At 62.6% G+C, this 60,534-nt stretch overlaps 6 protein-coding genes across 9 annotated transcripts in view; 4 read left to right on the top strand and 2 right to left on the bottom strand.

The window, feature by feature from the left end:
- GMEB2 (glucocorticoid modulatory element binding protein 2) overlaps positions 1–2,812 on the top strand; it is a 26,067-nt gene extending 23,255 nt beyond the window's left edge. Inside the window, 1 exon segment of the mRNA XM_035025569.1 lies at positions 53–2,812. Within this exon segment, the coding sequence (XP_034881460.1) occupies positions 53–711 (659 nt within the window). The 3' untranslated portion in view covers positions 712–2,812.
- Positions 2,813–15,554: 12,742 nt separating this feature from the next.
- HELZ2 (helicase with zinc finger 2) lies at positions 15,555–30,476 on the top strand. Its single transcript, XM_035025568.1, is given in 22 exon segments — positions 15,555–15,635; positions 16,501–17,598; positions 17,882–18,065; positions 18,144–18,251; positions 18,626–18,892; positions 18,894–19,144; positions 19,235–19,876; positions 20,964–21,126; positions 21,128–21,748; positions 22,006–22,081; positions 22,167–26,001; positions 26,133–26,251; positions 26,351–26,482; positions 26,569–26,730; positions 26,810–26,957; positions 27,063–27,179; positions 27,270–27,462; positions 27,623–27,757; positions 27,913–28,131; positions 28,272–28,428; positions 28,528–28,695; positions 28,992–30,476. Coding segments are annotated over 21 exon segments (8,865 nt in total). The 5' UTR covers positions 15,555–15,635; positions 16,501–16,555; the 3' UTR covers positions 29,117–30,476.
- A 2,541-nt stretch (positions 30,477–33,017) lies between these two features.
- Positions 33,018–34,070, bottom strand: FNDC11 (fibronectin type III domain containing 11). Its single transcript, XM_035025681.1, has one exon. It carries the CDS (start codon positions 34,068–34,070, stop codon positions 33,069–33,071), a length of 1,002 nt encoding a protein of 333 aa, XP_034881572.1. The 3' UTR covers positions 33,018–33,068.
- A 6,234-nt stretch (positions 34,071–40,304) lies between these two features.
- SRMS (src-related kinase lacking C-terminal regulatory tyrosine and N-terminal myristylation sites) lies at positions 40,305–47,916 on the top strand. Of its 3 annotated transcripts, XM_035025566.1 has the most exons (8): positions 40,305–40,857; positions 44,337–44,458; positions 44,888–45,051; positions 45,668–45,851; positions 45,960–46,118; positions 46,582–46,763; positions 46,854–47,010; positions 47,238–47,916. In XM_035025566.1, the coding sequence occupies exons 1-8, from the start codon at positions 40,496–40,498 to the stop codon at positions 47,429–47,431; spliced, it is 1,524 nt and encodes a 507-aa protein (XP_034881457.1). In that variant the 5' UTR covers positions 40,305–40,495; the 3' UTR covers positions 47,432–47,916. The 3 variants fall into 3 exon arrangements, with proteins under 3 accessions (XP_034881457.1, XP_034881456.1, XP_034881455.1); XM_035025565.1 differs by having other exon boundaries at positions 44,337–45,051; positions 46,877–47,010; positions 47,238–47,321; XM_035025564.1 differs by having other exon boundaries at positions 44,337–45,051; positions 46,874–47,010; positions 47,238–47,321.
- A 2,572-nt stretch (positions 47,917–50,488) lies between these two features.
- On the top strand, positions 50,489–57,317 carry PTK6 (protein tyrosine kinase 6). Its single transcript, XM_035025561.1, is given in 11 exon segments — positions 50,489–50,573; positions 50,576–50,698; positions 52,165–52,314; positions 52,609–52,641; positions 52,644–52,765; positions 53,360–53,513; positions 54,063–54,224; positions 55,275–55,402; positions 55,404–55,457; positions 56,715–56,868; positions 57,130–57,317. Coding segments are annotated over 11 exon segments (1,353 nt in total).
- PPDPF (pancreatic progenitor cell differentiation and proliferation factor) lies at positions 56,013–60,511 on the bottom strand. 2 transcript variants are annotated; one of them, XM_035025563.1, is made up of 5 exons: positions 60,330–60,511; positions 59,855–60,004; positions 59,625–59,702; positions 59,432–59,528; positions 56,013–59,353 (listed from the first exon to the last, which is right to left on the bottom strand). In XM_035025563.1, exons 2-5 carry the CDS (start codon positions 59,907–59,909, stop codon positions 59,239–59,241), a joined length of 345 nt encoding a protein of 114 aa, XP_034881454.1. In that variant the 5' UTR covers positions 59,910–60,004; positions 60,330–60,511; the 3' UTR covers positions 56,013–59,238. The 2 variants fall into 2 exon arrangements, with proteins under 2 accessions (XP_034881454.1, XP_034881453.1); XM_035025562.1 differs by having other exon boundaries at positions 59,855–59,934; positions 60,330–60,507.
- Between the last annotated feature and the right edge of the window lie 23 nt (positions 60,512–60,534).

Below are 60,534 nucleotides of genomic sequence, written 5' to 3'. Positions count from 1 at the left end.
CCCCCGTCCCCCCGTCCCCGCGGTGACGCTCTGCCCCCCGTCCCCCCCACAGCCCTGGAGCAACAGTGTGATGAGCACCGCCGTCGGGCCAAGGAGCTCAAGCACAAATCTCAGCACCTCAGCAACGTGCTCATGACGCTGACGCCCGTCTCCCTGCCGCCCCCCACGAAGCGGCCCCGGCTGGCAAGGGCCACGTCCGGGCCGGCTGCCATAGCCTCGCAGGTGCTCACCCAGTCTGCCCAGATCGCCCTCAGCCCCGGCGTGCCCGTCCCCCAGCTGACCGGCGTGCCGCTCGGCAAAGTGGTGTCCACCCTGCCCTCCCCCGTGCTGGGCAAGGGCCCCCCCCAGGCTGCTCCTGCCAGCTCCCCTGCCTCGCCACTGCTGGGGGGCTACACGGTGCTGGCCTCGTCGGGCGCCACCTTCCCTGGCACGGTGGAGATCCACCCGGACGCGTCCAGCCTCACGGTCCTGAGCACGGCCGCCATGCAGGACGGCAGCACTGTGGTCAAGGTGGTGAGCCCCCTGCAGCTGCTCACCTTGCCGGGCCTGGGCCCCACCCTGCAGAACGTGGCCCAGGTGTCACCTGGGGGCAGCACCATCGTGACAGTGCCCACGGGGGCCGTCGAGAGCGCCATGGCCGCCTCGGGGCCCGAGGAGCACACGGCCACCATTGAGGTGGCTGCCCTGGCGGAGGGCCATGAGCACAAGTAGACGCTGGTGGAGGGCGAGGCCCCTCGCGGGCACAGGGCTGGCCGCCTCTCCTCAGGCCGCGGCTGGGCGGGAGCGCACAGCCCCAGCGCCCCGCGGGTCCCGTTGGGCTGAACCAAAGAGAGGAAACACCAAAACAGACGAGGAGCAGAAGGGATCTCGGACGACAGACCTGTGTAGCCAGCCTCGCACTCGCACTCCCTCCCCCTTCTTTCTTAGGAAATACGTTTTTCCATCTGTTGCTTATTGATCCTGTTTACACGTTGGGCCTGATCAGGAGCCAGGCAGAGAGGACGAGGAGGCAGAGCCGGGGAGCGGGGCCCGGACCCCGTGGGTGCGAGGGGCCCCTGGGGGGGCCTGAGCCGGCTGGGGGAGGGGTGTCACTAACACATGTCTTGGGAACCGTCCCCAAGTGTGGAAACCCATGGATCCTATGGATTTGGTTTCTTCCCACAGTTTTCTGTAGGTTTAGTGTGGCCCGGCACCCTGTTCTCCCGTCTCTGGAACAGGCCTCGGTGCTGCCGCTGGTCCCCACGCGGCTCTGGACTGGGGCTCCCGGGCACGCGGGGGTTGGAGTGCAGCCTCCAGGGCACCCGCCTGAGCAGAGGGCCAGGGGGCCCCGTAGCATGAGTTTGCCGTCTGCTCACCTCCTTGTACCCGGCAGGGGCCGTTGCACACGCACCGTGGGTGTCTTTAAGTGGATTGTTTAGTAGGCTTCTAGGAAGAGTCCGATTTGTAGCATTTTCAACCTAAGCAACGCTGAGTGCCTAGGCTCCCCGAATTTGCTCTGGTTCCAGAGTGCTTTGTCCAAGCAGTTGTCAGGACGGCCCGCGGGGACTGTATGCTGGTGGTTCCTTCTGCTCTGGCCGTGAGCTCTTGGCACCGACAGGCCACCCAGGGGCGTGGGACGGTGGGTGTGCCCCTGGGGCCTTGGTCGGGGTTAGGGGGTGACCAGAACAAGCCGGGAACTGAGGAGGATCTGCATGGGCCGAGGGCTCATTGTCCACCCCTGTGCTCAGCCTGTTGGCGGGGCCATCATAACAGCCTTAGCACTTAGCCCCCCCGAACTCCCTATGCCCCCTGCCTGGAGGTGGAGGTGTATTTGGGGTGATGGCCCAGTAGTCTGGGCCAGGGCCGGTCAGGGTGGGGCCCTCCGTGGGCCACGTGCAGCTCTGATTTCGGACGCAGGAGGGAGAACAGGCAGGGTCCCCTGAAGGCCTGGAGCCGTCTCCGGCAGGGCCCCAAGGCCCGTCCGAGCCCTTGAGTGGCAGGCCCCTCAGACCTGCCAGTTCTGTTGCTTGCTGAACACCCTTCTCTGGGAGAAGGGGGGGGGCGGGCTTCAGAGACAAGACGCTGCCCCACTTTGTGCTTCGAAGGGAACTGAGTTCTGTGTGTCCGTCCTTCCATCCGTCGGGTGCCCCAGACCTACCGGAGCGGGCCTCACCCCCCGAGTCAAGCCACCGACTGAGGTGGTCTTTTTCTGTTTTCTTTCTGTTGCGTACATGTTTGCTGTTCTTGTGGGTCAGCTGGTTTCAGCATGATGTTTACTTGCTGGTGTACGTGCTCATCTTCACGGTGTCCTGATGCCTGAGGCAGTGTGATCCCCGGGGGGGGGGGGGGGGCGCCACCCCACCTGGCCTGTCCTGTCCGTCTGCACCAGCTCAGACCATAGGAGAAACCACGTGGCTGATAAAACCGTGTCTTGTCCTTGGAGGCTTTGTCACAGTCAGCCGCTGCCCTGCCCTCAGACCGCAGGGGTGCTGGGGGGAAGTGCATGTCAGAGCCATAGAAACAGAAGCCACAGCCCCGAAATAACTGCAGCACGCCCCCCTTTCCGCCCGGGCTGGGGGGCAGACACCTGTGCCTGGCAGGGCCCCAAGCGGGGAGGGTTCCTGGGGCTCTGTCAGTGCGCCCGCGCCTTCCAGTCCCCCGGGGCGGGTCCGCGGCGGCTTCTGGGGAGCAGGACTGGATTGGGTTTTTCTCGCAGTGCCGAGTGCCGGCTCAGAGGCAGCCTGGGGAAGGGAAGCATCCGGGTTCTACTTTGTATGTTGTTTTGCAAGTATCTGCTTGGTACTTTGATTTACAGTAAAAACATTTTTCATAATGTGTGTCTGAGTCTTGTGATGAAAGCTTGTGTGGGGGGGTCAAGTTCGTGTGGGCCTGTGCCCGCTGCAGACGGCGCTCTGAGCGAGTGCTCGGGGGCCCCAAGGCCCTTCCTCTGTCCTGAGGTCAAAACTGTCTTCACGTCAGCGCCAGGTGCCGGGCCTTCCTCCCCGCCTCCACCCTGTGCAGCCTTGACGCCCATGACTGGTGGGCCCTGGCCCTCAGTGTGTGCGAGTCCGCACCTACAGAGGTGGTCAGGTTTAGCTCGTCACGTGGTAGCACTGCAGCAGCCCACGTGCAGGAGCCTCGGGGCCCCGCGTGCGAGGGGTTCCCGGTGGGAATGCAGGGCCACCATGCGGAAGTGGAGCGGCCCCCCTGCCCTTCCCCATGCGGGAGGTTGAACCACTTGCCAAGAGAGGGTGGCAGAGCCAGGCTGTGATCCGGGCTCCCTGCCCCTGGTTGGGAGCTGCTGCTGGGACAAGGAGGAGCAGAGGCGACCCCCAGGCAGCTGGGGAGGCCTGCGGGGAGAGGGAAGGCCTGTGTGGGCTCCCCGGAAGCGGGGCGTCCTCTGCAATGGGTCTGAGGGGCTCATTTGTGTCCTCGATCTCTTGCCTGCCACAGCCCTTTCTAGGAGTCCCTGGACCACCGTGCCCCCTGCTAAAGATGCTTTGAAGGCTCCCCACTCCTCTCAGGAGGAAACCAGCCCCCCCGTACCAAGGGCCCCTCCTCGCCCTTGTTCCTGGTGAGGCATGTGGGGCGGCTCTGCAGCCACCCCCCCTTTGTGCATACCCCCCCAGAGCACCGCAAGCCCAGTGGGCAGCGGCTCCCCACTCCTGCGTGCTCAGCTGGGGAGCAGCGGGGGCAGGAGTCTGCCCCGGGGACATCCGCTAATTGAGCACTGCTGAGCTTGGAGGCTCCTGCTCTTGGCTCTCTGTCCTGTGGCTTGGGCACCACCCCACCTGAAGTGTCACGGGGATATTAATGAGGGGCACAGCCCTCCCCCAGGGCAGAGGGGACAGGAGGGGGTCCAGGCAGCGTCAGTGCTCGGCTGAGCTACCTGGAGAGACCACTGCCGGAAACTGGGCAGGAGGGTCACTCGGTGTTGTAGCGCCCATGGATTTGGACAAACCTATAAAGACGCATTTTACTCGATCACCGCGGTGTCTCACTGTTTGCACTGCCCCAAGGCCGTCCGCCCTGCACCTGCCGTTCAACCCCTGGCCCCACCCCGAGGACCACACAAAGTAAAACTCTGGTTGCAAATCCCAGTCAAAAAAGCTTGAAAAACACCCTTTGTGCTGGATTCCCTCTTTTGTTAAGTAATGTTCCTTCCTCTATCTATTTATTCTGTGGGTGGTTTTCTTTTCTTTTTGCCTTAAATTCTAGATCGTCTGAAATTAATATTGCTATGTCAGCCTTTATTTATTTATTTTTGGTGGGTAGATGCCTGGCATACCTTTTTCCTTTTTCATCTTTGACCATATTGTGCTTTTGTGTTTTGGTGCATCTCTGTTAAGTAGCAAATAGTTGCATTACTCTCCTTTCAAAATCCAATCTCAGATTCTCAATCTCTTAATAGAATGTAGTCCCTTTACGTTTATTGTAATTACTGGTACATTTGGATTCAGTCTCTTACCAAGTCGTCTTAGGGGCTGAAGTGTTTGTGAGGAGTTGTTTTGACTTTTGCTTCCTTCTGGGTTGGCTCTCCCTTTTCTTTCCTTCCTTTTCCCTCCCGTGTGGATAACTCAGCTCTCTTCTGTGTGGTGGCTTTAAAACACACCACTGTCACGTCAGGGTCACCACTTGCCGGGAATGGCCAGCAGTCCCTGTACCGACGGATGAAAGGTGACTCCAAACTTTGCCGTGAAAGAGAGGAGCGGGCAAGGGGGTCAGCGCTCAGAGACGAAGACCCTTTGCTCTTCTTTGCTGCCACTTTTGTTGGTCCTTCAAGATAATCACAAATCCTTATCAGTGTTTCTCAAGCACGTGATGTGTGACAAGGGGTCTTGAACTGGGAGGATTAGCAAATATGCGTGTTCTACGAGTTCTGCTAAACATAGCCTAGGGGACAATGCACACATCTCTTTGATCCCAGGGCGGCTGTTCCGGCTGAGAAAGCTTCCGGGAAGGCAACTCCCCGCGGTATTCCAACCGCAGAGTGGTCAAGCGGGCCTCAGCATTCCAAAGGCCCACGCCTTCTCCGAAACCTTCCCTGCCCCCAGTGGCCTCATGTTACATTTTAGCAAGCCAGGTATTATGGCTGATTTCCTGCTCTACATTAACAACAACATCTCGCCCTTTCTGTTTCTTTAAAGCGGCAGCAAGCAGTTTGAGACAGCTGCGCTGTGTAGATATGCTTCACATCTCCGGCAGTGGATAGGGCTTTCGTTCCAATTCTGCAGACTATGATGAGAAGAAAAACAGTAATTACTACAATAGCAACTCCTCCCACAGAAGTTGGAGTCGGACTTCCCTCCCTTTGCTGTGGGCTGGCCTTAGGGACTCACTTTGAACGACCAGGACGGGGCATAGGGGCCACTGCAGTTCCAGCCCCCAGCCCACGTGCCAGACCTGGAGGGCGGGGCCCCAGATGACCCCAGCCACAGAACATGAATCTCCTGGCCGAGGCTCTGGATGTTACGGAGCTGGCCCCTGGTCCAGGTCCTGAGCTGCAGACCTCGTGAGCATAATAAATGGTTGTTTTATTTCACTGAGTTTGGGGGTCATTTGTTATGCAGCCGCATTCCCTGGGACCTACTGTGTCTTCATCAGCTTCTCTCCATCTGAGCCACGTCTGGGTCCTACTCTCTTTTTGGTGGCCGGAGGGGCCAGACCTGGGGAAGGGGCCATCCTGTGGTTTCCTGTCTGCCGGAATGGCTGAGCTGGACACTCTTCTGCAAGACAGTTTTGCCGTGGCCCTGGCCAGGACCTGTGGATTTCCAGGTCAGATTCCACATGACTTCTCCCTGCTTAGGGTGCCCGCACCACGAGAGGAGGATGAATTCATGTGCCACTGACCTGGTATTGTAAGAATTTCTCTGTTCTTGAACTTCATCTACATGGAGTCATGCATTAACTACTCTTTGGGGTTGGCTGCTTTCGCTCAACAGAGCGTACTTGGGATCCATCCGTGCTCTCGTGAGCATCGGGGGCAGTGCCTTGGCTTCCTGAGCGGCATGTCGTTATACACACATGCCACAGTCTGTTTATGCCGTGACCCGACCACGAACGTTTGCGTTGTTTCCAGTTCTTGACTACAACGAAGAAAGCCGCGGGGAACCCGCAGGCCCCAGTACAAGGACGGCCACCACCTCCTGCTGGCTGGAGGTGCTCCGCCGACCCAGGCTTCGTTAAGAACGAAGATGTGGGGCACAGTTGGCTGAGCATCCAGCTCCTGGTCTCCGTTTAGGTCCTGATCTCAGGGTCGTGAGATGGAGCCGCGCATCAGGCTACATGCTGGGCATGGGGTCGGCTTGAGATTCTTTCTCTCCCTCCCCCCGCCGCCCCCCCACACGCACATGCACACGCACACGAGAATGAAGATGCAGGTTGCTCTCTCTTGGGTAGACACCTAGGAGCAGAATTGGTGGCTCATAAGCAGGTGCTCATTTAACTGTATCAGAATCCGCCCAACTGTCTTCCAAAGTGGCGGTACCACCTCACGCTCCCACCAGCACTGTCAGAGGGCCGGCTGAGGTCTCTCCACAGCTTCACCAGCGCCACGGATTTCCAGTGTTCTCAGACTGGCCGTCCTGTGCTCCCAGCGGCGTCTCACTTGATTTGCATTTCCCTGGTGGCCAGTGATGTTCGGCACCTTTCTAATGTGCTTGTGGTTATTTGCATCTTTTCCTATATGAAGTGTGTGTTCAAATATTTTGTTCATTTTAAAAAATATTTTATTGGGCGCCTGGGTGGCTCAGTCGGTTAAGTGACGGCCTTCGGCTCAGGTCATGATCCTGGAGTCCCGGGATCGAGTCCCGCGTTGGGCTCCCTGCTCGGCGGGGAGTCTGCTTCTCCCTCTGACCCTCCCAACCCTCCCCCCTCTCACGTGCTCTCTCTCTCAGTCTCTCTCTCAAATAAATAAATAAAATCTTTAAAAAATATATTTTATTTATTTATTTGATAGAACATGAGCAAAGGCAGAGGGAGAAGCAGGCCTCCCGCCGAGCAGGGAGCCCGACGCGGGGCTCGATCCCAGGACCCTGGGATCATGACCTGAGCCAAAGGCTGATGCTTCACTGACTGAGCCACCCAGGCGCCCCTATTTTCTTCATTTTTAAGAAGAGTGCTTTAAAAATACCAAATTTTAAGATTAAAAAGGTATTCTGCATGCAGCTCTTCATCAGATATGTGTATTTTGAATATTTTCTTTCAGTCAATGGCTTGCTTTTTCATTTTTCTCACTAGTGTCTTTGGAAGAATAGAGATTTTTGAAACTTATGAAATCCAGTTTATCAACTTTTTTCTTTTCTTTTTTAAAGAACATTTTATTTATGGGACGCCTGGGTGGCTCAGTCGTTGAGCATCTGCCTTCAGCTCAGGTCATGATCCCAGGGTCCTGGGATCGAGCCCCGCATCGGGCTCCCTGCTCAGCGGGAGGCCTGCTCCTCCCTCTCCCACTCCCCCTGCTTGTGTTCCCTCTCTCGCTGTGTCTCTCTCTGTCAAATAAATAAATAAATAAATAAATAAATAATCTTAAAAAAAAAAAAGATTTTATTTATTTTATCAGAGAGAGAGCGCGTCCTCCTGCCCCTGCACCAGCAGCTGGAAAGCCTCCCCTTTCGAGGGGCCTGGCTGTGGGTCAGTCCTGGGTGCTCTCCTGACATTTGCAGGGACACGGTGGCCAGTAGCCCACACTTCTGGATTGCAGAGGGCTTCCCATATCCCCCCAGCCTGCCCAGTGCCTGCCATGCAGTCAGCGTTCCTTGTCCTGAACTTGCCCTTTCCACGACCAACCCCTCTGACCACACCAGGTCCTGGAGGCAACGGGTGGCTGGGGACTGGACCTCACCTGGGAAGTGACAGGGCAGGCTGGCTGCATGCTGAGGAGGGAGGCCCAGAGGCCAGGCACGTGGACTTGAGCCTCTGGCCGTGTCTGTGTTTCTACAGAGGAGATCTAGGACTCTGGCCTCTGAGGACCCGCCTCCCATCCTTCAACCTGCATCCTGCTCGGCCACGGATGGTGCCCTTAGCCTCGGCTTTCCTCTGCTCCAGTGGGTTGGGGCTCAAGGTGGGTACAGCCCACCTGACAGCACACCAGGTGTCCAGCCGTATAGAGAGGTCAGGTGCTGGGGATCTACACTTGATCTTAGCCAAAAGGCCGAGAAGCGATTAGGTGCTGGGGATCTAAGCCAAGTCTGTAGCAGCCCAAAATCTCCAGGCCCCCAACAGGAGTGGCGCCTCCCTTTATCGGGAGTGCAGACACGCCCTCCACCTGCGGGGAAGCGCCCTGCCCCCAACGTGTCACCCTAAAGGATCTGGCAGGGAGGAGGCTGATCAAGCTGCAGGGAGGCGCCGCCCCCAGCGAGGCTGGCCAGCTCCTCTCCCCTTTTCTGGGGGCACATCAGGGGGCTTTTGGGATTGTCTTCCGTGTTCACAGTGACCACCCTCATCAGCTCTGCAAGGCTCACTCTCCAGGGGCTCAGGGCCTGGTCTGGGGGCTCCAGGAAAGGTTCCAAGTGTGGGATGGGGGTACACGGAGAGTGGTGCAGAGCTGTTGTGGGGTTGGGGTGGGGAGAACAGCTGGGACAACCCAGCGGTATAGACCTTTCCTGGGGTGAGACCTCCCCTTCCTGGCCCCCATGTCAGGTAGGATGGCCCCAGGACCCTCAAGGCTCTGCCCCTGCCCCCAGGTGAAACTGGGACCCTCCCACTCATAGACTCAATCGCCTCCTTGCCCCCAGGCCAGGGTGTGACTTCTGGCTGGCTAGGAGGGCCCCTGGGTGGGCCCTGGGAGGGTCCTTGGGGGCCTGTACCTGGGTGTTAAGTTCTCTCTAGGTGGATCTTTTTTTTTTTTTTAAGATTTTATTTATTTATTTGAGAGAGAGAAAGCATGAGAGAGGGGAGGTCAGAGGGAGAAGCAGACTCCCCGCCGAGCAGGGAGACCGATGCGGGACTCGATCCTGGGACTCCAGGATATGACCTGAGCCAAAGGCAGTCGCCCAACCAACTGAGCCACCCAGGCGCCTTTTTTTTTTTTTTAAGAATTTATTTATTTGACAGAGAGAGACACAGCAAGAGAGGGAACACCAGCAGGGGGAGTGGGAGAGGGAGAAGCAGGCTCCCCGCTGAGCAGGGAGCCCGCGGGGCTCGATCCCAGGACCCTGGGATCATGACCTGAGCCGAAGGCAGACGCTTAACAACTGAGCCACCCAGGCGCCCCTCTCTAGGTGGATCTTAACCAGAGCCTGCTAGGACTAGCAGAGACCAGACCAGGGACCTCCAGTGGGGCTCCACACTCTGAAGGGGTGCCAGTAAGGGGTTTCTGGGACTTTCCCAGGGGTTCTGGAGATGGCAGAGGGCGACGGGCCGAGCTTTAGCCACTAGGAAATTCTCTGGGTGAGGAAGGCCTGGTTAACTGGGGGAGGTGTTGGAGGCATGCTTCATTTACTTTTTCATCGGATGTAATTTCAAACAAACTTACACTCAAGTTGGAAACATAGTGCAAAGGACTTCTATATACTCTTCATCTAGATTCACCAATTTCTAACATCTTGTCCCGTTTGGTTTATTGTATAAATAAACTTAGGTCTGAGCTGTCTGGGAGCAAGTTGCAGACATTGAGCCCTTTACCCCTGACCCCTTAGTGTCTGCTTCCTAGAACATGTCCTTTGTAACTCATTAAACCAGGAGACGTGGCCTTGATGTCGTGTTATTGATAGCCCACATCCACATTTCTCTTTTAACTGTCTCCCAATTCCACATTTTTGCATATGTGGTTTTTAGTCTGAGAATCTGCAATGCCCCAACTTTCGTGGTCTTTTGTGGTCTGGACATGCTTGCGGAGGTGGTCATTTTGTAGAGTCTGTGATGCTTCCTTGGGATTGGTGTGAGGTTTTGCATTTTGGGCTGGAACCACGGGGGTGGGGTGTATCCTCCAAGCGCAGTGCCTGGGGTGCATGATGTCAGTCTGTCCTGTTGCTGGTGATGTGAGCCCTGATCCCAAGGCCAGGAGAGGTCTGACAGTTTCTCCACGGCAAGAGGTATCCCAGGGCAGATGCCTTGAGGCTGCGTGAATATCCCGTCTCAGTTATTACTGTGATGGTTGCAAACATCATCCCTTTCCAAACCTTATCCCTCTGCATTTACTGGTTGGGATAGCCAAGCAGACTTTGGAAAGGACTGCTATGTTCCTAGCAGGGAGGGATGTGGATGTGGGGGTGAGGAGGCTGCTGTAGGGCTCTCTGCTTTCTGGGGCTGCTTGGGTTTGGAGCTGGGCATGCTAATGGTTGGAGGTGGAATGTGAGGAGGGTCCAGGATGCCTGGGCACCTGGGAGGATGGGGTGCTCATCTGTTGAAATGGGAGGCTGTTGGGAGAGCAGGAGGAGAAGGTTTGGGCCCAGTGCAGTGTGAGCTGTGAGTCTGGGTTTCAGGGAGGGATCCCTGCGGAAGATGACAAAGTTGTCACCATCAGCATCATGAAGGATTTGCAAGGCCAGAAGGTGAAGGGCTGTCATCCTGGCTTATGAGCCACTGGAAAAGGGAGGAGAACACCCTGCAAGAGTTCACAATTCAGTACCTGATGCCTTTTACACTTTTCATTTGTATTTGAATAAGGAATATAAGCACTTAGTACAAACTCAACGTACAAGAAGGTAGAGGGAAAAAAGTAAGTCTTCCTCCTGTCCTGGCTGTACAGTTCTGATTCTTCCACAACCCTGAGATCATGACCTGAGCTGAAATCAAGAGTCAGATGCTCGTCTGACTGTGCCATCCAGGAACCCCTGAACTTTATATACTTTTCAATTCTTTTTTTAAAAACCCAAGGTGCATTGTGGTCACTTCAATTTTCTTCTTTAACAAGGTATCTTGGCAAAAACTGCATTTCACATATTTCAGATGCCTCCTCTTTTATGGCCTCAGAGTCATTCGGGGTACAGGGGAGGGGGTGCCAGTGAAGGAGGGGCAGCCCTCAGTGATGGGCATTGGGGTGCAGGTGCCCCTTCAGATCACTACATTTGTTGTCTTTGGGGTAAATACCCAGCAGTTGCTGGGTCGTAGGGTAGCTCTATTTTCAACGTCTTGAGGAACCTCCATACTGTTTTCTAGAGTGGCTGCCCCAGCTTGCATTCCCACCAACAGTGTAAGAGGGTTCCCCTTTCCCCTCATCCTCCCAACACCTGCTGTTTCCTGACTTGTTAATTTTAGCCATTCTGACAGGTGTGAGGTGGTATCTCATCGTGGTTTTGATTTGTATTTCCCTGATGCCGAGTGATGTGGAGCATTTTTTCATGTGTCTGTTGGCCATTTGGATGTCTTTTTTGGAAATGTGTCTGTTCAGGTCCTTTGCCCATTTTTAAATTTGATTATTTATTTTTTTGCTATTGAGTTGTATGTGTTCCTTATGTATTTTGGATATTCACCCCTCATCAGATATATGGTTTGCAGATATATTTTTTTGCATTCTGTAGGCATCTTTTCAATTTATTGACGGTTTCCTTAGCTGAGCTCTTTAGTCTGATGTTGTCCTACTTGTTTGCTATGGTGTTGGCTGCCTGGGCTTTGGTGTCCCATGCAGGAAACCTTGCCAAGACAAATGTCAAGGATCTTTCTCCCCATGTTTGTTTTTTTTTTTTCTTTTTCTTTTTTTTCTGGGAGTTTTATGGTTTTAGGTCTTACATTTAATCTTTGATCCATTTTGAGTTAATTTTTGTGAGTGACATAAGATGGGGGCCAGTTTCATTCTTCTGCAGGTAGATATCCAGTATTCCCAACACCAGCCATTGAAGAGATTGTCCTTTCCCCATGGTGTGTTCTTGGCACCTTTCTAAAAAATTAGCTGGCCATGTATGTGTGGGTTTATGTCTGGGCTCTCTATTCTGTTCCTCTGGTCTGTGTGCCTGTATTCGTGCTAAGACCTTACTGTTTGGGTTTCAATAGCTTTGTATTATAGCTTGAAATCAGGAAGTGTGATGCTTCCAGCTTTGTTCTTTTTTCTCATTGTGACTGGCTATTTGGGGTCTTTTGTGGTTCTAAATAAATTTTAGGATAGTTTTTTCTATTTCTATGGAAAATACCATTGGACTTTTGATTGAGATTGCATTGAATCTGTAGATCGATTTGGGTAGTATGGACATTTTCACATGAATTCTTCCAATCCATGAGCACAGAATATCTTGCCATTTTGTGTGTGTGTGTCTTTTTCTATTTCTTCATCAGTATCTTACAGTTTTCAGTATACAGGTCTTTCACCTCCTTTGTTAAGTTTATTCCTGTATTACTTGATATTGTTTTTGATATTATTGTAAGTATAATTATTTCTTTATTTCTTTTTCAGATAGCTTGTCATTAGTGTATAGAAATGCAACCAATTTCTGTATGTTGATTTTGTGTCCCGCAACTTTACTGAATTCACTTATCAGTTCTTACAGTGTTTTTAGTGGAGTCTTTAGGGTTTTTTATATATAAGATGATGTCACCTGCAAACAGAAATAGTTTTACTTCTTCCTTTCTGATATGGATGCTTTTTATTTCTCTTTCTTCCCTAATTGCTGTGCCTAGGAATTCCAGTGCTATGTCGAATAGGAATGATGAGAGTGGGTATCCCTGTCTTGTTCCTGATCTTAGAAGAAAGGCTTTTAACTTTTCACCACTGAGTAGGATGTTAGCTGTGGGCTTGTCATACATGGTATTTATTATGCGAGGAGCATTCCTCCTTATCCAGTTTGTTGAGTGTTTTTATCATGAAAGGATGCTGTATTTTGTCAAATGCTTTTTCTGCATCTATTAAGATGATCATGATTTTTATCCTTCATTCTGTTTTTTTTTTTTTAAGATTTTTTATTTATTTATTTGACAGAGAGAGACACAGTGAGAGAGGGAACACAAGCAGGGGGAGTGGGAGAGGGAGGAGCAGGGAGCCCAATGTGGGGCTCGATCCCAGGACCCCGGGATCATGACCTGAGCCGAAGGCAGACGCTTAACAACTGAGCCACCCAGGCGCCCCTTTCATTCTGTTTTTTAAAAGGATTTATTTATTTATTTGAGGGAGAGAGAGAGCGCATACAAGTGGGAGGGCAGAGGGAAAGGTAGAGAGAATCTCAAGCTGACTCCGTGCTGAGCACAGAGCCAGACATGGGGCTAAATCTCATGACTCTGAGATCATGACCTGAGCCAAAACCAAAAGTTGGTCACTTAACCAACTGCACCACCTGGGTGTTCCTATCCTTCATTCTATTAATGTCATGTATCACTTTTGTCGATTGGCAGATGTTGAACCATCCTTGCATCCCAGGGATAAATCCCACTTGGTCATGGTGGATGATCCTTTAAATGTACTGTTGAGTTTGGTTTGCTGATATTTTCGTGAGAATTTTTGCATTTATATTCATCAGGGCTATTGGTCTTTAATTTTCTTCTTCTTCTTTTTTAAAGGATTTTATTTATTTACTTGTTAGAAAGAGAGAGAGAGCACAAACAGGGGGAGCATCAGGCAGAGGCAGAGGGAGAAGCAGGCTTCCCGCTGAGCAAGGGCCCGAAGCGGGGCTCGAGCCCAGGACCCTGAGATCATGACCTGAGCCAAAGATAGATGCTTAACTGACTGAGCCACCCAGACGTCCCAGTCTTTAATTTTCTTTTATTGTGGTATTCTCTTTTTTTTAGATTATTTTTAGATTATCTTATAATTTATTTTTATATTATTTAATTTTAGATTATTATATTTATTTGACAGAGAGAGAGATAGTAAGAGCAGGAACACAACCAGGGGGAGTGGAGAGGGAGAAGCAGGCTTCCCGCGGAGCAGGGAGCCTGATATGGGACTCAATCCCAAGACCCTGAGATCATGATATGAGCCGAAGGCAGACGCTTAACAACTGAGCCACCCAGGCACCCCTATTGTGGTATTCTTATCTGGCTTTGGGATCAGGGTAATGCTGGGCTTGTAAGATGAGTTTGGGAGTGATCTCTTTTCAGTTTTCTGTTACTCTTCTTGTAATAATTTTCCTGCCCATTCTTGCTTGTTTGTGTGATGCTTTTCTCAATTAATTTTAAAATCAGCTTGTCTATCCCCCAATTCTTCTTAGTATTTTTTTGAGGATTGTATTGAGTTCATAGATAAGTTTAGGAAGAATTAGTATCTTTATGTAATGTTAAGTCTCCTTATCCATGAACATAGTATTCCATTCCATTTTCGGTGTTCTGTTGTGTCTCTCAGGAACATTTCAGGTTTTTAGCATGTTTCTTGTTAAGCTCATCCCTAGGTCTTCTGTTGCTGCTATTATTTATGGAAGACTTTATTATGTCCTCGAACTTGATGCTTGCGTATCTTGAGGCTAATGGTGCACCCAGCCAATTTCCTGAATTAGATGGGAAGCTTCCATTATTGCCTTCCCAACATGATGCTGACCTTGTCTTGATACAGGTGCATCTCACTGAGGAACAGTTTTGGTATATCAGCTATCTATTGCTGTGTGAGAAATCACCCCAAGACTTATTTGCCTAAAACACTATTAAACATGTATCATCTCATAGTTGGAAGTGGCTTGGCTGGTGGCTCAGGCGTGGGGTCTCTGGCGAGGTGGCAGTCAAGCTAGGGCAGCACTTACCTGGAGGGTCCTCTTGCAGAATGCCTCACATACATTCCAGACAGTTGGTGCTGGGGCCTGGCAGGAGGCCTCAGTCCCTCCTGGCATGGGGGGCTGTGGGCTGTGCCGCTTGAGCACCCTCTCACCATGGTGGCTGGCGTCCCCCACAGTCAGCCTGAGAGAGCTGGGAAGAAGCAGTGTCCTGTGGCCCAGCTGTTAGCTCAAGGGGACTCTACAAGGAGGGTTATGAATCTGGGAAGTCAGGGTCCTTGGGGTTACATCAGGTAGTGGGTGCTTTGCTGGCTAGCTAGCTGGTGAGCCTCAGCCAACGAGTGTAGTGCCGCAGTTTCCTCAAGGGTAACTAAGGATAGCACATGTGCAGGAAAGTTGGGGGGTCAAATGCAATCAAGCTGCAAAATGCTCCTGACCTTCCTGCTGTCCCTTTTAAGGGGTTGGCTACAACTCCAGAGCATCCTCAGGTAAGAACCTCGCCACGTAAGAGGGTAGGCAGGTCCCCTCTGACCCAGACGGGATGGAGCCATTTAGGAAAGCCTCCCCCTGCCAGCTCCCCCAGCTCTCAGCCCCTCCCCTTCCCAGTCCTCCCGCGGGGGTCCCCCAGGCCCCCAGGTCCATCTGCTGCCAGAGCAGCTCTAGAGCGAAGGGGCGCCTGCGGGCTCCCGAGCGGGCTCCCGGGCGGGCTCCGCTCTGTCTTCGGGTTTTTCTACCCCCCCCCCCCCCCCCGCGGGCTCGGCCCCTTTTGCAAACTGCGGAGGATCCCACCCTCCCGGCAGCCGCGGCGCCCCGCCGGTCCGTGTGTGCGCGGGGCACCTGGGGCGGGGGTGGGCCTCAGGGGCCCTCCCCCCGCGGCCGAGGGGCGGGGGTCGCGGGCTGCTCGCGGGCCTCGCAGGGGCGGCGGGAAGGGCGGAGGTGGGGGCGGGGCGGGGGGGGCGGTGAGGTAATTTCCGCGATCGGGCGTCAGCGCTTTGAGTCACCCGGGGGCAGAATCGAAAGTGATCGCTCGGCGCGGGGCGGGCGCCGGTTCTGGCGGCGCCGGGCGGCGGGGGCGGCTCCGCGCGCAGGGTAAGCGCCCCGCGAGGGCCGGGGGTCTCGGCCGCCGTCCCGGGGCGGGCTCCCTGGGACCCCCGGGCGAGAGGGGGCGGAGGGGGCGGCCGCGCCCCGCGGGCGGGGGTGCTGGTGTGGCGGCGGGGGAGGGTACCCGGAAGCCACCTGCGAGCCCCCGGCCCCGGGGAGCTGCGCAGCCCGGTCGCCGCGACCCCGGCTCCCCGCCCCGGCGCCGCCTGGGGAGGGGCCGCGATCTCTGCACCCCGAGTCCAGAGCCCTTAGTGCCGTCCTGTTCCTGAATGTCCCCCGGCTTGGGCTCTACCCCGGTCCCTCTGCAGCTGGACCGAAGGTTCACTTTGGAGAGGCGAGGGCTTTCCCCCTCGAGGCTGAGGCTGCAACCGTTTCCTTTCAGAACATCTCTCGTGTTGCGCTCAAAGTTTCCCCCGCAAGTTCCATGCAGACGGGGCTTCCCCACTTCCTCCCGGAGCTCTGATGCTGTCCTGCTGGCCCCCCACTGCCTCGCCGCCCCCCCCCCTCCAGCAGGGGCTGCTGCGTGTTTGGAGGAGTCAGTGCTGGGGGGTATCGGAGAGGGAGGCTCCTCCGGGAGCCCCAAGAGTCCATGGGCCCCCCGGCCTCCTGTTGCCAGGGCAGCCTTCCTCCCCCTGGCTGGCCCCCTGGCTCCTTTTGAGCAGCACCCAGAGACCCTTCAGAGCTGGGAGGGGTCTTGGTTGGGTCAAGGTCAGTGGGGCCCCCTCCTCCTGTCTGGCGGACAGAACTCTCCCTGGTCTGAGGGAGAGGCAGAGTGTGTCTGAGCCCCCACCTGGGTGCACGTGGACCTCCTGGCCTCAGGATCTGACCTTGCTCCTTGCTGTTCCCATTCCAGACTTCTCACCATGGGTGAGCAGCCCCGGAGGACCCTCTGAAGCCGTGAGCCCCGGATGACCCTCCGCAGAGCCAGGCCAGGGATGGCGCCCCCAGGGGCCGGCTCATCACCCAGCGGCCCCATGGCCACCAAGGAGCTGTCTCTGGCCGGGCTGCGCGCCCAGCTGGACCTGTGCCTGGCCTGCCCCCGCTGCAGTCAGCGGCTCAATGAGAGTACCTACCTCCTGCGCAGGGTAGAGCACAGTTGTCCCCGAGAGATCCTGCTGGCCCGCTTCAAGCGAGCCCCCAGGAGCCGCTTCTGGCACAAGGTGGACCGCCGGCCCAGCTTCCCACGGCCTGCCCGCTATGAAGTCTGCTGGTACTACACCCCGGGGGTCGGCTGCCAGCGCCACCACAACCAATGCACTTTCGCCCGCAGTCCGGAGGAGGCGCTGGTCTGGACCTTCGAGCGTGAGCACAATGTCCGGCGTCTGTGGCTCAAGACTGAGCTGCAGGGTGAGGCCCGGGGCGAGCTGCACGGCCCGGCGGATGCCATCCGTGCGGAGTACGGTGGCCACTTCCAGCTGCTGTGTTCCCACTGCTTCCGGTGCTGCCCTCCACGCCTCTGCCCCGTGGACCCCCAGGGGCGCTGCCCCAAGCACGGAGCCTGCCCTGCGCTCCTGACCCACGTGACCACCGAGGGCCGCCGCAAGCAGCAGGTCGTGGAGGTGCGGCCGCAGCCCCAGTACGGCCAGCCGCTGGCCTACTGCATGTACGTGGGGCGCGGGCGGCCGTGCCGGCACGGGGCCTCCCGCTGTCAGTACGCTCACAGTGCGGTGGAGATGGCCGTGTGGGAGGCCGAGCAGCTGGACGGGCTCCAGCGGCGGGACCTGCTCTCGCCCACCGCGCCCAGGGAGGGTGAGCACGCGGCCCCCCACGGCCAGCCCGCCGCGGTCAGGCTGTATTGCCGTGCCTGCCTGGTCACCTGCCACTCCCAGGAGGCCTTTGAGAACCACTGCTCTTCCCTGGAGCATGCACAGATGGTGGCCCTGGACCAGGCCGAGTCCTGGGAGCACCGCAGCCCGCCCATGGGGCTCTCCACGTTTGAGCTCTGCCCACAGTAAGGACAGTGGGGTGCGGGGGGGGGTGGGGGATGAACCCCCCCCTTCAGCTGGAACCAGGGGTTCTCTGTCCCCTCTGTTATCGGCTGGCCCCCGCCCTGGCCTCGGGGGGTGGTTAAGGGAGGTTCACTGAGGCCTCTTCTTGTGGGCACAGGACGGAGGAGGTCCCTGTTCCCGCCCTGCCCTGCCCCCAGGCCCGGATTCTACCCTGCCTCCCGCCACAGGCCAGTATTGGCTGAGAGGGCTTACCCCTGCTCTGCCTGCCGACCTCCCGTTTCCCAGACCCAGCCTCTGTGAGTACGGGGACGTCTGCACCAAGGCGCATTCCGAGCAGGAGCTAGAGGAGTGGATACAACGGGCACAGATCCTGAAGCTGCGGGAGCAGGCCGCCTGGCAGGAGGGGCTGGTGTCTTACCAGGCACGGCTGCTGGCTGAGTACCAGCGCAGCAGAAGTGAGGTCCTGGTGGTAAGTGGGGACCAAGTGAGTGGGCAGGGGATTGCCGGGGCCGGAGCCCCGCTGCTGACGGCCGGGCTTCCTGTGCAGGTGGCTGAGACCGTTGATGGCGTGTCCGTCACCTGCAGCCAGCCCTTGGTGCATCAGGCCCATGAGAAGAAGACTCAGCACAGCTGGATATTTGACATCCACTCTGAGGTGAGCAGTCAGCAAGCCCCGGGGTGGTTGGGGTTTGGGGTCTGGAGCTGCCTGTGCGTCCTCTCGCGGTGCTTGTGTGATCTGAAGCATGCCTGAGTCCTGTGTCGAGCCCTGTGGCGTTATTCTGTGGAGCGGCCGGCACAGAGAGTGAGGACTAGGCTAGTTACCTCGTGTGCCCTGAGCATCCCATGCTCCACGGGGGCTGCTCTGCGACCCCATTTGCAGCGGGGAACCCCAAGGTTCAGACAGGCCGAGCAGCCTTCTGGGCTCACAGCCAGGAAGCCTGGTATGGTGGGGAGGGGCGCGTGGGTCAGCCCGGACCCTGATGGGCAGGCAGGGTCTGGGGCCGCCTCACCATCCAGTCTCTCCCCCAGGAGCCCCTGCTACACGTGGCCCTGCTCAAGCAGGAGCTGGGAGCAGACTTCTCGCTGGTGGCCCCCTGCCTTCCGCCAGGCCGGCTCTATGCCGAGGGGGAGCGCTTCCGAGCGCGAGCCTCTCCGGCCAGGTTCCGGGTGGAGGTGCGCGTGCAGAGCGCCTCCTTCGGCCTCTTCGAGCAGTGGGTGGTCTTCGACTTCGGCCGCAGGCCAGTGCTGCTGCGGAAGCTGGGGCTGCAGCTGGGCCAGGTGCGCTGCCCGGGGCTCCGGGGGGGTGGCGGCACGCGACCACCCCGAGGAGCTGGAGCGCTGGCACACGGGCAACCGCCTCGTGGTGCCTGCCGTGGAGCGGACGGCCGAGCAGGTGGCCCTGGTGGCCAAGTACAAGGTGCCCGCCCTGGCGCTGGACTTCAGCCACGGGGGCCCGGCGCCGGGTCCTATCTCCCGCGCCAACTACCGGCAGAGGATGCACCAGTTTCTCTATGAGGAGGAAGCTGCTCAGCAGCAGCTGGTGGCCAAGTGAGTGGGGGCTCCTGGGCCCACGGGGTCTGCTGGACTGCTGACCGCAGAACTCCGGCCCCGGTCCACTGACCCTATTCTCCCCACCAGGCTGAACTTTCGGGGCCCGGTGTCCCTGAGGACAACCCTGCAGACGCCGGCCCTGGGCATGCTCTTCCCGCCAGCAGGAGCCCTCTATGCCAAGGTCCCCACCCCCTCCTCTCTGATGCCGGACACACACGAGGGCTTTCTGCTGGGCCGGGCGGTCAGCACAGCCCTTGTGGCCCCTGTTCCCGCACCTGACCACCGGGTGTTTGAGGTGCGGCTAGAAACCCGGGCCATCTCGGAGCAGGCACTGTGGCTCCTCTTGCCCACCCACTGCTGCTTGGCTCTGGGGCTGCAGCCCGAAACCAGCCCCATCTTGGAGGTGCAGTTCCAGATCGACCCGCTGACCTTCCGCTTCTGGCACCAGGCAGTGGACGCGCTGCCCGAGGAGCACCTGGTGGTGCCGGACCTGCCGGCCTGTGGCCTGCCTGTGCCTCTGCCCACCCCACCCACGGTGCACGGCAACCACAAGCAGAAGTTGGCTGTGGCGTTCATTGCCGGCAGCTGCCCCAGGGGCATGCAGCCCATTGCCCCCCTGCTTATCTACGGCCCTTTCGGCACGGGCAAGACCTACACGCTGGCGATGGCCTCCCTGGAGGTCATCCGGCAGCCCCACACCAGGGTGCTCATCTGCACACACACCAACAGGTGAGCCCGGGGCTGCCCCCTGCTTCCTGGGCTGGGGCGAGTGTGCCACTGAGGGGTGTGTCACTGCCAGAGAAGAAGGGGGGCCTGGGGTCCCCAGGGTCACTGGAGGCCTGGGCAACTCACGCCAGAGTGGACTGCCAGGGTTGCCTGGCCATCGGCAGAGCCGGGTCTGGGCCGGGCCTGCATCCTCTGGCTGCACCGTGGACACGGGGGCGGGGACAGTGCAGCCCGTGGGGTGGTCAGGGTCACGCTGATCCTTGGGACTCTCTCTGATAGCTGATCAGCCCTGGGCTAAAAGAGACGGGACATGTGTGCCTCGGGCCCCGTGCGGGGTGCCCTGGGGGTCAGGGTCTGCTGTCCAGGGGCGGGCTGTGGATGCCTCCACAGGGGCCCTAGACCAGACAGAGTTGTGGGTGGGGGTCTGGCATGGCCGCCCAGCGTTTCCCGGGGTGAGGCTCTGGTGTTGTCTTCCCTCAATCTCTCTCAGTTGATCCCTTTTGGTCAGTATGGTTTTCTTAGCCCCAACACTTCCTGCTGCCCGGGCAGGGCTCTCTCCCAAGCTGGGCCTCGGGATCCCTGGGGTCCTGGGGAGCAGGTCCCTGCAGAGATGCCCAGGGGCTCTGGCATGTCCCCAGGATGCGCCGGCCCTGGGTGTGAGGGGCTGGCCTCGGTGCTTCTCACCTGGGTGCATGTGGGTGCTTGCCCACCCGCCGTCACTGCCCACCCTCCCGCTGTCACTGCCCATCCGCCCGCCGTCACCGTAGCCTCTGGCCGCCCTGGCTGCCTCAGGCCGGGGCCCCTATGGTTCCCTTGTCTGCCTCTCTGCACGGCCAGCTCCTTCACCTCCTCCTCCAGGGAGCGCCCCCTGACCACCCAGGCCCTCTGTGCTGCAGCCACTTCTCCTCCGGCTCTGACCGCCGCCCCCCGCCCCGCGCCCCTTCCTCTGTCCTCTGCTGGTGCTTAAGCTCTGCAGGGGCGGGACACGGGTCTGTCTGCCTCCGCTGAGTCCCTGGCATCCGGGCTGGCTGGGCTCACGGGGTGCTTTAGCGGACAGCTGCCGAGGCCCCGTGTGCCCTCCCCACCTCAGCGCGGCCGACATCTACATCGAGGAGCATTTCCACCGCTACGTGAGCAGCGGCCATCCCGAGGCCTCTCCGCTGCGGGTGATGTACACGGACCGCCCGCCCAGCCAGACGGACGCAGCCACGCTGCGGTACTGCCTCCTGACGGAGGACCGCCGGGCCTTCCGCCCCCCCGACGCGGGCCGAGCTGGAGCAGCATCGCATCGTGGTGGCCACCACCTCCCAGGCCCGCGAGCTCCGGGTGCCGGCCGGCTTCTTCTCGCACATCCTCATCGACGAGGCCGCCCAGATGCTGGAGTGCGAGGCGCTCACCCCGCTGCGCTACGCCTCGCCCAGCACCCGCGTGGTGCTGGCCGGGGACCACATGCAGGTCACGCCCAGGCTCTTCAGCGTGGCGGGCGCCCAGGCCGCCGGGCACACCCTGCTCTGCCGCCTCTTCTACCACTACCAGCAGGAGGCGCACGAGGTCGCCCGGCGCAGCCGCATCGTCTTCCACGAGAACTACCGCTCCACCGGGGCCATCCTCAGCTTCGTCTCGCGGCACTTCTACGTGGCCAAGGGCAGCCCCATCCACGCCAGCGGCAAGGTGCCTGGCCACCCCGAGCGCTACCCGCTCATGTTCTGCCACGTGGCGGGCAGCCCCGAGCGAGACATGTCGGGCACGTCCTGGCTGAACACGGCGGAGGTCGTGCAGGTGGTCGAGAAGGTGCAGGACATCTACCACAGCTGGCCCCCCTGCTGGGGCGGCCGGGAGCAGAGGCACATCTGCGCCGTTTCCCATGGCGCCCAGGTAAGCCCCAGCCGCGGCGACAGCCTGCCCGCCCCGCTTCCACCGGGGCGCCCAGAGGAGGGCGCCGGTCCCTCCGTGGTCTGGGGGGCCTCCCCAGCCTCAGTTTCCCCTCCTGAGAGAGGGACTGAGGACATAATCTGCCAGGGCGTGATGAGGGCTCGAACCCCGCCGCTGGCGCCGGGGCACCAGGCGGTGGGGGCCGGTGTCCCACGCCGGCGCTCACCCCGGCCTGCTGCTCTTGCCGTGTGTGTCTGCAGGTGGGCGTGCTAAGGCAGGAGCTGAGGAAGAGGGACCTGGGCCAGGTGTCTGTGGGCAGCTTTGAGATCCTGCCAGGTGGGTGATCCGTGCTGGGGTGAGGGCGGGTGGGCAGCGCCCCCCCGCCCCCGCCGCCGCCCAGCCTGACCGTGCCCACTTGCAGGGCGGGAATTCCGCGTCGTGGTGATGAGCACCGTCCATAACCACCACAGCCTGCTGAGCTCGGGGGCACCTGCCCCGGGGTTCTTCACCGACGCCCGTGTGCTCAACACCGTCATGACCCGCGCCCAGTCCCAGGTGGTGGCCGTGGGCAACGCTGTGGCCCTCTGCTCCTTCGGGGCCTGCAGCAAGCTCTGGAAGAGCTTCATCCGCGAGTGCGTGAGGCACCGCAGCATCTGCCCCGAGACTCTGACCCTGGAGCACATCGAGCAGGACGTGGTCCGAAGGCAGCGCTGGGCCCTGCAAGCAGAGGGGTCTGGGGCAGCCGTGGCCCAGGACACTGTCCCAGAGGAGGGGGCGGCAGGGACTCTGGCCACAGAGCACACAGCCACGGAGAGCGTGGGTCCAGCGGCCAAGGCCGAAGGGACGACATCCCTGTCCAAGGCCTCGGCGGCGGGAGGGGACGCAGCCGCACAGAGGACAGAGGCTGGGGACGCGGCACTGGGGCCCGTGGCCGGGGGCTGCGCAGCAGTGGGGGAGCCCGCCAGGCTGCCCACGGAGGCGGAGGACGCGCCGTCAGCAGGGAACTCGTCGATGGGGAGCAAGGCCCCCGGGAAGGCGGTGGCAGGGCCGATGGCCACAGAAAACGGGGAACCCGAGGACCCCGAGGACTCTGAGTCAGACTTCTGGCCTTCCGACACGGAGCTCAACGCTGACGACTCCATCCTGCAGGAGCTCCTGGACGAGGCCCGGAACGTGATGGTGACCGTACGGGAAGATGGGCTGCTGGACACCGTTGCCAGGCCCCAGTCCCCATGCCAGGCCCAGCAGTACAGGAACCTGCCACGGGCCACGCTGCGGAAGCTGCTGGCCACGGAGCCCGCGCTGCACCGCCCCTGTGCCTTCGTGCAGGAGACCTTTGAGCGGGCGGTGGCCATCCCGCTGGACGACACAGATTGCGGCCCCATCCAGATCAGGGGCCGCTTGCACTGTGGGATGGCCTTCAGCGGGGACGAGGTGCTGGTGAGGGTCCTGGGGGGAGACCAGGGCTCCCCCGGGAAGCTGCAGGGCCGCGTGGTGGGCGTGCTCAAGAGGAAACGCCGCGAGCTCGTGTTCGTGTGCCGCATGGACGAGTGGGACCCCCGCCTCATGACCCCCATCGACGGCTCTGTGACCAAGATCTTCGTGGCCGAGCTGAAGGACCCACTGCAGGTTCCCGTGCACCGTGTGCAGCAGGGCCGCGTGCAGCGCGTGGGGTATGAGCGGCTCCCCGCCGAGGCCCGCAGCAGTCGGCTCTTCTGGGTGCGCATCGTCTTGTGGCGGCAGCGCTTCTACTATCCCCTGGGCATCATCCTGGAGGTGCTGCCCGAGGCCACCACCTGGGAGCAGGGCCTCCGCATCCTGGACCTGGAGCATGGCCTGAGGAAGCCCTCGCTGGAGCCGGCCTCCGTCAGCAAGGCACTGCAGAAGTGTCGGACGGAGCTCGGCCGGGCCCCCGACCGCCGGGAGGACTGCCGCGGCTTCCTGACCTTCACCGTGGACCCCCAGGGCGCCTCCTGCCTGGATGATGCCCTCAGCGTCCGAGATCTGGGCTCCAGGTACGAGGTGGCCGTGCACATCGCCGACGTGGCCAGCGCCATCCCCAGGGACGGGCCTCTGGACCTGGAGGCCCGCAGACGGGGCACCACGTTCTACGCCCCTGACCGGGAACCTGTGCCTATGCTTCCAGCTAGCCTCTGCCGGGACGCACTCAGCCTCCTGCCCGGCCAGGACCGCTTGGCCATCTCCCTCTTCCTCACCGTCGAGAAGGGCAGCGACCAGCTCCAGAGCCTGCGCTTCGCGCCCTCTGTGGTCTGCTCTGACCGTCAGCTGTCCTACGAGGAAGCCGAGCACGTGATCAGGGGGCACCCGGGCGCCGGCCACGAGCTGCCAGCCCGCCTGGACTCTGTGGACGCCGGTCTCGTGGCCGCATGCCACTTCTCCCGGGTGCTGCGCCGAGCCCGCCTGCGGACCGGCTGCCACTACGAGCAGCCCAGTGAGGACTGTGCGCTGGGCTTCCGCGCGGCCCACGTCATGGTCAAGGAGTACATGATCCAGTTCAACAGCCTGGTGGCCGAGCTCCTGGTGAGCAGCGAGCACACGCAGACCGTCACGCCACTGCGGTGGCAGCCCGCGCCCAGCGAGCACCAGCTCGGGGCCTTGCGCGAGAAGCACCGGGAGCTGGTGGCCCTGTCGCTGCACCTGCGGCACCGCCTGCGGGGCCGCGGCGCCCCCGGCACACAGGTCCACCTCCTGGGCTCCCTGTGGAGGCTCCTGCAGCACGCAGCCTGCGCCGGGGACCGCGACCGGCTGGCCGACCTCATCGCCACGGATGACATGCACCCCTCTCTGGCCCCCGTGGGCCTCGACTTCCGCAAGGTGCTGGGCCGCTCGGTGTTTGGCCGCTCCCGCCACGGGGCACGGCAGGCGGCCGGCCACTACGCGCTGCAGGTGGACTGGTACACGTGGGCCACGTCGCCCATTCGCCGCTACCTGGACGTGGTGCTGCAACGGCAGGTCCTGCTGGTGCTGGGCCACGGGGGCTCCTCCTACTCCGCCAGGGACATCGACGGGCTCTGCCAGGAGTTCAGCCACCAGCATGGGCGTGCCCAGAGCTATCAGCGCCAGGCCCGAAGCCTGCATCTGGCCACGCAGCTCAAGGTCCAGCCGCGGAGCAAGCTGGGCTTCGTGGTGGGCGTGGAGGCGGGCGCCCGCGGCTTCAGGCTGCTCTTCCCAGCCGACCCCGAGACCCTGCCTGACCCCTGCCCTGTCCACTACCGCTCCCTGCAGCTGGCGGAGCACCCCAGCGACCCGGTGAGGCGGCCGGGCCTGCGGCTGCGGTGGCGGCGCCGAATCTACTCGGTGCAGGCGGACAGGCGGCCCTCCCTGGTGCCCGGCACCCTGCTGGACCCACACCGCCGGCAGGTTGAGGCCGCCCTGTGGCAGCAGCTGCTGGAGCTGGTGCAGGAGGGGCGGTGGCCCGAGGCGGCCGCCCTCGTGCGGGAGCAGGGCGCGGCAGAGCCCCAGCCGCTGGAGCTGGGCTGCGTGTGGCGGAGCCGCTGCGGCCACTTTGTGGAGGTGGCCCGGGAGCTGGGCAGTGGGGACACGCTGCAGGTGCAGCTCAGTGCCGTCCTGCAGCGGGGGTTCCTGGTACCGAGTCTGCAGCTGTGCGCTGTGGTGCCCGGCCTCACCCTCTGCCTGGAGCACGTGGACCGGCCAGGCGCCTGCTTCCTGGACCAGATGCCCCGCGCGGCGCGGGACCGCTGTCTCGACCTGGGCGAGTACTCCCGCGTGTGGGGGTCGTTCTGCTCCCTGGAGTCGGCCACCAGCGCGGTCTCCGAGGGTGACTCCATTACGCTGCAGCACGTGAGCATATCCTGGGATGCGGAGCAGGTGGCCCAGGGCCAGCTGTGGGGCTCCTTCTGCCTGGAACCTTCCTTCCTCGGTGAGCACGGCATTGACCTCAACTTCGGCCACTGCTACCTCTGCATCCGGCTCGAGGGGCTGCCGGCCATGCCCGCTGCAGGGGAGCTGTGCCCCGCGGCTGGCCCTGGCCAGCCTCCCCTGGCCGCCCCGCCCTGCGGGCCCCTCCTGAGCATCGACCCTGACACGTACACATGGGTGGCCCACGGGCTGATGGAGCCCTGGGACCCGAAGGAGGGCTGGGCCGACCGGCAGGAGACCCCCAGGCAGATGCACTTCTTCATCCAGCACATGGCCATGGAGAAGGTTCCACAAGAGGTGCTGAGACCTGACACCCGATTCACCATTGAGGTGCTGCCCAAGCAGCTTCCTGACATGTGAGTGGCCCCCACAGGGAGAACCCGGGGAGAAGCTGGTGGGCGGGGTGGGGTGAGAACTCCCTGGGTGTCCTCCCGGGGGGAGTCCTGTGGACGTCCCAGGGTCCATCTTCACTGCCACCCGCCCCCAGTCGCAAGGAAGAAGCCGTGCGTAGGTTGAAGCGTGCGTCCCCGCTGGTCGTCAGCATTGCCCTGGGCCGGCCCATCCCTCCGGCCTGCGGTCTTCCTCCCCAGCAGACCCTCCACAGAGGTAGGTCGAGGGACCCTCCAGCGCCCCCCCACCATGTCCCTTCATCCTGCCTGGGCCCTACCCTGCGCCCCTGCTCAGGCAGGCCTGACCCTTCCTTAGGGACGTGCAGGAGGCTCCTGGAGAAACAGACGTTCGACCTCCCTGGAGGCTGCCACTCGCTGAACTCCAGCCAGAACCGGGCTGTCAGGGCGGCCCTGCAGAAGCAGTTCACGGTGATCCAGGGCCCGCCAGGTAGGGCCCGAGCTGCGGGGGTGGAGTGCCCGGGGCTGCCCGCGCAGGCGGCCAGGGTCTCTGTTCATGGTGCTGTCTGTCTGCAGGCACGGGGAAGACGGTGGTGGGTTTCCACATTGTGTTCTGGTTTCACAAGTCAAACGAGGAGTGGGTGAAGGCCTGCGGCGCCCCCAGTGAGGAGAAGCCGCGGGGGGGCCCCTGCATCTTGTACTGCGGCCCCTCTAACAAGTCGGTGGACGTCCTGGCAGGTGCGCTGGGCTGGCTGTGTGGGGGCTCTGCCTGGGGTGCTGGCCCCGGGGACAGTCTCTCATGCCCCGTTGCCCCCAGGACTGCTGCTGAGCAGGAGAGTAGAGTTGAAGCCGCTGCGAGTGTATAGCGAGCAGGCTGAGGCCACCGAATTCCCGGCGCCGGGTGTGGGCAGCAGCGGCCCGCCCAAGAAGACCCCTCGGGAGGGGAGGCCCAGCCAGGCCCTCAGGTGCAGTCTGTCGGCTGTCCGTCTATGGGTGGAGGCAAAAGGCCCCACGGCCCTGTCTTGGGCAAGGGGTAACACGGGCTTTATGGATGTCCCCCCCCACCCCAGGAGCATCACCCTGCACCACAGGATCCGGCACCCCTCCAACCCCTATGCACGGGACGTCAGGGAGCTCGATGCCCGTTTGCAGAAAGGGGAGGTCTTTTCCAAGGACGACCTCAGCCAGTAAGCAGTTGGGGTCGTGGAGTTGTCCGTTGCTGTGGAGGTATATGTGGGGCGGGGGTCCCTGTATGACCATACGGTGTCCCCGGGCAGGTACAAGCAGGTCCTGGGGAAGGCGCGGAATTTCGAGCTGGAGCAGCACAGGGTCATCCTGTGCACGTGCTCGTGTGCGGCCTTAGCTAGTCTCAAGAAGCTGGCTGTCAGGCAGATCCTCATCGATGAGGCAGGCATGGCCACAGAGCCCGAGACCCTCATCCCCCTGGTGACCTTCTCAAAGGCGGAGAAGGTGAGTGAGCTGGGTGGGGAGCTGGGAGCCCCAGGCAAGTGTCAGTGGGTGTGGCCTTTTGCCTGGGAGGGCAGCTTTGTGGTCGTGGTGGAGTGGCCGTGGCCATGGAGCTGGGGGCCTCATCGGCAGGTGTCAGGACTGTGCCTGCCTGTCCCTCCAGGTGGTTCTGCTTGGGGACCACAAGCAGCTGCGGCCTGTGGTCAAGAATGAGCAGCTGCAAAATCTGGGGCTGGATCGGTCTCTCTTCGAGAGGTATCACATGGACGCCTACCTGCTGGACACTCAGTACCGCATGGTAAGCCAGTCCCAGCCTCTTCCAGCCCAAGGTGTGCTCTGAGGCCGGGCATGCCAGGGGTGTTGCTGCCCACACCCCGACCTCCTGTGTCCACCCTGGCCCCCAAGACCCCCGGCAGATAGGTGACCTGCCCTGGCGCATGCCCTGCCTTGCAGCACGAGGGCATCTGTACCTTCCCCTCCATGGAGTTCTACAAGAAGAAGCTGAAGACCTGGTGGGGCCTGAAGCGGCCGCCCAGCGTCCTTGGCCACACCGGCAAGGAGAGCTGCTCTGTCATCTTTGGCCACGTGCAGGGCCGTGAGCAGAGCCTACTGGTGTCCACAGATGAAGGGAATGAAAACTCCAAGGCCAACCCGGAGGAGGTGACAGAGGTGGTGAGTGTCAATGAGACTTTCCCGGGTGCCTCTTGGTCAGGGAGGGCTTCCTGGAGGAGGAGGTGGAGGAACTGGGGGGACAGATCCAGGGCAGGAGAGGTACCAGGGCCAGCTTCAACAGCACCCCCTTGGTCCCTCAGGTCCGCATTGCCAAGCAGCTGACCCTGGGCAGGACAGTGGATCCCAAAGACGTCGCCATTCTCACTCCCTACAATGCTCAGGCTGCGGAGATCAGCAAGAGTCTTGGGCGAGAGGGTGTCACTGGAGTGACCGTGTGCTCCATCACCAAGAGCCAGGGTGAGCGCGGCTCTGGGGCAGGGGGCTCGTGGGCCAGCAGTCACAGGGTGGGGGCAGGTGGCATGGCTGGGGCCTCATCATGCCTGCCCAACTGCGCAGGAAGTGAGTGGCGCTACGTGCTGGTGAGCACCGTCCGCACGTGCCAGGAGAGTGACTTGGACCAGCGGCCGACTAAGAGCTGGCTTAAGAAGTTCCTGGGCTTTGTCGTGGACCCCAATCAAGTCAACGTGGCCATCACCCGGGCCAAAGAGGGACTCTGCTTCATCGGTAGGACCGCTCGGCTGGGGGTGGGGAGGGGTGGGCGGGGTTCCTCCTGGGGGGTGTGGCTGCTGGGCTGGGGTGGGGAGGGCTGGGGCGGGGCTTCTCCTGGGGGTGTGGCTGCTCAGCTGGGGGTGGGGAGGGCTGGGGCGGGGCTTCTCCTGGGGGTGTGGCTGCTCAGCTGCGGGTGGGGAGGGCTGGGGGATGCTCCTCCTGCGGCTGTGGCTGCTCGGCTGGGGGTGGGGAGGGCTTTGGCAGGGCTGAGGTCTACCATGGACTCCTCTCCCCTCCCTCAACCTCCGCAGGAGACCACCGCCTCCTGCGTTGTTGCCCTCTCTGGCGGAGATTCCTGGACTTCTGTGAGGACCAGCAGACCCTCGTGCCCGCCAGCCAGGTGCGAGTTCGGAGGAGGCCAGCGGTGTCTCCTTGAAGAGCCCACTCTGCCTGCCCACTGCCCTCGGGCTGCCAGGACTGCGAGGTGAAGTCCTGAGCCCCCTTCTGCGGGCTGCCTTGCCGGGCCCCACTCAGCAGAATCCCACGTGCCTTCGGTCGGCACTGCTGGCCGCCCCGCCTACGTGGCTGGGTCTCTGCTGCGGTTCTGAGCAATAATCCCCTCCTGGAGTCTTGGCCTCTCCCCGGGGCGGGAGCAGGCCAGACCCCGCCCTGCCAGCGTGCGCCTACACTTGGGAGGAAGAATCCGAGCTCTCCCCGCTGTGCTACTTTTGTGGGGACATTTGGTGACAGGGAACATCTCAGGGGTGTGGGATGGAGGGGGGAAGTCCTCTGGACCTTCTGGTGTTGCTGGGAAGGTTTGGGGTGGGGAAGGAAATCCCAGTGGGGCTACTCTTTGGTCTTTGGATGCCATGCCTGACCACACTGAGTGCGGGGTGTGGGGCTCGGCCTTCTTTCCTTCTTTCTTTTTTTTTTTCAAGTAGGCTTCATGACCAGTGAGGGGCTTGAACTCATGGCCCTGAGATTAAGAGTTGCTTGTTCTACCAACTGAGCCAGCCAGGCCACCCTATTTTCTATTTTTAAATAAACCAAACGCCAGTGTCCTTTTTACTGGAACAAGTTCCTTAGCCCAAACTTAGGCAAAGATGCCTCCCTGGAACAGAGGGCCTTTTCTCTATCCCCACTACCCTGTCTAACTGGGACGCATAGCCCTGTGTCCTTCAGGGGTCACCTGCCCTTGCAGGAGGAAGGGCAGACCAGAACCAGATTCCCACACAGCCTTGCCTGGACCATGGGTGTGTGGGTGGGGACTGGGATTGAGGTGCCCCTGGATGGGCAGCCCTGTGCCTTCTCCCTGAGCTCTACCTCCCCTTTGCAACCTCAAGCCTGCTCCCAGGTCAGGGCTTTAGGGACAACCTGTCCTGTGTGTCTGTCTTTGTAAAATTGAGGACCTTCACCTGTCCCTCAGGGTCTCAGGGTGCATTTATGTCCTAACTGCTCTGGAAACCCTTGCCTTGATATCGGCCCTCACCTCAGTACCCCCCGCACCCCCCCCCCCAAGGCAGCTCTGACCCAGAGTCTCTGCACTTCCACTGTCCCTGTGGCCTGGGGGATGTGGCAAACAAGTTGCTTATACTAGGAGGGGCTTGCCCCCCTCTGTGGCCTTGCTGCAGAACCATCTGCCAGGGTGTGGGGGGGAGCGGGGGGGGGGGAAATGATGTTCTGATGTTTTCTACAAATCAATTTCTACATTCCAATTTTTATATATTTTCTTGGACTCTGTGTTATATGATTCAATAATAATTTTATTATAAAGACCACTCTGAATGTTTTTCTCACTTCTGGGTGTTTGAGATTTTACTGGGGGGCAAGAAGGGGAGGCGCCTCCTCTTGTTCTGGGTTGCAGGGTGGCTCCTGAGTCTGTCAAGAATCAAGAGCCCCTTCTAGCCGGATGCTGGACAAGCAAGCACTCTGGGAGGGGCTGGTGTCCCCATGTCCCCATGTCACAGTGGACCACACAGCCAGTGGGCTGAGCAGGGTCTGTGCCAGAACAGTGGAAGCTGGGTGGGGGGCTGACTTGGTGAAGATGGGCCACAGGGACGAGCTGGATCCAGGCGATGCAGGCATGCCCAGCCTACTGAACGCAGACCCCAGGCCAAGTCCAAAGTCCCTGAGGCTGCCAGCCCTGCCAGTGTCCTGCGTGGTCCAGGGTCTGAATGCTTGAGGACCCTGGAACGCCGCATACCTCCTCCAAGCCAACTTTGGCCATTCCGTACCTGGCTGGTTTGTTGCTCAGTGCCCAGTACCTCCAACAGCACCGCTGTATGAAGGAAGGCGGACCCAGGCCCTGGCTTCCCTAGGTGCCCGCATGGGTATCAGACGGGTGTGGAGGTCACAGAGAGTCAAAGAGTCAAAGGCCTGCTCCGAGGCCTGTGTGTTCCTTGTGAGGCTGCACAGGGAGCCAGACGGGCCCCGCCTGGGAGAGCACTTTCATTCCAGGCCAACCACGCAGGCATGGAGAAGTTTTACTACCTGGTCGAAAGCAGTCGAAACGAGGACCAACAGGCGCCCTGAGGCAGGAAGTCGGGACCTCTTCAGCCTGGAGTCAGGGAGGGCTTCACAGAGGAGCGGGCGTTGAAGCCCGGAGCGCGCGCGGGGCGGTGGGGAACCAGGGCGGGCGGGGCACCTGCGCGCAGAGGCGGCGCGAGGCGGGGCCGCAGGCGGAGGGCGGGCCTCGCCGCAAAGAGGGTCAAGGTTTCGAGTCAGGCGCGTTCTCGTGCAAGGCGGCGAAACAAACGGAGCTCGGCGCAGAGAAAAAGCGCTTGGCCCTGCGCGCGAGCGAGGTCCAAAGACGCGGGCGCGCCAGGCCTGGTGGTGCGGGGGCCCTCACAGCGGGGACCTGCCGCGGGGCTGGCCTCTGGGCAGCTGCCGTCGCATGAGGGCTGGAGGCGCGGGGATCCGGGATGACCCCCAGCCGCCTGGCCCATAGCCGCCTGCCTTGGAGAACCGCGACTCCAGCCTGCCCCCTTCTTGGTGGGATGGATGGTATGACCTGGCACAAAGCCCAATCCCTGGTCCCTGGCCAGTTCTTGCTTCTCTCCCTGCCTCCTCCCCCTACCCTGGGCCCTACCTCCACAGACGGTCATTTCCGGTCATTTCCGAGGAGTACCATGGTTTTGCTCTGGACCCCTCCCCCTCCTTCCCCCCTCTCCAGATGCCTTGGGGTGACGGGACCCTGAGGAACACCCAGGAGTGTCCGCCCCATAGCCACATGATGCGACACAGGGTGTGACAGTCTGGCTTGACCGCCTGCATGGCATGCAGTGGCACACAGTGGGTCAGCTACTGGAGAGGCCTAGGAGGGCCGTCTCCCCCTCTGTCTATAGCGGGTTTGGGTGGGGGTGGGGGGTGGGCAGGTCCTGGGGCCTTTCCGACAGCTGGGGACCTGCTCTCTCCAAACCACTTCTCTGCCAGTGGGGGAGACAGTCCCTGTTCCCGGTCATCTTGCCCTGTAGGCCTTCTGCTCTCAGAGGGCCTAGTGGCCCGTATGATGGGCAAGGGAGCGGAGGACAGCTCAGCATACTGGCAGCTCCCCTTGGCCATGGCACACGGTGCTGTGCCTCCTGGACCTGGACACAGCCAAGCTGCAGCAGCAGGCAGATGCCGACCTTCGCATCACCTGCGTCAGGACGTGGACGTGGGCGTGGGAAGGGAGGGGGCTGCTGGCCACACTGGTGGTCACACGACCGTGCAGGGGGAGGGGGGGCAAGGACAGCCTACTGAGGCAGCAGGGAGGGGCCGGACCCCGCCACGAGGCTGGGCACGCCTGTGTCTCGGGGAGTCCCTCTGCCAGGCTCCCTTGCCTGGGGCCCTCAGCCACCTTAGGACAGGAGTACAGATGAGCTTCAGCTTCTTTTGGGGAGAAGGCCTTGTCATTTAAAAAACACAATGTCCTGATGGCCTGGGCGCCCTCTGCCCTAACTCCAGTGATGCTGGGGGCAATAGGATGGGGCATGACTGCCCCCAACGAGGTTATTGTTCCCCTTAGGGAGCCCTGGCCTAGGACACAGGAAGAGACAGCCAGGGCCTGTGTCAGGGTCTCAGGGCTGCTTACGGTGCCGGAGACGGGGAGGGGGAGATGCAGGAGGGGCTGCCGCTTTGGCAGAGCCCCTCGGAGAAGCTCTCGTCCTTGCTCGGGGCAGCCAGCTGCCAGGGCTGCTCGTCTTTCTCCGGGGACGGCGATCCTGGAAGGTCCAGCCTGAGGTGTCCCCTGGGAAGGGGGCAGGAACCTGGGGGGCCTGGGGCTGGGGGGGGAGGCTGCGCAGAGTCAGACTCGCACAGCTGCAGCTGCGTCTAAAACGTAAGTAGGTTTGTTTCTTTAATTGTGTGTGTGTGTTTATAGTCTTTATTAGGGGATAAATATTAGAAAATCATCTCTCAGAAAGTGTGGTCAGGGGCAGGCCCGGCTTGCCTAGCCGACTGGGGGTGGGCCCTTCTGGGGGCCCCGGCCTGGTCTGCAGGGTGAGGCTGTCCCGCCAGGGCTCATACACCAGCGTGTAGCTCTCTGCTCTCTTGACGGTGAACCTGTAGGAGCGGTTGGGCAGCAGGTTGTGGACGTCGAAGGTGCAGGCGGCCACGGGGATGATGCCGCACTGCATGCACTCCTGCTGTGTCCGTGGGTCCAGCAGCTTGAAGCGCAGCTCGAACTGCTCCGGGGCCGCCGGCTGGGTGGTGACAAACCAGCGCAGGCTGGCCCAGTCCTGGTGGGCCACCGACCCCTTTCGGTCGAACATGACGGGCATCTTGGTGCTCAGCATGAGCCTGATGTGCGGGATCTTGGTGGCGCCAATGTCAGACACCAGACGGTGCTTGATGTGCAGGTGCCCAGGTACCATCATGGCCAGGAAGCTGTCCATGACTGCCGACAGGTCTGCCAGCCTCTGTGCCACCAGCCCCCAGCCCGCCAGAAAGGGCCGCGGGTCAGGCGACTCCAGCAGAGCGTCCAGCTCGGCGCGGCCACGGTCCAGCTGCTCCAGCAGGTCCCCGAGCAGCAGGAGTTGGATCTTGGTCTGGGCGGTGCCCACCTTCTTCATGCGCTGGAACTTCCAGGGGTCGATGAGCTGGAACATGGTGTTGGGCAGCACCAGGGGGTTCTGGTCCCCCAGGGCCAGGTGCTTGGGGAGGATCTCGATGTAGTAGGAACACTTCTTGAGCAGTTCCATGCGGGCATGGTGGCGCTTGAGCAGGTGGGGGCTCAGGTCCGAGGTCAGGAACTCGCGCAGCACCGTGCGGCGCTCCATGTAGGCCCTCCAAGCCTCTGGTTCCAGCAGCTGCTGATCCTCAGCCTCCTCGGTCTCCTCCTGGTCCAGGAAGGACTGGGGACTGTCCAGCTTCATCTTGTCCAGGCCCAGGCCTGTCACCTGGAAGTTCATGTCTGGGAGCAGGGGGCAGAGGGTGGGGTGTGAGCTGACACGGTCAGTTGGCCTCTGCCACCCACCCAGGGGCTCACTCAGGTCAGTGTGTGTGTGTGGGGGGGAGGGGTGGCTTCAGGCCCACTGCCCTCCATACTGGGCCCTCTGTCCTCCCCCAGGGGGAGGAGCTCGTGGGGAGAGCACATCTCTCTGGGAAAAGGCTGCCGATCTGGATAAAACTGGACACTGAGGGGCAACCACTCTACTGATTATCCATTGTGATGACACAGGGACACGGGGAAGGGCTGAGACAATGGGCCCTAGGGCTAGACGGGCCCGGACAGGAACCCAGCCACTGACCAGCTGTGTGGCCTGGCCAAAGCCTCAGGTCCTCGTCTGAATGGGGTGAAGGTGCTGCCTCGGGACTGTTGAGAGGATTCAGTGCGATCCTGTCTGTGTGGCACCAGACTCCCCCCCGGGGGACACCACGTCCCTGCGGACCTTCCATGCCTCACTGTCACTGCAGATCAGAGCAAAGGGCCAGGGCTCAGCCCAAGACAAGGCCAGGTGGTGGCTGGAGCCAGTGAAGGAGGCAGGGTAGCCCCGGGCCTCGCCTTCTAGTTAGTTACTGAGCCCCCACTCTATGCCTTGAGGCCCCTCAGAGGGGTGAGGTCCTGTCATCTCATCTCACAGAAGGGGGGCCTGAGGCTAAAGTGCTTCGTAGCTTGCTCTCAGTTCAGGGCTGGAGGCCAGCCACCAACTCCAGGGCCTGACTCTCCTTCTGTGCTACCTTGCCTCGGCTCCCAGCTCTAGGGGGCAGCGGCCCACCTTGGGGAGGCTGGGGCCGGCTGGGGCCGGCCACGGGCCACAGGGATTGGTCCTGCAAGCTGGTGCTCCTTGGAGAAGGGGCCAGCAATCCGACTGCTGTCCCAGGTCCCAGCCCCCCCCCCTCCCCCCTTCCCCGTGCCCCCCCCCCTCGCTCCCGCCCCGGACAGTGAGACAGCTCCTTGTGCAGGCCGGTGGCTTCACTTGGGAGAGCTCAGGTAGTCCCAGCAACCCAAGGGTTGGATGAATTACAAAGAAAGCCGACAAGCTGAGTGACCTGCCCGAGGCCACACTGCTAAGTGGCAGTAAGGTTGGGACCCAAGTCTGCCTGCCTCCCCAAAGGCCAGCCCTTCACCTTCCCAGGGCAGACAAGCCAGAGCAGGCCCTGGGTACAACAGAGAGGGTATCTGGGATGAGGTGAAGCATGACTCCAGGAATCCCAGCCTAAGTCCTGCTCTGGCCCCTGGGTCTGACTGTGGGTTCAGGGATGTTTCCCAGTCGCAAGCAGTCTCTCGGTTGGAAAATCGCAGAGGGGCTGGTCGTGAATTTGGGGAAGGGGCCGCTCTGTGCTCTGCCTGGGATCCCAGACCTACACCCTCCTGGGCCTTCCAGAAGCCCCCAGGTCCACCCCCTCCCCTCCCCAGCCACCAGCCCGCCTCCCCGGCCCGCGCCCAGCCTCCAGGAGCGCCCACTTGCCCTGCCTCCCGGAGCGGAGAGAGCCAACCGGCTGACTGTGCGCCCAGCGCGCGCCGCCGCGTCCGGCGTGTTGCCATGGGGACCGCGGGCCTCTGTGACGCCCCGCCCGACCTGGGGGTGGGGGCAGGGTGGGGCGGTAGCCCAGGGCTCCGGGGTGCGGGGAGACCCCGCCGGGTCGGGCCCCTCCACTTGAAGAGCTTCGGGAAGACCGCGCGGGGCGGGGCGGGGCTGGGACCCCCAAGACCCGGACTCCGACTCGGACTCGAGCCACTCGACCGGCCCCCGGCCCCGCCCCCCACCCCGGTCTCAGGAGGACAGAGCGGTCCTGAGGCTTCGCTCCCTCCCTGGGGAACCTGGTTCCTCCCCGACTTGGGAACCCCCACGAGTGGCTCTTCCGAAAGCCACGCCCAAAGTAGGACTGCGCAGAGAGGAGTAAACTGAGGCCTCCGGCGCCTAGGCCGGGGCCCTGTCCCGGGGTCCTGTCGAGGCTTGGAGGGGTGGGTGCAGGAAAGAGGGCTCTGCTCGCCGTCCCAGCCTGTGCCCCGCTCCCAGGAACCCGTGGGAAGACCTGCGGGGAGCAGCAGTGACCTCATGAGTGGACTGGCAGGTGGGTGACAGTCGTCACCACCCCAGGGAACAGAGCAGGATTGGAGCAGCTGCTTCTGCCATCACTACGCCTGCCTGGGCTGCTACTCCTGATCTGCGTCCGGACCGATTGGTCTCCACGGTTCCAGGGAGCCCGTCAGCCCCTCCCTTGAACCCCATTGTAGCCCCCAGCTGGGCTCAGGACCTCTGAGATGTCTCAGCAAGCCTGGGGCCTCCCCCGGGCAGTAGTCATCCTTGGGGAGGATGGGGGAGGGGAAGGGAGGCAGGATGCCCTTCCTGTGGGTGTCCCTGCCCCGGGGGGAAGGACAGTGGTGGGCCTCTTCCAGGATAGGGCATCTGTCCCTCAGCCCCCTGCCAGTCTGTTCTATGTCCAGAGCCTCCCCTGCCCCACAAGTGCACCCCTCCCCTCTGGGTGACCCCATTCTTGGGAAGAGGCTTCCCTGGCTAGGGGCCCATCAGCTCATCCTCAGGCCCAGGCCTGGGTGGGCATGGAGGGCCCAGGAGGTCAGACATGGGGAGGGGGCGTGGGTGGATGCCATTTCTGCCCTCCTCTTCCTGTTTCGGGCTCCCAGCAAATGCTAGCTGTTATTTGGAAAGGGGGGGTGTTGAGGGTGGGGGGGAAGTTGACACTGGAAAGGGGGAGAGGAGGAAGACACCCCCCACCCTGCAGCCCACCCACAGAGAGGGACAGAGAGACCCCTCCCCACCCCGGTCTTCTGGGCCAGGCATGTCTTGGACCTCTGCCATCTCCTTGGCCCCATCCCCTTTTTTCTATTTAACTTTTAAAAAATAAATTCTTAATTTTGAGAGAATTGTAGATTCACACGCAGTTGTAAAAAATACCACAAAGATCCCATGATTCTTGCCCTGTTCCCCCAGTGGAATCATCATCTTTCAGAACATCTTGTCATGCAAGGTCACCCAGGATAGTGAGAGTGACACCGCGAGACGTGGGACTGGCCTACCCCCCAGGGACCCCCATGTTGCCCCATGCAGCCACCCCAACCCCTCCTTTCCCCCAGCAACCACTACTGTCCTCTCCATCCCTGAAACCGCTGTAGAAAGGAGCCGCATGGCACGCAGCCTTTGGGGACCCTTTGCTGGGTGTATTTCCTTCCGTTGCTGAGCGGCAGCCCCTGGCATGATGGACAGTACCAGGCTGCGCTGCCCCTGAGCCTTAGGAGTCGTGAGGGTGGGGAGCCTGGTGGTGGCGGGATCACAGGGGGGAGGGTGTGCCTCCACCACAGACCCCCATAGCATGTCCTCCAGAAAATGAACCCATGGTGTGATGCTCTGGGCTGCCAGCCTCAGCTGAATGCCCAGGAAGCCCCCTCCTCCTCCCAGTAGAGCTCGTCTGGACCCTCACTGGGCCCCTGCAGGCTCAATGCTCTTAGAGACAGGGAAATGGAGGCAGAGAGGTCTAGCACCTTACCCGAGGTCATACGGCTGGTGAGTCCGACAGCAGGTTTAGAACCATGTCTTCTAACCCCATCCCAAGTTGGGGGTCCTCCCCCTCATGCACGCACCTCCCCACCCCCACCAGCACCGTTTTCTGTGGTTGGGACCAATGGAGGAGGTGAGGCTAACAGGAGAGTGGCGGAGTCAGGGCAGGGCCGTCCTGGGCCAGGAGGGTGAGGGGAGGAAGGGAACGGTGTGTCCCTGAACCTGGAGCTTGGGGGCAGGCAGCTAGGCCAGCAGGAGCGAGGCAAGTCTGAGAACTGCCAACGACAAGACGGACAAAAGTGGCTCTTGCTGCCGGCCACCTGGCCCCGGGGGTGTGTGCGCAGGGGCAACAGGCTGCTTGGAGGGGAGAGGTGGGTGAAGAGAGGTAGTCTGGGGGTTTGGGGGTGAGGGGATGGAGGAGGACCCCAGCAGAGAGGTGGCCGTGCGTCGGGTGCTCCCCGCAGAGCCCACTGACCAGAGCAGTCGAGGAGGAGCCTCTCTCTGGGGGATGGGGCCTTCTTCAGGCCCTCTGTCCCAGTCACCTGGAGATGGCCCCCACCGCCCAGCACATGTTCCTGCTGGAAAATGTCCCCGTTCTGACCTCGAGGAGGGGTGAACAGAACCTTGTTTCCGCATCTGTAGGATGCCATGGGGGTTGGATGGAGCCCACTGCGCTCTGTCCCCCGATTCACTCTCTGGCCTTTGCTTGGGCCGACAGGAGGCCTGGGCACCAGGCATGGAGGCCAGAGGACTGAGGAGGGTCCCTCCCTGCCTGCCCTGACCACCAGGTGGAATGTGCTGAGTCCTAGCGGCTGGAACGCTGTAGCTCGGAGGGACTGGGAGTGTCCAGTGTTCAGAGCACTTGACCCCAAGCACGGTCAGCACAAGCGGGACCCTCCCACGACCTGAGAGGGCCTCCCTGCGGCCGAGAGGACCAGAGCCTCAAAGCATGGTTTCCCAGGAGAGAAGCAGCGTAAGTATAAAGGATTTAAGGAAATTGGTGTGCAAAACCCAGACGTGACGAGCACGGGAGGAGTGCGTGATGGGGTGGGGTGGGCAGATTCCCCTCGAGGCTGGTGGAGCAGAAACTTCAGGGCCCTTCCAGGCCCTTCCCTAAGTTTGTATTTGTAAGTAGCCTACATTCTTCTCAATTACCGCCTTCCCACAGGATGAGTCTCAGCTCCACAGAGGCTGCCCCTCGGGGCCCCCTGCCCCTCCAGGCTTTGTGAGCCCCGGAGAGCTGCTCGGACTCAGGGAGGGCCCGCTCATGGCACCATGGCCGCAGTATAGTTGCACATTGGACGAGCTGTGCCCCAGGAAGCCCCCGGGGTGTGTTTCAGAGAGAAGTGGTCTGCTGCAGCTCTGGGGGCAGGTGGGGGGTGTCTGGCTTCTGCTTGGCCAAACAATCGTCACACCTGTTTGTTGGCCGCGTGCAAACCCAGAATGCACATCCAGGCGTTGATCCAGTGTGGAGTTTGGAAGGAGGGTCTCACAGAAGGGGTATGGGCTCAACCATGACCACCAGGCGCTAAAGGGGCTGAGCTGGGGGGGAGGCCCTCAAGCGGAGGAGCATGCAGGCTGCCTGGGGCTGGGACCCCACCCACCACAGACCCTGCCTCAGGGCCCCAGAGGCTGCTCTCTCCATCCTGCCCAGAAACAGAGGCTGACCTGGCAGTGGGCAGAGCCTCAGTGCGCAGGGGGCCTGGCCCATTCCAGGGAGCTGAGGAAGAGGGGTGGCGCAGGCCCTCCCAGGCTCACCCGCCACCCTTCTGTGCCACGGCACCCCCATTCCCATCCCTGAGGTGGGGGTCAGGTGTCAGAGCCTCCCCCACCCCCATGGTGGCTGTGGGGGGTCTCCTGGCCTGGAGTGGCCCATCGCTGGTGCGGCACCTACAGAGCCCTTCCCGGGCTCACCGAGCACCCCACAGTCACCACCAGTGTCCCACGTTACCGCGTAACACCCAGGGTGCAGGGAGCTTAGCTCACTTATCCAGAGTCCCAGGCTGCCCCCAGCCCAGCTCCGAGCCTTTGGTGCCGAGCCTCGTGGTGGGCATGTAAGGCCCTGTCCTGCATAGGATTTTTATGTTGAGAGATTTGGCCAACATTTAAAGAACAGGCAGTTTTCTTTTTTAAGATTTTATTTATTTGACAGAGAGAGAGCAGAAGCAAGGGGAGCGAGCAGCAGGCAGAGGGAGAGGGAGAAGCAGGCTCGCAGGGAGCCTGACGCGGGGCTCCATCCAAAGACCCCGGGATCATGGCCTGAGCGGAAGGCGGACGCTTCACCGACTGAGCCCCCCAGGCGCCCCGAGAACAGGCGGTTTCTTACACAAATCCAGCTCTCTTCTGTCCCACTCATGGAACCCCATTTCTCTGAGGGCAAAGCTCAGGTCAAGGGCAGGCGCGCGGTTCACCTGCGCTGACCGCTTTCCCCACCGCGTCTCACTTGCGCCCCCACAGCCCCGCCCCGAGGCCCCGCCCCCACAGCCCGAGGCCCCGCCCCCGGAGGCGCGTCCTGGGGCCGCACCTGGCCCAGCCCCAAAGAGCGGCTCTGAGCCGTTGGGGCGACACTCTAGAGGGCCAACACAGGAGCCGCCGTCGTGTGGTGGGGGGCTGGAGGGCCACCTTGCACCCCACCCTGGTCTGAACCCCAGCCCGGGAGGCGGGCGGGGGCGGGGGGGAGTTGTGCGCGCCTTGTTGGAGGGTTCTCTGGAGTGACCTGAGCCCCACACTCTGCGCCACCAGGGACGCCAGCAGTAAGGCTCGGACCCTCGCCGTCCCACCGGCCCTTCCAGTTTCTGCTGGTCGGAGTCCTCAGTCCGGCCGCTGCGGCCCCTCCCCTGCGGGACCCTGGGTCCGGCGCCCTGACGACCAGGAGCATGGAGCCCTTCCTCAGGAAGCGGCTGAACTTCCTGTCCTTCTTCTGGGACAAGATCTGGCCTGTGGCCGCGCCAGACGATGGCGTCCCGGGGTTCCCCGACCCTGCAGCCAGTGCTGAGCCAGAGCCCCCCGCCACAGAGCCCTGCAGCCCCCTGGAGCCCACGAAGCTCTTCCAGGCTCTCTACGACTTCAGGGCGCGGTGCTCAGCCGAGCTGAGTGTCAGCCGCGGGGACAGGCTCTACGCCCTCAAGGAGGAGGGCGACTACATCTTTGCCCGCAGGCTCTCTGGCCCGCCCAGTACTGGGCTGGTACCCATCACCCACCTGGCCAAGGCCACCCCGAGGACGCTCTCAGACCACCCGTGAGTATCACCCTGCCCCAGGCAGTCAGGAAAAAGGGCAGGATTGAGTCCCAGGATGGCATGTCCAGGAGCCGTCCTGCTTTCCTTCCTTCCCTCCATCCCTCCCTCCCTTCTGTGGCCAGGACCCCTCCAGGCCTGGCCATGCAGCGGTGAGCAAGCACACAGGGGTGGGGGACAGACGCCAGTGACTGTGTCCCCGTGTGGCTAAGAGCAATGACTCCAGCAGGAGCGGTCAGGGCGAGTGGCAAGGAAGCTGGACAGCGTGTATGCATGCCCCTGGCCAGGCACCCAGCATGGCAGCCACTTTGGGACATGGTCCAGCCAGCCAGGCCCTCCTGAATCCCTGTCACACAAGGATTCAGCCCTGGCACTGAGCGCACTCTGGGGGTCTCTCATTCCACGTTAGCTGAGTGGTCAGTGCTTGGAGGGCGGGGGCTAGGGTCCTGGGTGCAGTTCCAACTGAGACAGACATGGCCCCTATCCTCCTGGGGCTCCCGATGAGGACATAAGTGAGCAGAGAGGCCATCCAGATGCTGTGAGGGATGAGGGGGTGACCAGAGGGTAGAGGGGGTGATATGCTGAGTCTGAGAGGTGCATTCACCTGCTCCCTCACTGGTCCACATTCACCCAGAACTCTCCCTGCTGCATTGGCCAAGTATGGGGCACAAATGGCCCTGGAATTGCTCCCAGAGAAGCTTGTTTTGAGAGGGGATGCAGGTGGGGGAAGCTCACCCATTCCCCCCAGCATGCCCAAGATCCCTAGGGCCGGGAGAGTCCACAGGCAGGGACAGGCTGGCGTGAACACCTGGCTGTTGGCTTGCCAGTCTGCGATCATGGAGGGAGGCAGAGAGTGGAGGCTCTCCCACAGGGCCTGGAGAAGAGCTGACCTCTCAGCGCAGGCTTAGGGTCTGTGGGACAGGTAGCCTCCTAGTACAGCCGTGTGCTGGCTCCACCTGGGCTCTGTCTATGGTGGTGGACATGGTGCAGGGGCCTCAAGCATTGGATCCAAATTCTGGTTGTGCCCTCCCCCCCCCCCCCCCCTTTCCCCTGGATGCATTGGATCAGCCTGGATGTCACGGCCTTTGCAATTCCTGATGTCTAGACAGATGTGGTACAGCGATGTCAACCACCCCCACCCCCCGCCCGCCCCAGCGCGCATGGAGGTGACGTCTGGGTGAGAAAAGACCATAATGTGATTGGTGAACAGCTCAGCTGCCCAGACCTCACCCCGACAATGGCTTCTTGTCCTGTGCCCAGCTGGGTTGGGCCTGAGCCCCCGATGTGTCCTCTGCAGACCAGCACTGGGTCTCCACTTCACTAGGCCATCCCATTTCCCGGGAACCCCTCGGCACTCCCATAGCCTCCTGGCGGATTTGCACGTGGCATGGGAAAGTCCGAGTCCCAAGAAGGCCCCTCTGGGGGGACTCTGGCCCCCACCCCAGGCCCAGCCCACTGGGAGCGGTGGGAGGGACCAGGCAGCCATTCTGATGGGGAGGGGGCCCACAGTCACTCTGCGAGTGGAAGACAGATCCCATGAGCCACTCTTCGAGGCTGGGCGGGTCAGAGGGGGTGGTGCCAGGAGGAGGTCGTAATGACTGTTTGCCTGGGCCCAAGATGAAAGGGCTGGCTGCACGCACAGTGTCATTAGTCCCAGACACCTGGCCGTCTGTCCCCAGGGCCACACTGGCTGGGCAGGGGGAGGACCCTCAGCCCTGGCTCCTCTCATCTTATCTCAGCCACTGCCCCACCCCAGGGAAAGACTCCCCAGAACATCCCCGGCCCTCAGCTCCAGGGGAGGGCTGGGATGAGGACACTTGAGCTTCTCCGCTCGCCCACAGTCCTGGGAGGGGGCTCTCCCAGCTGGTGGGCGTCAGAAGGCGGCGCCTGGCTGCAGGAGGCCCTCGGCGGACGGAGCCCGGCAGCCTCGTGGGGTTGTATCTCCTGCTCCTGAATCAGTGTGTCGAGAACGAGTTCCTCAGCTTTCCCCGAGCCTGCTGCCCAGCCACGTCTGGTCTTGGGGACCCACGTCCCCGTGTCCTTGACCCTTCTCTGCCCTGCGTGCTGGTCTTACCTCCTAGTGCTGCTGGGGCCTCTGCCGTCGCCCCAGGCTTCCTGTCTCCAGCCCTTTCCTCTTGGCCGCCCCTCAGCCCAGCCCCAGGGTTGGCTCTGGCCAGGTTGGTGCCTGTCAGGCACAGGCCCATCTCTGTCCCCCTCCTGCCAGGCCCTGGCCTCACCCCAGGCTCCAGCAGCACCCACCTGCCCAGGCACCACCCATCCACCCAGTGCCCCCTTTTCAGGGCACTCCCTCCTTGTGTCGACTCACTTTGAGTCATGCTTTGGGTCCTCTAGGATAACTGCTGGTCCTGCACCCCCAGGTAGGGGTCAGAGCCAACCCCCTGGCCCCCAGGACCCATGTTTCCCCCCATCAGAGTGGACAAGGGCCATGCTCACAGGGCTGTCCCTCGAGCGACTGAGGCTCTCCCTTAAGCAGCAGGCCTCCTGCCCCTGGGTCCCCAGAATCTCCAGGAAGCAGGAGGCTCCAGTGTAGGAAGCTGACTCCGGTGTGGGGTTCCCCTCCCTGGGCCTTGGGAAGCAGACACAGGCGATGGGGTGGGACCAGGAGCTTTTCTGCTTTCCTTCCAAGAATGTGGAGCCAGGGAGGTGCATGGGGTGTGACTCAGGTGGACTGCGGCCCAGATGGGGTGTCAGGTGTGGGGGGGCGCCCAGTAGGCCCTCCCCCTGCCCTGCTCCATGCTCAGGTGTGTGGGCTCCTGGAATCTGGGCATTCTACTCAGACTGAGGAGTGGGCCCCTAGGAGCCCCTGCTATCCGAGTGCTCGGAGAGGGAGCATCTCTGTACGTGTAGAGGGCCAGGGGCTCAGGCTGGCCTGCACTGGGCAGGGCCCCCAGAGGCAGACATGTGATGCTTTGAGCCTCCTCCAGCCTTCCCGGACCCCCTGCCCAGCCTGGCTCAGCTGCCTCCTCCAGGGCCTTCCTGGCCAAGCTTCTGTCGGCCCCACCTGTCCACCTCTTGGGGCAAGTGGGCCGTGCCTGGCCAGGTGGAGCTAGTGGTCCTCCCCGCACAGCTGCAGCCCGGGGGCTGCTCATCAGGGCCCCCTGGCTCCTTGTAGACACCACCCCCCCCGTAGGGGCTCAGCAGTCTTGAGTTTGGCAGGTTAGCCCCCGGCTGGGGCTGGGTGGTTCTGTGAGCAGGGCTAATGGGGAATTGCTGGCTGAGGTGTGTGGACAGTCTCACCTGTCTCAGGTCACGGCTGGGGGCACTGAGGGCTTGGGGCGGGTGCAGACCTGGGAGCAGGACCCCCGCCCTGGGCTCTGGGGGCCCCTGTCCCTGAGAGACGGCGGGAGTCGGGCTCAGGCCTGCGGCCTGAACAGCAAGGGCGTCAGGGCCTCTGAGCAGCGTGGGAGCAGGGGTCCCTCAGGCCCAGGCCTGGTGGTGACCGCCGCGCCCGCCCTTGGCAGCTGGTACTTCAGCGGCATCAGCCGCGCCGGGGCCCAGCAGCTGCTCCTGTCCCCGGCCAATGCACCGGGTGCCTTCCTCATTCGGCCCAGTGAGAGCAGCCACGGGGACTACTCGCTATCTGGTACCGGACGACCGCTCGCGCCCCTGTCCCCGCACTGGCCTTGGGGTGGGGGCTCCCCAGGCTTTGCTGGCCCCACGTCAGGCCTGGTCACCTCACGCGTCCGCTCGCCTGCTGGTCCGTCCACCTGCAGGCTCACTACCTGCCCCCCACCCCTCGTTCCCTCGCCTGCCCACCCCCACCACGGCTCGCTCCTCACTCACCCTCCCTTCCTTGGTCCGCTCACTCTCGGACTCATCCACGCGCCGGGGGGCCACCGAGTGTCCGCCCTGGGCCCTGTCACTGCCCCTCCGGCTTGTAGCTGCCCACACTCCCTCCTTTCCCATGAGACCCAAGGAAGGTTGGGTGCTGACCTGCTTCCCTGGCCCGGGTGCTGGGAGGGTCTGGGGCAGGCTGCGGCAAGACGCGGCCCTCACCTGCGTGCACCCCCAGTGCGCGCGCAGGCCAAGGTCCGCCACTACCGCATCTCCACGGCCGCCGACGGTCTCTACCTGCAGAAGGGCCGCCTCTTCCCCAGCCTGGAGGAGCTCCTTGCCTACTACAAGGCCAACTGGAAGCTGATCCGGAACCCACTGCTGCAGCCCTGTGTGCCCCAGGTGGGCCAGTCCCCGGCCGCGCCTCCCGCCCAGCTGCCCAGCACGTGTCCGGGGCTGTGAGCAAGGCAGCAGCCCAGGCCAGGCTCCCAGCATGGCTGGGGGGTCCGGAAAGGCCTGGGGGCGCTGGGGGCCCCGGCCACACCTCCACACTCCGTCCAGGGCCCTGCCTGGGGTTGGGTTTGCTCTCACAGGCGGGACATCTCCGTCTCTGGGGACTTCTGGGGCTGGGGTTGCAGTGAGACCTGTAGGGTCCCCCCAGTCCCAGACCCAGCTCTGCAGAGGGGCTGTGAGGGCTGGGCGCAAGCTTGGGGAGGCGTCTGAGGAGGGGCCACACCTGCCGCAGGCAGAAGCTGGAGGAGGGGACGCTCGCCTGGGCCGTGGGCACGAGCGGTCCTGCCGGGGGCAGCAATCCAGTTCCTCCGGTTGCTAATGACAGCCTGGCTGGGGCTGTAATGAGTATTCGTGGGTGGGTGTCCACCTCCAGCAAAGGTGCCACTTAGGTCCAGAAGCGAGTGGGGCCAGGCTTCTGGAGGTCCGCACCTGGCTCCCCTGGCCTCGGCCTGGCTGAGGGGCTGCAGGCCTGGCGCTCCCAGAGACACTGCCCCCCCCCTTCCAGGGAGCAGCAAGCAGAGGTATGGAGTGCCCCCCGCCCCCTCAGAAGCTCCCCCAGCAGGACGAGTGGGAGCGGCCTCACTCCGAGTTTGCCCTGCGGAGGAAACTGGGTGAAGGCTACTTCGGGGAGGTGTGGGAAGCCCTGTGGCTTGGCTCCACACCAGTGGCGGTCAAGGTCATTAAGTCAGGTGGGTGAGGCCTGCTGGCCCCTGCCCGCCCTGCCCTCTGACCTCTGGAGCCCTGGGGCAGCGCCAGGGTGGTGTGGGCAGGTCCTGGATCCATGCCCTCTCCTGCAGCCTACATGAAGCTCGCAGACCTCAGCAAGGAGATCCAAACACTCAAGAGCCTGAAGCATGAGCGTCTCATCCGGCTGCACGCTGTGTGCTCCATGGGCCAGCCCGTGTACATCGTCACCGAGCTCATGCGCAAGGGCAGCCTGCAGGCCTTCCTGGGGAGTGAGTGGGTGCCCCCCCGGCCGGTAGCCGTCCGGGTGACCCAGGCTTCCATGCACAGCCGTGACCTCGGGGCCCCCTTCTCGGCGCGGGCCTTTGATGTTGCACCAGGCTTGACCGTCTGAGGCCCAGAGGGTTGCTGCGGGCTCTGGCCAGCGGTGGGTTCGGGCCCGGGCCTGGGCTAGTCCTGTGCCTTGTGGAGGGGGCAGTCAGAGCCTCGCGGTTCCAGGCTGAGTGCAGTGGGGTTGGGCGCATCCGTGTCGCCAGCCCCGGGCACCTCCCCTGGGTCTGGTCTCTCCTGGGGGCCCAGGCCGGTTGCCCAGGAGCAGCCTCCCTGAGTGGTCACTGCACAGCACGGTGCCCCCTGCAGCCTGGGCCACCCCGTCTTTGGGGCGAGGACACTGAGGCACGGAGGGAAGTGATGGTGCAGACCCCCGCCCCCCTGAGTGTCCGCCTTGCCCCACAGGCCCTGAGGGGCGGGCCGTGGGCCTGCCTCTCCTGCTGAGCTTTGCCTGCCAGGTGGCTGAGGGCATGAGCTACCTGGAGGACCGGCGCATTGTGCACCGCGACCTCGCGGCCAGGAACGTGCTCGTGGGCGACGACCTGGCATGCAAGGTGGCTGACTTTGGCCTGGCCCGGCTGCTCAAGGTCAGTTCGGGGCTGGGACCCCTGACCCCGCCGTGGCTGGGAGGGGAGGGTGCCACTCCGTCCACCCACCACTGGTCTCCCCTCACCCAGGATGACATCTACTCCCCAAGCAGGGGCTCCAAGATCCCCGTCAAGTGGACGGCGCCCGAGGCAGCCAACTACCGCATCTACTCCCAGAAGTCGGACGTCTGGTCCTTTGGAGTTCTCCTCTACGAGGTCTTCACCTATGGCCAGTGTCCCTATGAAGGTGGGCTGCAAGGGAGACTGAGGGAGGAGGCAAGGCCTCCACCAGGCCTGTGTGGTCTGAGGGAGGAGGCACACCCTGCTCGGGGGTCCCCGACCTCGGAAGGGGCACCACGCCTCCGGGCCACCTGCTGGGCAGGGTCCGGCCAGGAGCTGGGGGGAGGTGTCTACCGTGACCTCCACGCAGAAGCGAGGCTGCCCTGCCCAGCCCCTCTCATTGCCCCTCTGCAGGACTGAGCAACCACGAGACCCTGCAGCAGGTCACGCGAGGGTACCGGCTGCCGCGCCCAGCCTCCTGCCCGGCGGAGGTCTACACGCTCATGTTGGAGTGCTGGAAGGGCAGCCCCGAGGAGCGGCCGGCCTTCGCGACGCTGCAGAAGAAGCTGAATGTGGCCCATAGGCGCCTCGCCCCTGCCCACACGTGACCTGGGGCACTGGACACAGGGGCTGGGGCCGCTCCCCCCTGCCCGGCGTGTCCCCCCAGGATGAGGCTGGCTGTCGACCCATGCAGGGGTGCCAGCGGCCTGGAACGGCCTCTGGTTGTGGGCCTCGCACCCTGACACACGTGCTGACCAGCACACACGTGTGCGCGGAAGACAGACACACGCAGACACCCACTCAGGAGGGGCAGGTGTCCCTGGCCAGGGAAGATCTCGGCATAGCAGTCGGGGTGGGACCTGTATGGATTCTGGCCTCGGGGATTTGCTGGACAGAGAAGCCCTGAGCCTGGTCCACGGCCCCCTGCCCACACCTGTGGCCCCGGGCAGCAGCCAGAGACAGGGCTCCCCGGTTTTCTGCGAAGTCCCCCGTGGCCGATGCTGGGAAGGCAGACCCCGGGCACGGGGCCGAAGCAGCGCGGGCTGGGCACACGGGCTGCCTGTGTACAGACCCGTGTGCTGAATAAACACGCAGTGACTGGTTTAGACACATGCCCAGACACGCGTCGCACATGGGCCGCGGCCTGCAGACCCGGAACCGGAGCTGGAGCTGACGGGGTGGCCCGCCAGCGGGCTCATTGAGGCAGAGTTGGCCCCCGTGGCCCGGGCCCCCGCCCCAGGGGACCCTGTTCCCACAGGAAGCATGACCTCTGCAGGCTGCAGGGGTGAACAGCCCACTCCGTGTCCCTGGGGCAGCAACTGAAGTGAGGGAGGGGAGGGCTGGGTGGGGCCACGGGCAGGTCAGGCTGCGTGGCCGTTCCTGGGGGTGGGAGATGGTCAGGGTCCTTCTCTGGGGTGGGGCAAAGGTCAGGGAGGCAGAGTCTGTCTCAGTGGTTCAGGGTCCTGGGTGCTGGCTGTGCAGGGTCAGGCAGGGGTGGGGCCGGCTGCCACGGTGTTCGGGCAGCTGGGTCACAACCAGCTCCCTGGGGAGAAGGAAGCAGCCTGCTCCCTCCAGGGCTGACTTCAAGCCGCTGTTGGCATCACTGAATGAGGAGCTGGGTGGGACAAGCTGGTTCTCACTCACCCCAGCAGCTCCAGTCGCCACGAGATGGACCGGAGGGGCAAGGGACCAGGCGGGTGTGGTCTGTGTTCAGGGTCCTCATCCCCCAGCCTCCTGTGACCCCAGAAGGCTTGTGGGACGGAGGGGCAGAGGCATGCAAAGCTGCCCTCTGTTCCTCGTCCCCTGGAGGGAACAGTCCTCTATGCACAGTTTAGGGTCAGCTCCGCACCTGCTGAGGCCCGTTAGCTCCTCCCCACGGACCACAGGCCCTGCCCACGGGCTGGTGCAGGGGGGACCCGAGAGCCCACACTCGGCACAGAGGCTGTGCAGGGCTGGAGTGGTGGGGGGGCTTCCTGGAGGAGAGGGTGCTGAGGTCACCACGGGCGAGGGCAGCACAGAGGGAGGAGGTAGGCTCGAGTCCCCCAGATCGGCCTGGGTGTGGGGCAGGGCTGAGCTGGGAGAGGGCAGGGGCCCCTTGGAGCCTTGGGTGCCAGGCTTGGGCCAGCCCCCACCCGGGGGGCTGGTGGGAGCAGGAGGGCTTGGCCTGCAGCCTGGATGCCTCCGTCCTGCCCTGGGAGGGCTGAGGGGCCTCCTGGTGAGAGACGGAACTGGACACCTCCTGACAGCGGCAGGTCAGTGTGGTGCGGGGCTGGGCAGCCGGCGCTGAGGGAAGGGGTGTGCTGGGCTTGGGACCAGAGGCGGGTGCGCGTGGGGGTCACTGATGCATTCCTAGCATGTCTCGTCAGCCACAGGCCGAGCGGGTTTGCTGCTCTGGAGCCTCCAGGAGGGCGGGGGACTTTCCGTCTCAGTGCTGTCCTGCTTCCTGGTGTTGCTGGGCAAAAGCCTGGGTGTCTGCCCGGGAGACACCCCAAGGCCCCTGGGCGTGAGCTCATGGCCGGGCCCGAGGGCGGGGGCGCCGGGAGCGTGCTTTCCCACAGTGAGGGCCAGACACGCAGCAGGGACGCCTTGGAGCCCCGGGCCCCCCGGCCCAGCCCTGCCCTCTGCTCAGCTCCCTGGCCCCTTCCCCACCCTGGGCAGCACTGAACGGGGCTGCCAGAATGCCTGTGAACTTACGGAGTAATACACGCTCCTCATGGGGGGGAGTCGTGCCAATACATCAGGCTTAGTACACGACCCCCCCGGTCGTTGTCCTCCTGGAGCTCCCGTCATGGGGCAGAGTCCCCGCACCCTCTCAGACGTGGTGGCCGAGGGCGGATGGCACTCAGCCTGAGCCCCCTTCACTCCCTGGTCCCCACCTCCCCTTAGGGCTCTTCCTTCTCTGCTGCGGCCCCTCCTGTCCCCCACCCCACGGCCTCCATGTGGGCTCCCTCTTTCTAGCACCTGCCCACCTTTTCCTGTCCCTTGGAGGTCAGCGTCTAGGACGGCTGCAGTCACCCCAGCTCCCCGCAGCTCCCCGCAGCTCCCCGCAGGGGTTGGCGGTGGGGAGCGGAGCGTGGCTGAGAGCCTCCAGGGTAGGGAGGGGAAGGCAGCGGCCACCTGGGCCTCCAGCAGCAACCCTGTGAGAGCTCACTGTCCCCCTGGCCCAGCTCCGTCCCCGAGGCCCCCGCGGGGTGGGCAGGGGTGACTTACCCACAGGCCTCCGTCCCTCCTCTCCCCCTCCCACCTGGGTTCCACTCACACCTGAGCCCCCACCGCTAAACTGGACCCCAGGAAGGCCCTGTCTGACCAGTTACTCAGTCCTACCCTCGTCCACGTGGTGGGCACACGTCCCGGAGCAGGTGGGCAAGAGCGGTACCCAGACTGACCTGGCCTCAGTGGCTAGGAGGGCAGGTGGGAGCTGCTGGGCCATCAGGGTGGAGCCCTGGGTGTTTGGGCAGCTCAGGGGGAGGCCACCCTGGTGGGTGCAGGTGTGGCTGGCCTGGCTTGGCCGCCTCATCACGGGGAAGTGGGCCAGCTCCTCGGCTGGCTGGAGATGGTCTGTCGGGGTGGCCCCACCCACCCACCGCTCCCAGCCAGGGTGGTGCTGCAGCCTGCCTAGTGACAGGTGGTGAGGCCGGGAGGCCAGTCCTGCCACTGCACCCGCCATGGTATCCCAGGGCCAGGCTCACCCGGGCCCCCAGTATGTGGGCCTCTGGGACTTCGAGGTCCGGACGGATGAGGAGCTGAGCTTCTGGGCGGGGATCTGTTCCACGTGGCCAGGAAGGAGGAGGAGCGGTGGTGGGCCACATTGCTGGATGCGGTGGGCAGGGCTCTGGTCGAGGGCTACGTGCCCCACAACTACCTGGTAGTTGGTAGTATCCCTATGGCCCTCATGGGTCACCCCAAGGTGCCCCCACTCCCTGCACCCTGAGGCCCCTCAAGGGCTCAGGGCAGGGCAGTCCTCGGGACAGAGCTCTGTGGCTGGGCTCTGGGAAGGGGCGGGATGCTGGGCCAGCTTCCTGGAGGCCAATGAGGATAGGGGACATGTGACTCTGCCTCCCGGTGCCCCCTAGTTGGGGCTGAACCCCACCACCCTCGTCCCAGGAGAGCTGACTAGGCTTTCGCGGTGGGACATCTGTGGGTACATGGCTCCTCCCCTGGACTCCCCCATGGTCACTTTGTGGTGCCAGGACCCAGAGAGGACAGAAAGGTCCACAGTGGGCTTCTGGGTGGCCAGCTGCGTAGGAATCTGAGGCTGGGACTGGGCCTTTTGGGGAGCAAAGCTTCACTCACCTTCCAAACAGTCAAAACCAGATGCGTGACCTAGTAGAGGGAGAAGGAAGGTCATTGCGACATGCCCATCTGGGCTTGGGCTGCAGGCTGCCCCGTCACTGGTAAAGAGGATCCTGGAGGTGGTGGTTGGTCCCAAGGGGCTGCCCAGGAAGCTTGGACCACAAGGGGCAGCCTGGCATGGGCGTGTGCAGGCCACCTGAGCTCACTCCTCTGAGCTCTGGGCCGGGAGGGTCCAGCAGGAGAGACTCCGCTGCCCGCCTGTAGTCCGGCGATCCTGAACGCGGGAGGAGTAGCATGGTGAATGTGTGCAGGGAGACACGCAGTGCATTCATAGACAGCACGGTCCAAGGACAGGGAAGTGCAGAGCTGGGCACGGCGGGTGCAAAGGCCCTGAGGTCCCGAGAACCTAGTGCATTTGAAAAGCAGGAAGGAGGCAGGGTGCTTGGAGTGGTGAGCAAATGAGATTCAAGATGTGCTAAATCGGTCAGGGTGGGGCGTGACCCTCACGGGGCTCCGTGTGGTGGGGGGGCTTCTGTTCCAGTGACGCCTGAAGGAATAGTGACCAAGGGCAGGGCAGCTGGCAGCGGAAGTCAGCGGGGGATCTGCAGCCCCACCCTGCAGTCCGGGCTTGGCCATGCCCTGGCACTGGTGTGTGTGAGCACGTGTGTGTGGGTCTGTGTGTGAGCACGCACGTGCAGAGCCTGCCGAACCGCAGGTCCCCCGGTCCTAGAGCAGAGCATCTGTGGCCCGGTCACAGAACAATGTGGTCCCACTCGGGATAAGTGGTGTCTCTGGGACAGGAGTGGCTCCGACTCTACGGACAGGGGACACCCTGGGCAGGGTGGTGGCAGGGGCCTGCACCTCTTTGGGTCACTAAGGCCTTTCCTGGTGTCCAGACTGGCCATTTGGGGTCTCTGATGGGCAACGAAGTGGCCTCTGGCCAGGGACAGTATCGGAGAGCAGCTGGGGTCAGGTGAGGGGGCTGGGATTCAGGGCGGGCAGGTGGGAGGACATGGGGTCAGAGGGCATGGGTTGAAGGTCGGCGCAGGCTCAGGACCGCCCCCGCCCCTCTGGTGGTTCTTTGGGTGCATCTCGCGCTCGGAAGCCCTGCATCGGCTGCAGGCCGAGGGCATCAAGTCAGGGGCCTTCCTGGTCAGGGTCAGTGAGAAGCCGGGCGCTGACTATGTTCTCTCAGGTATGGCCTCCCACACCTTCTCCCCAGTCTGTGGCCCCACCCACACTTGGCCTCAGGGCTCCTTGCCCCTGGCCCATCCCCCCGGCCCGTCCCCTTCCGTCCGTCTGCCGCAACCCAGCCCAGCCTTCCCTCCAGTGGGCGGCTTGTCCCTGGGGCCTGCCGGGTCTGGGTTTTCTTACTTCGCTAGGAGATACGCCGCGGGGCGGGATGCCTGGCCCGCGAGCGCCCCTCCGAGGGCAGGGGCCGGGACTGCATGCCCGCGTCCACTGGGCTCTCCCCCCACCCCCCTGCAGTGCGGGGACAGGCTGGCCTTGAGGCATTACAGGATCTGGTGGCGCATGGCCGGCTGCACCTCAGCGAGGCTGCGTCCTTCCCTGGCCTGGCCAAGCTCCTGGAGCACCACAAAGCCCAGAGCCTGTCCCACGGCCTGCGGCTGACCGTGCCCTGCTGGAAGGTAGGGCCGCCTGCGCCCTGCTGCCCCTGCTCGTCCTCTGCCCACCTGTGGCCCCCTCTCCTCCACAGGGTGGGTGTGGGTCCTGATGTGCTCACTGGCTGGCGGGGCCTCGGGGACACCTGGCCCCAGGGACTCTCGCTGTCCTGGACGCTGTGGTCCTACAGAGCTGGGCGTAGGAGCAGGCGGGTGGGGTGGGATGTGCCCGCCTTTGCCAGGTCGCTCTTGCCCCTGGGCCAGGGAGAGGTCAGCTATGCTCCTACCATGTCCTGCGTCCCTCTGGCCCAAAGTTTTGTCCGAGTGGCACTCAGCCAACATCATAGCATCCCCAGCGTCACCGAGCCTCACGTAGCCAAAACCCTGCAGCGGGCTGTGAGGGTGTTTGCAGGATACTGCAGAGAGCACCCATGGTGGGGGCAGCTCCTGGGAAAGCCTGGCCACATGCTGGACCCTGGGACCTCACCAAAAAAAACACTGCCCTACATTTGAGAATAGAGTAGGGGCTCCCCGTCCTGGGGTCGGAGTGGGCAGTTCCTGAAGGGTGGGCTAGGGGATGGGGACAGCACCCCTGCCCTGTGCCCCTGCCTGTCTCTCCAGCACAAGCCCAAGCCCCTGCCCCACTGTGAAGACTGGGAGACACCGCAGGAGGAGTTCACGCTCTGCAGGAAGCTGGGGTCTGGGTACTTTGGGGAGGTCTTCAAAGGCCTCTGGAAAGACTGCATCCGAGTGGCTGTTAGGGTGATTGCTCGAGGTGAGTGGGGCCCGGGCCAGGGACCCAACAGGGACTCCTGGCCTCGCTCGTGGGGTGGCGGTCCCGTGAGCTACACGCTGGCTCAGTGTGCAGCGTGCGGCGTCTACAACAGCATTCAGAGGGCATTTTCCTTTCGATGTCTATGTTTTCAGCTAAATGCATTTATTTAAGAAGGGAACTTTAAATCCTTAATGTAAATGGAAATCCATTAAAATAAATAGATCACTAGAAATTTTTAAAGATTTATCTAAAATTTCCTATAAACCCACTAGGGGTTTGGACGCCCCACTCCAGGAATCGGGGGCTCACGGGAACACACTTGGGAGATGTTCTGCTTCGCTTCGGGCTTGGGCAGGCGTTGGCAATCGTGATGCTTGGTGTGGGGCAAGAGCAGGTGGTGGGCACAGCGTCCCCTTCCTGTGGCCCGTGGCCCTGGTGCCGTGGCATCCCGGGGGAGGGTGCCCGCACATCCTGAGCAGCTGCTGCGTGCAGGTGGGTGGGGAAGCCGGGACTGGGGCCGCACCCACCGAAGCTGCCTGCCCCCCGCAGATGACCTCCTGCACCAGCACACGTTCCAGTCGGAGATCCAGGCCATGAAGAAGCTGCAACACAAGCATGTCCTGGGGCTGCACGCCGTGGCATCCATGGGGCACCCCGCGTACATCGTCATGGAGCTCATGCCCAAGGGGAGCCTGCTGGAGCTGCTGTGGGGTGAGCCGGCCTGGGGGCCGCACTCGGGGTTCCTTGCCCGGGGATCCAAGTGACCCGTGCTTGCGGGAGGGCGTGGGAAACTTGCACGAAGAAAGAGAAAACCCACGTCGCCCCCGTACCAGGCACAGGCCACCAGGGAGCTTTGATGCCTTTGTCGGCCGGGCCCTGCTTGAGAAAGGATTTAAAACATCTTGTGGTAAATGTCCCATCTATTCATTGTAGGACTGGAGAAAACACAGAGAAGTACAAATAAGACGAGAAGGGCTATAATGCCTACATGCACAGTTAACCAAGGCCATTTTATTCCAATGCCAGGTGAGGCCCACCCACCCCCCAGCTTCCGGAACATGCAGGCCTGGCTCTGCTTCTCTCTCTGGAAGGCGCTGGCCCTTCTTGCGGTGTCTGGATGTGCATGAACACTTCCACCTGCGTGCACACCCCCTCCTACACGCACACTAAACACACACGATGGGTCTCGCGGACTCACAGACCCCATCACCTGTCCCAGGGCCTAGTATTTCATGTAACACCCAAACCAAGCACAATCAGGGCTAGCTGGCCGAGGTGCCGTGGCGCGGACGCAGCCCCATGTCACAGGGGCTCAAGTGGCGCCGAGTGGGTGCTGCAGGAACACGACATCCAGGGTACGTGTGCCGGGCAGATTTTTACATGGCGACATTGGAACACCGAACACAGCCTCTTTCACGGCGAGTCTGATCACTGCGGCCAGGTCCCCTCATCAGAGGTTCTTCCGGACAGCGCACCAGCGCGGACCACGTCCACAAGCTGTGCCCGTTCAGCCAGTTACCTGGTGTTGAACCTGAGGTTTTCGACTGTGTAGATGTTCCTCTCGCTTTAGTGCAGATTCCTGGAAAGGAGACTGGGGGCAAAGGTGCGTATGAGCTGCACTTCGGCTCTAACCCGTGACCGCCTCCCAGAAGGGCCGTGGCGGGCCCACTGGGCCAATGTGAGTCAGGCGGCTATCCCGGCCTGGTCCCTGAGCCCAGCAGGATGCAGAGCTCCTCTGGCCGCGGCTCCCCGGCCCCGCAGACTCCGACGAGACATCCTTGCCCATCTCGGAGCTGGTAGACTTCGCATCACAGGTGGCTGAGGGCATGTGCTACCTGCAGTCACAGAATTACATCCACCGGGACCTGGCTGCCAGGAACATCCTCGCGGGGGGCCAACAACATCTGCAAAGTGGGGGACTTTGGGCTAGCCAGGCTCATCAAGGTAGGGCCCGGGGCATGAGGGAGGAGCAGGGCATCCTCTGCACCTGGGGCGGGGGGTCCTGGGGGGCTTGCGCGCCCTCGGCCTTGCCCTTCCCCTTGCCCTCGCCCTCGGGGAGACCAGTTGAGCAGGGACAGGAAGCTGGAGGGCAAGATGCAGGGCTGTGGAGCCGTACCCCGATGGGGGGCAGAGGCTTCCCAGAGGGCTCTGAGGCTGGAAGGGGGGGTGGTCAGCACTTGCAGGGGCTGCGGGAGGAAAGGGAGGCTGCATGGGGGCCGGGACGGGGGGAGGAGAGCTCCCTGTGCTCACTCATTCATGGCAGCTTGCCTTGGGTATGCAGTGAGGGCAGAGGCCGGGGGCATTTCCTGAGCTCAGGGCAAACATCCCCCCCCAGCCGCCCCCCACACAGGAGACAGAGTGGACAGAATGGTGTCCTGAGCCCCCTGCCCCCATCGGCCCCTACAAGCCCCCCAGCCTTCTTCCATGCAGTTAGACCCGAGCTCCCATGCGCCCACTTCAGGATCTCTATACAAGGACCCCAAATAAAAACAGCCACAATCACGCTTTCGACACTTAACGGGGATGCCTTACAGTCATCACGTGCCCCCCGGAGTTGTTTCCAAGTTCTTGAAAACCATGATGTCACTGGTCTGCTCCTGGAGCGGACCCGGGCCACAATGACTTGACTGCTTCTTCCGGCTGTTCTCACCCTCTGGGGCCCGCACCCTCCGCTCGGGTGCATGGGGCACTGGGCGCTGCATCCAGGGCGCTTCGCCTCTGGGCGGCTGTCCTGATGCTGCAGTTCCTTCCTCATCATAAGCTGGATATTTCTCGAGAGGCGTTTCCCTCATCCACTCGGGCCAGCTGCGGGGCAGGCCAGGCGGGAAGGCAGGCCAAGCGTGACTCTTCCAGCCCTTCCAAGCATGTCCAGGGGGAGCTGGGCAGCTCTGCGAGCCTGTGGCGTGAGCAGACCTGCAGGCTGCTCCGCAGCAGCCACACCGTGCGCGTGCTCACGCCGGCCCACCTGCGCGACTCTGACACCACCAGGGAGGGGGCCTCGCTTACCCTGGCCCTGACCTGCCAGCTCGGCCCACCTGCCCCCGCCCCGCCCCGAATCGGAGGGAAAGCTGCACCTCCCTCTAGCGGCGGTCATCAGTGCCCGCTGCACTGGCCCACGAGAACCCCAGGCCCTGTCCGCGCGGCTGGGGTGGGAGGGGTGAGGGCAGCCGCCGAGGCCCACCCGCACGTGTCCGCTTGCAGGAGGACGTCTACCTTTCCCACGACCACAACATCCCCTACAAGCAGACCGCCCCCGAGGCCCTCTCCCGAGGGCTTTACTCCATCAAATCTGATGTCTGGTCCTTCGGGATTCTTCTCCATGAGATTTTCAGCAGGGGTCAGGTGCCCTATCCAGGTACCGGGCCCCCGACAGCGTCCCCAGTGGCGGGCGGGGCAGGAGGGTGCCATCACCTGGACTTGGGACTTGCCCCAGCCGGCCTCCCAGGGGCAGCCCTCCAGGGGCGTCAGGAGCGTGTGCAGGGGTGAGGCAGGCAGGAGCTCGGCCCAGGGCTTCCTGGGAGGGCGGCAGATGGCAGTGTGGCTTCCTAGGGGCAAGGGGAGGCTAGGTGGGCACCAGCTTCCAGCCCCTGCAGCTCCTCTGGCTGCCCCACCACAGGCACGTCCAACCACGAGGCCTTCCTGAGGGTGAACTCAGGCTACCGCATGCCCTGCCCCCCAGAGTGCCCGCCCGCCGCACACAGGCTCATGCTCTCGTGCTGGCACAGGGACCCCAAGCACAGGCCCTGCTTCAAAGCCCTGCGGGAGAAGCTCTCCAGTATCAGCAGGTACGAGAACCCGCTCTGAGTGTGACACCCTCTCGCTGCAGCCACGGAGGCCACCAGGCCAGGTCCTGTGAAGATGGGCCTGGGTGCCGTCCTGGACGTCCCATCAGGACGGGCAGACTGAAAGTGCTGACAGCTCCCAGAACCAGGCTGGGGACACCTGGGGGATAGCGCTCGTCCAGCCGTGGGCCGGCCCTGTCCTGGGGCAGGGGAAGCGTGCCCTCTGCAGCCTGGGGGCGGGGCCTACCCGTCCTCCCGTCTGCCCCTTCTAAGACACCAGCTCCTGCCAAGTGCCAGGGCCCACCACAGCCAACTCCAACTCTGGAACCCTCCAGGAGCCTGGCCACCCCCCTTCTAAAGGGAGATCCCTGCTGCTGGTCCTGACCCAAAGCCCCCAACTCAGTCAGGACCAGGGCTCAGCTTCCCCAGGTGGGGCAGGGGAGGGACCCGGGCTTTGGCTGGGCTCACCCTATGCCACCTGGCCCGTGCCCGTCTCCTGACTTGGGGGGAACATGGACTCCCCAGGACTCCGTGAAGATGGGCTGTTTGCTGGTGGGGCCCTGCTCTCTCCTACCGGGGGCGAGGGACTATCCCTGTCTTCCTGCCACGGCATCAGCAGCTGCCCACAGGAGCCCTGGGGGACTCATCTGGACACTGGGTAGGCTGGGTAGTGCTCAGGCTATCCTCTGGGGCACCTCCCCCCACTCTGGGTCCCTCTGGAGGTGGGAAGAGCCTTCTGCCTGGACACAACCGGGGCGCACAGGACGATGGCTGCAACCCTCGGGGGCCACAGGCTCATGAAGCCTTGGATTGGACGTGTGCAGCTATTTACAGCCCACCACGGAGGGAAGGGCAGGAGCCGAGACCGGGCCCCCCCTAACCTCACACTAAGCCCCCGTCCACCCCTCACTAAGCTGCCCTCCTGACCAGCGGACCTGGGTCAACCCCTGCTGAGCAGTAAGAGAGTGTGGGCACTACCAGCCCCCCGTTACACCTGCCCAGGAGCCCGGTAAAGGGTGGCACAGCCACACCCTCCCCAGGTCCCTGGTTGGATGTGTCCAAAGCCGGGTTACCTGGGGTGGGAAGGCCCCTCTGGAACGCCCCCATACCCCTTACCACTCAGCGTTAATTTTGGGTCCCTGTGCCCAGAATGTGTCCTGCAATGGGCTACAAGAGGCAGCGTGGTTCTAGGAAGGCACCTGGAGACAGCGTGGCCCAGGGAACTGCTCCACACCAGCTGGGACAGCCTTGGTCCTCTTCCCTCCCTGCCCTCCCTGGTGTGGTCAAACGGGCGGCCGGGGCGGGGGGCGACTCCTGAACCCACAGGCAGAGGCCCAGTTTTCCCCAGCGGCCAGGGGCCAAGTCTGAGGACTCAAACCTCAGTGGCTGCCCAGGAGGCTTCTTGTCCAACTCCAGAACTGCTTGCTCTCCCAGGCTCCCCAAAACGGCAAGGCACCCCACCCCTTCTCAGGTGCCAAGGCCCCATACTCCCTGAGGTTGCCGCCCGCGTGAACCTGGGCCAGACCTCTGAGAGGTGGCTCCCCAGTGAGGGGCCCCAGGAAGGCCCAGGGGGCAAGGTCAACTCCCCGCCCCCGCCAGGAAATGAGGTTGAGAAGGATTTGGTGGCTTTGACCACAGGCCCGGGGGCATGCAGGCCTGGGGGGCACACAGCTCACGTACACCATTGGGGCTACTGGCTGCTTGGAGTTTATTTTCCACTTGGTGCAAGGCACATGGTTCCAGGGTGTGAGGAAGGCTTGCATGTGGCTTGGAGAGTAAAGAGTAGGATCCTCTCAACTTCCTTTTGGGTGTTTTGCTATTTTGATATAAAAGAACCCAATTGCTTCTGCTTGCGGCAGCCTGCCTAGTCTATGGGGAGGGGAGGGAAGGGGAGGGAGGGGCTCTGATGAGCCTAGCGCCTCCTGAAGCCTTGCGGTGGCCACTCAGGATGGCGGCTCTGTGTTGGTTTTGCCAGGCTGGCCACCAGGCTGCTTCCTCATGGCTTCCAGAGCCAAGTCGCAGGTGATGGTGCCCGGGGAGGCCTGGGGAGCTTCCGAGCTGGGGGAGAGCTTGTGGTCAGAGGTGGCTTCCACCTGCCCCCATTTCCCATGCTGGCCCCCAGGAATGTGTCCTCACCGTTCTGGGGACTCCAACACTGTAGCCATGAACGGGAGAGTGGACTTCCCGAAGAAGAAGCTTGCCCACCAGTGACCCGGGTCGGCCTTGGGGAGACCTGAGAGGAACAAAGTGGGGTCGTGGTGCTGCTGCCCGCCCCTGGGGGGATGCCCCGATGGTGCCCCGCACCAAAGGGGAGTGGACCTGCACTCACCCGGGTGGTGAGGGATGGCTTCCCCGCCATACTCCGCACTTCCGCAGGAGCTGTTACTGGAAGTGGAGCCCAGGCGGCCTGGAGAAGAGAGGCCTGGTCAGCTCCGCAGGGCACCGAGCGTCCTGCCCTGTCCACCGGGCCAAGCGCCGGCTAGGCAGAGCCACGGGTCCTTGGCAGCCCTCCCCCCTCCCGGAGAAGACCTGCAGGGCAGGGGCGAGGGGCTTACTCACGCCGGTAATAGTCGTGGGTGGCCACGAGCGAGCCGCTGGAGGGGATGGCTGCCATGCCGTCGCTTGCGGGCTGGCGGGACCTGCGCACGCCGGGGCCGGGGTGCCCCTCGGGTCACCAACGCCGCTCGGGAAGGGCGTTCCCCACTCGGGCTGTCCCGCCCCCATCCAGACGCCGGGGTCAGGGCCGCCGGGTTCATTTACCCGGGGGGCGGCGGAGTCCCGGCCGCCCGGGGCGGTCTCGCAGGTCGCGGGCGGCGCCAACCGGCCCGAACCGGCGGCGCGGGCGCGACAAAGGCCTTTGTGCGCCGGGCCGCGGACCTGGGGCTCCGGGAGCCCGCCGGGCCGGCGCGCCCGGCCCGCTCCCACCCCGCGCCCCGGCCGTCCGGCCTTCCGTCCGCCAGTCGGTCGGTCCCCCCAGCCGCGGCGAGCCCCCTCGGGCCCCTCGACTCGACTCCCGCGCCGCCCGGGTCCTCACCTCGGCGACGACCCCTCGCGGGCCTCGGCGCGCGATCACAGGTGGCGGGGACGGGGACGGGGACGCTAGGCCACGGAGCCCATTTGCAGAAGAGACCGCCGCAGGCCGCTCCGCGACCGAAGCGCACGCGGGGTGCGCACGCGCGGACGCGCCCGCTTGGATTCCGCCCCCCCCCCCCCCCCCCCCCCCCCCCCCCCCCCCCCCC

Source organism: Mirounga leonina, unplaced genomic scaffold, assembly GCF_011800145.1.
Source record: "Mirounga leonina isolate KUSES-001 unplaced genomic scaffold, KU_Mleo_1.0 Mir_195, whole genome shotgun sequence".
NCBI classification, from domain to species: domain Eukaryota; kingdom Metazoa; phylum Chordata; class Mammalia; order Carnivora; family Phocidae; genus Mirounga; species Mirounga leonina.
The sequence above is the reverse complement of the archived record's forward strand: the minus strand, read 5'-3'. Positions and strand labels throughout refer to the sequence as shown.

Excerpts from the sequence above, each read along its gene's own strand:
- FNDC11 (XM_035025681.1), bottom strand. The coding sequence starts at position 34,070 with ATGAACTTCCAGGTGACAGGCCTGGGCCTGGACAAGATGAAGCTGGAC.
- SRMS (XM_035025564.1), top strand. The coding sequence starts at position 40,496 with ATGGAGCCCTTCCTCAGGAAGCGGCTGAACTTCCTGTCCTTCTTCTGG. Across the intron at positions 40,858-44,336 it reads AGGACGCTCTCAGACCACCC|CTGGTACTTCAGCGGCATCA; the intron begins GTGAGTATCACC and ends CGCCCTTGGCAG. Across the intron at positions 46,119-46,581 it reads CCTGCAGGCCTTCCTGGGGA|GCCCTGAGGGGCGGGCCGTG; the intron begins GTGAGTGGGTGC and ends CTTGCCCCACAG.
- PPDPF (XM_035025563.1), bottom strand. The coding sequence starts at position 59,909 with ATGGCAGCCATCCCCTCCAGCGGCTCGCTCGTGGCCACCCACGACTAT. Across the intron at positions 59,703-59,854 it reads CACCCACGACTATTACCGGC|GCCGCCTGGGCTCCACTTCC; the intron begins GTGAGTAAGCCC and ends TCTCTTCTCCAG. Across the intron at positions 59,354-59,431 it reads GTGTTGGAGTCCCCAGAACG|CTCGGAAGCTCCCCAGGCCT; the intron begins GTGAGGACACAT and ends GCTCTCCCCCAG.